Here is a 72089-nt window from a genome sequence, read left to right on the forward strand (position 1 = left end):
ATATAGTCTTCATGATCATGATCATACTTTTCAAAAGCTTTATGTGGCAGAACACAAGGAGAGGGTGTTGCTTCCTTTCTCTTTCGTGATTGAGGAAGAATACACTGTTATTGAAGATCAGTTTGCACAACCAGAAAGTTATGAGAATCATCAGGCTGATCATGTATTCTGGGATTCTATAGCTAGATACATGGAAGAGTTTTACTCTCTAGTGTTTCAGTTTTTCTATGAAGATCAGAGGCAATTCCAGTGGCAGTGGTCATCAGAATATCATAGTTGCTATGAACTCCGATGCAGTCCAAAAAATAAAATATCAGATAAAACAAATGATTGGCTACATTGGAAAATTCACATTGGTTAAGCTGAAAGAAGTTTGAAATTGATAGGGCAGGTAGGTAGGAAAATGCAAATAAGCTCAAGGTTGACTGAAAATTTTTCAGTAGATGTAGTTTTCTTTCTCCTACAGTGATCATCAAGCTTAAGCCTAAGGAGAAGGCCCAAGAAGCTTAAAGGGGGTGCTTGTCAAATAAATTTCTGTTTATCATAAAAGGATAAAGCACTTGACATGTGAGTTCTTAGTGTACTACAGGAGCACACTATCCCAAGTGGAGCCACTATTATCACTAAAAAGATTTCAAAGAAAAAGGGTAAGGTAAGGAAGAATTGGTCTTGGTCATTCTCATGCTCCTTTCATGCATAAGAAGCACTTGGAAAACTCAGGGTTAGCATACATCAGAGTTCTTTGAAGGCTCAAGCGAGGCAGTTCTCCATTTCAACAAGAGGAATGCAGTTTTGGAAGAGTTAAAAAAAAAGAAATTGAAGTTAGCAAATCTTGAAATTGCCAAACTAAGAAAAACCTCAAGGAAACTTGCAATCAAAGAAGCTCATTTCAATAAAATGGAGGCTTTGTGGTCAGTTTTCATTCTCAATACTTCACCTGCAATATAAGAAGCAAGATACATCATAAAGTTCAATGCAAAATTGAGAGCTAGGATAAAAATTATGAAGAGGCAAATCGAAGATCTGAAGATACAGCTAAATCAGCCTGAAGGCCATCCTCAACCAAGAAAAACTACATAACAAATAAGGCTTAATCCTAAATTTGATATAGACTACCTTTGAAGTTCTCCTTGATGAATGGTGTCAAGTTATTTAGTTTTGAACAGCCTCATGTCATATGGAACAGTCATTTCAAGGAAAAGAAAGCTCAATAAAGCTAAATTTTGGCATTAAACTGTGTTTTTGGAATTACACAACAGTTTTGTAGCGCGCTATGAAACTGTTGTAGGTGATGGCTAATATACAGTAGTTTTGTAGTGCGCTACGAAACTGTTGTGGCTGCATATTATGACTTTGTGGGCCAATATTGAGAAGAAAAAGGATATCTTTTTGAGGATGGGCAGCTGAAATGGATTACTTACAAGGTATAAACATCAAGCAAGGGAAAAACAAGGATAGGAAGGACATCCATGAACTCTAAACTCTATGTTATGAAAATGGTCATTATTTCATAGCTAGTATTGATTCATAATGCTCCGGGCACCATCAAAGAATTTTTGTCTTAGCACAAGTACTTGAGTAGAGTCTATGGTTTATTTAATGCATTTCATGTGATTAAAGGGACAACATGGTCAGCAAAAGGATTCGAAGATGAGCATAAGAATGAAACTCTAAAAAGGAGGAACTTTGTCTCCTTGTTTTTACTAGTCATCTTCTAGAAGATTTTCTGAGCAGTTGAAAACTCATCTCTGAAAATTGAAAGAGTTTTTCATTCCTAAGATACTAAAATACAAAAACCTCTTCCACTTTCTTCAAATCCATTATGATCTGGGAGAAATGAATGACCAAACTTGCGCTACAAAACTGTTGTATGTGCAGTTTTTCACAAGCATATTTCTCATGTTTTACACCTGTTTTTCAAAGACATATTCTGGGCAGTAGGAAAGGTATTTAAAAAACCCATGAGAGGTTTTTTTTCAGAACGGATTGGTCTACAAAAACCTCCTTCGTTTTTTCCAAATAAATTTCTTATGAGAAGATATGAGCTCTGTCCCAAAACTTATTTGTTTAGCCAGAACAGAGCAAAGAATAGTCTCCTAGTTTCTAGGAACAGTAAAAGGATGAGTCATAAAGGGCCAGCTAGAGGGTTATGAGCACCATAAAATTCAAATTCATGGAGTTATAGGTGTCAAAGAATGCTTTAAATTTTTAGATAAGGTTGTTGTAATCATAATAAGGAGTTACACTCCTAGTTGTATTAGGTCTCTAGGACTGCTAGTTAGCTGTCATTTGTATTAAATAGTTGGTTTTAAGTGTCAATAGGTGTCAATTTAGGAGGAATTCGAATTCCCCTCATGCTGGAGGAAGGAATCTACATGAACTCTATATATGGGAGAAGAACTAATGTATTAAGGGTTGGAATTTTTTTGTAAATAACTCCCATATTGTGCTTTTGTGTAAGACTATGTTTTAAGTAATACAGTATTTGGCTTTGCTTCTCAGGATTCAGAAGGAATTCAATGCTCAAAATGTCTTATGGTTATCCTCTTCTCATTACTTACAGTGGTATGAATGTATGATTACTTATAATTCATTAGTTATGCTCTAACTTCCTTCATACATTTGTAGGCTGTGTTTTCCTTTATGCTTCTGATGTACTCTCCATATGTTGAATTCTAGATGCCCTGACTTCCATGTAAAGCTAATATTATTGTCATACTGAAGCATTTCTTGACTCCATAAGCCCAATGGATGTTTACTGATCATGTTCAACCATTCATATTTCTTCACTTGTTTCATAGAGTTAGCCATCTAATCTTTATCAAAATATTTAACCTAGTGAGAGAGCCCTCTCAGGTTGAGGAGGCTAAGCCTCAGCCAAAAGTTGGTTTGAAAGAGTTACACAAGGTCTACCTGATCAACAGCCCATCAGGAACTGGGTTTTGTGATAACAAAAAGAAAAAGGGAAAAACAGAAAAGAGAGAGAAGAGGGAAAGAGGAACCATACCCAGAGGAAACATCTCTCACCTACCATTCCCTACCACCCTTCTCCACTAATTTCAACATCCCTTATGCTTCATTGTTTAGAAAAGGTATGAAACTTTAGGGGAGAGGCAGCTACAGGACATCCTGTAGGTATCATGTAGCAACCTATCCCACAAAGGAAACCACATAGAATGTAACCATCTTCAAAATTGGGACCACAATGATGAAGAAGCTCCTCCAGAGCTCAGTAGTAGAAAGAATATCACCAACAACAATATCTAGCACCTACATGTCAAAATGAACAAGCAACAAAAGAGGAAAATACACAGAAAATATGTAGAATGAAAAGCACAGCAAAAAGGCACCACTCTCTACCATGAATCATCAATGAAGCACCTTACCCACAGGTATGTTATCTTACTCATTCTCTCTTGCTAGTACGATATGATCAAAACTGTAGGATTATGTGAGAGTTGATTTTATAAGTAAAGGTGGCTAGCTAACTTGGCCACCTTTGGCCAGTCAATAAGAAGAAAAGAGTTAGACCACTCCACACGTGGCAAAATTCAAATCAAAAGGAAAAGGGAATAAAGCCAAAAATGGTTAAGATACGGAGGATAGGAGTGGGAGATAATTACGAGGTAAGGTGGAATGATGGACTGATAGTGGGACCAATGGCCTAAAAGGAGGTGCTCGTACCTATACATCCAACATACCACCCCACACGATAATCCATATATGGAAATAAAACATTGATTCCCATACAAAGAGAGCAAAAGCAACTTCAAGAATTCATCAAACGAAGAGGTTGCTCTCGGCCTTCTTGAAATAGCACCTACAGGATACAGTTAGCATCTACAATGCAGGAAACCTATAGGAAGCCTACAGGATACAGAGGAATCAGTCTACAGAGCTATCAGTGGACACTGAGGTAAAATCAAAGTTATCCTCAAAATAACATGGAAAACTGAGGTAGGATCCATACCTTCCATTTTTTCCATTTGAAAAGAAAGGAAATCCTCAATTTGGTTAATAATTTGTAGTGCATCTCAGGATAGAAGAATTGTATTGTGTAGTGCATCTCAGGATAGAAGAATTGTATTGTGTGTTAAAAAAAAAAAAAAAAAAACTTCCTCACCTACCAGAATTCTTCAACTATATCCACACAAGCCTCTACAATTACCAAGGAAAGATGACAGGAGGTTTCAACAAGAGAGAACCCACAAACACAGCAAGGATCCACCAGCATCCTCTTGTGGTGAAAATTTTCACAAGGCATCAATGGATGGGGTTCTTTGAGAGGATGAGAGGATATGATGATGATGTGGCCAGATAATTTTCCCTCTCACTCATACCCCTCACTAGGACCAATGCCACTATTGTGGTGAAGGGTTTATCAGTAGCAATTACCCCTGAGGTTATAAGCAGAATCATCACACTTCCCCTAGGGTTACCATGGAGAAAACAAGACAAGGGAAACACCACCCTTTCAAAGAAAAGTTTATTTTTGGAAGGAGAAGAACCAGTAGAGGACAAAAATGGGGTTAGAAGGGAGATCATTCCATACCCTTGGAATGACGTCAGTTACCACCTCATAAAATATATTTCATGTGAAGGGAGATATAGTGTAGTGTATGGATACCACTTCAGACTCTTCTAAGAACTGAGATTTGGAGAGAACACACCTCCTCATAACAGATCGAGTATATCCTACTTATTCTACAATCCCTTATAGACATGAGCACCAAAGTGCAGGAGGGAAAACATTAGCAGCTAACCCATCATGGGTTGACCAAACTCATACTTGAAAATGCTCTGCAAAACTTAATACTCCCTATTGCACGGAAAACATTTAAAAATATGTAGGCAGAAGGAGAAATTCAAGCTATTGAATATGACAGAAGACCTGCTGCTAGTGAGGGAGAAGAAGAAACAAAAGATAAAAAAAGAGAAGAAACAGACAATCATACTAAACAATAACCAGAGGAGCAAAATGAAGAAGAGACAAAGGAGGAAAATGAAGAAGAGAGAGAGGAGGAAAATGAAGAAAAGACAGAGGAGGAAACAAAAGAAGAAACAAATGAACATAGTGAAGAAATAGAGGAAGAAAAGAAGAGGAAGGAGGATACAAATAAGAGGATGAGAAAGAAAATGGAAAAGGAGAAATGGGACAGAAGGAAGAACAGAGGTCTACATCTCAAGACAAAGAGGAAGAAGCATCACTAAGGGTATCCCCAGAGCCTACAAAGAAAGAGGAAACAACTTCTCTTACTGCCCTAAGTACACTTGTCAAATCAAAGGGGAAGAGGCAAAGACAAACCCCACTATACTTCAGGACAAGAAAGAGCACTAGGATTAGACAAGGAAGACCTCAAACCCCCACAAAAACTCCAATTGTCATTGAGGATTCACCAAAGAAACAAGAGAAGGCAGCCCCTCTAAAGAAAAATGAAGGAGAAGGATCATCAAAACAAGCTTCTCCCAAGTCTCCAGTTACCTATGTTAGGAGGCCTGTCACAAGGTCAACCTCATCAAAGGGAAAAGGTCTCCTACAAGAGACACAGATAGACCTACAGGAAGCAGAGGCCATCCTATAGGAAACTCTGTCAAACCTACAAGAAACACAGAAAAGAGACCAGGAAGGTATCACTGAACAAGAAACAAAGGAATAAGACCAAGAACTGAGAGAACCTAGCCCACATCCAAACCTCAGCTCCTACTATAGTTTCATTGAAGTAGGTAGAGTGATGACACCGAAGTTTTCCATTCTGCTATTCTTTGAACTTGAAAAAGAGAGGGCAAGGACACACAGGTGGATGAAATTTTCCAAATCAAAAGGGGTGGAGGATGTAGGGCACACGGAGGAGAAATTGAAAGAGATGGGTAGAGAATTGAGCAACATAAAAGACATATACGTAATGAAGAAATTTTAGCTAGAGGCTGAGAACACATGGCTAAGGAAGCAGCTACAGGAAAGGGAAATTCAATTGGAAACTATGGTCAATTTTTCCATGGAGGCAATCCAGTGCAGGATGCTAGCAAAGTCTTATGCCTTGTACCTCTAGGAATAATGGCTACAATTCCAAATAAAGACCCTAGCACAAAGAGGAGCTATGCCCTTCCAAGACTATAAACAATTCATTGATCTCTATGTTCAATGCACCTTGGAAGATAGAGCAAAAATATCTGGGTTTTACCTACACAATTTTTCCTTGACATATTTAAATGTGTGGGAACCAAATCCCAAGCTAGGGGACTTGCAATTGATGGCCTTAACATCATGGATGAATCATGAGGAGGCAAGATCTACAGAGATGAAAAAGGTAATGGAAAAAGAAGAGACAGAACTCCTTATGATCAGAGCAGAGCAATCTAACCCAATGGTTGTCATCAACACCCACAACCTCATTGCAAATGATCCCAAGCTTGCACCAAGGTACCTTGTTGTACAAGAACATGTAATCACACACTTTGAAGACATGTTCAAATTGCTAGGAGATGACAACCATCAAGCTTGCCAAAGGAGATGGAACACCTTGTCTTACAACCTAAAAATCAGATAATATCATTCTCTTGACAGACTGGGAGAGGCACTAAAAATAGAACCCCCATGTACAAGCATGCACTACAAAGAATCAAAGTCAATTGGATTGGCTTGAGGCTCAGTCCACCATTTCTTTTGGGAATGTTGGAAGGAAGGAAAGAAGAAGAAGAAAGAAAGCAGTGGGAAGAGATAGAGAGGAAGGAAAGATTTTATTCACAGGAAGAGGAGACTACATCAGAAGTATGGGATGTTAGGGAAGCCACCAGAGCAATGAAGGGCATGGACATAGATTAAGTTGCTCAGAGGATGAGAAACAATTTCAATAGGGGGTGATGATGAGGCTCATCATTGGGTAAATATATGGACCTTAATACACCTCCAAGCTTACTAAAATCAACTCTTCTCATAATTCCTTACATGTTTTAATTATATTTTTCTTAATGAGATGAGTAAAAGTAAGATGTTATGTCTAGTGGTATAATGTGCATTGATTGTAAGTTTTTGGGGACAATTTATGGAAATTATGGATAATTAAGGTGTATCAAATAGAATGAGACAAGAAGGAGAGATTATAGGAGATGGATCTTCCTCATTAAATCCTCACTGATTCGAAGATCCCTCAATCAAATCACACCAGGTCAGATTTGCAGGCAGCCGAGCCAGTGATAGTTAAGAACTAGTTTATCTTGATATTGGGAGCCAAGACTCCCTAGATTTAAGGAAGTTGTTGCAACTTCAATTGTATAAATAAGGAGGCCTAGAGCCTCATTAGGATTTAGATTTTTTATGCAAGATAACTAAGCACTTTCGAGTTGAAGGATTGTGACAAAACATTGTTATGTATTTTTTGATATGATAATGAAAATGAACATTCCCTTGATCCAGCACTAAGTTGACTCAGAGGGCTGAATCTCTTGGGTTAGGGCCAAACCCTAGTAGCAGAGGTTCCTCTTACTATATTTGTATGCTTAGGTTACTTCATAGATTACTTGTTGAATTGATTTGGAATTGTTATATTGCAAGCATTGGTGAATTTGATTAGTTTGCTTCCATTTGTCCATAACTTTAACAATAGCTTTAGAGAGATAAAGAAATATCAAAAAGGCTGGAAATAGGTGGATATTGCCTCATTCCTCCCTTCAGGGACCATGGTTTAAGGAAAAACCCTCATTCAGCTCAAAAAAATAGAATTATGGTTTCTTATGAAACTTAGGGTTTTTTTGCTAATTAGGTCAGCATCTTTTAGTTTTCAAAGATAGGTTGCAGTTGTCATTTCTGATATTTGAAGCTTTGTATTAGATTTCATGGTGTTTTCAGAATAGGCTGCAAGCATTTCCATGCATGAACTAGGCGAATAAATGATGAACTTTTTTTTCCTATGTTGATGTAAACCTTTCTTGTTTTAACATGATTTATGCGTAAATGCCAACAATGATGTGTATATTGTAGGAGTTTCAATAGTGTAGGAAGACCTCATCTCAACAGCCTCATCCTAACCTTAGCCATCCATGATCACCAAAAGCCATTAAGTTCATAATCCAAGTTATCATTTCATAAGGATAACTTTCCATGCTTGTTGAGAAAACCATCATACAACTTTGGTTTGAGCTTTGAGGGAGTCCTAACCACTTCCTTGCCTTATTCCTTCCATCACTCACCTTCCTTAAGCCCCATACCACTATCGAAATCACTCCTTATGTTTTTGGCTTGTTCCTATAGGAAACAAGGGATCCTGTAGGTGAATTAGGACATCCTGTAGACATCCCGTAGGACGACTTGTAGTGGCTTGTTTCGAGCCCGATTTGTGAGAAATGCATCACGAAAGCTAGGAAAAGACCCTTCTTGCCTCCCAAGACAACTGACCCATCAGAACCATCTCTCTCCACACCTAACCCACCTTCCATATAATGAAGAAGGATTAGTATTCATGTTTTCACAAAAAAAAAACAAAACGAAAAAGGTTGTTATGCTTATTCATATGCACAACAGTTAAGTGTTTGATTAGGTTAGATTACATGCTTAGGTTAGTTAGGGCTTCACATGTGTTAGCTTAGAATTCTTATGAAGAAAGTTACCTTAACAAATAGCTAGAAGATTTGTGTGTTTTAAGCATCTATTTCAGTCTTTCTTTACTACAATAGGTAGCATTTCAATTCTCTCGATTAGGGTAAAATTCTCCTTTGTCGCTTGGTAATCAAACTTCTTCTAAATCAATAGAAGGCTCGTTTGACAAACCCTAGTTGTCTAGCATCCATCTTAGTAGTGACAAAAGAGTGGACCCATTGCATCTATTTGTGTATACAGCATTGTCACCTCCAAGTTTGTACGAACCCCAGGTTGATAAAGTAAAGTTGGTAGCCCCAGGAGTTGCATCATTCTTGCTGCAATATTGGTGCTCATCATGAACTATGGTTATGTTCTAATACAGGGTTAATGGATGCTTCAACATGTATATATGTATTTTAACATTGAAATGAACATAATGAAAAATCAATCTGGTAGTCTCGGTTTTGGGATCCAGGGAAAATCTTTGTGTATATCTATTTTATGTTTTATGCTCTCACCATTGTTTATTTTCTGTTTTTAGAATACTTATGAAGGTAATTTCTATATGGGGTTAAAACCTACATGCTTATGGTCATTGCATGCATGAGTGTCCTCTCTTTCCTTAGATGCATAGGTTATGGAAAAAATAAGAGACTTCTAAAAGGAGTAACTAGACACTTTCTACCTTAGGTCCACCTGCTTCACAAACAACTACGCTTCATAACCCATTCTCTAGCCAATGGTACATGGCCACTCATGATGACCAAACCAATACCCCCATTTTTTAGAAATTGTAACTAGGTTTGATCTTCATAATGACCTATTTAAAAACATGACATTATATACTTTGTATCAAGAAAGAAAAATAAAATAATAGCTATATATATATATATATTATGGGTTTCATGCTCAAAGCTAGGTTAAAAGCATGTTCTTCATGCTTCTAGGTCTTTCTAGAACAAAGGAAAATTCATATCATGTATTATAGTCCCATTTAGACTCATTGTAACAAAGAAAAATACTTATTTGAGTTAAGAAAAATCCATTTATTCCTCCAAGACCAAGTTGGCCTCAGTCAAGGAGAATTCAACCTAATGGAGGGAAATTAGACCACTACAGAAGGTTATAAATAGAAGTAGCTCAACTCATTTAGAAGACACATACAAGAAAAGTTCAATCTACAATAGCCAAGGAAGAGAAAGATTTGGAATGATGATGTAAGGAAGAGGAAATAACAGTCTATTGATATATCTTTCTTGTTGTCCACACATGTGAAGTTGCTAGGGTTTTCTTGTTTACTACAGTTGCAGGAGGCAGATATTGCAGGGTTAAAATTCTAGAGTGAATCTGCAATAGGTCGAGTTTTGGAATTTGTCTTAAAGAAGACCATGTTAGGGGATGACTTGACATATTCAATAAGAAGAAAAGCATTTTTCTAGGTTTTCCTATAACACCCTCCTCCCACATCTACCCAAGAAACTAACCAGTCAGGGTAAACATGCGGCGAGAGGCCACTATGATATGATTCAACCTCCTAAGTCACATTAAGGAAGTGGAACCAATAGAAACACACCATACATACATTAATCATTAGCTACAGGACCCTCAGGAACCAATCCAATACTTTAGAAAACTTTCCTTAGGGTCCTACTGAAATTTTGGAAAACTTAAGCCTTAGTTGCTCTCATGATATAGGCATGAGGGTGACCAGAAACCCAAAGTCGCTCTCACGGGTTTTCCTTCCAATGACTAGTGACCAAATCTGTCAGTGCTATGCCAGCGACTCCCAGATTTGAGCCACTTTTTCAGGCCCAAAGCCTAGGTCACTACCCAGAATTGAAAGATCTCTTCAAATCATTAAAATAACAGGGAAATGACAGCACTAAAGCAAATACTTGTTTAGGACCTTTACTAGACCCTTGCTAGCCATGATAGGAATTTCGTAAAACATATCATGAATATGTAATCTATAGTTGTAAATAACAATTTTGAGCATAGGGGTCTCATACTTAGATGAGAATCACTAAGGACTGTTGATGCCTCCACGCATCAAATGCCGTTCTATCCATTAGGTCATATATACAATTATCATTCAATTACAAGTAAAACCATGATGAGAGCACGCATGGTTGTTGTCATAAAACACATATATAACCAACATAATAGGGAAAAAAAATTCAATGAAATCACAACCATATACATAACATATAATCCATCATAACAATAATATAAATACCAAGAGAAATAAGCTTTCATTAATGATGAAAAATCCAAACTCGGGATGGGACTTTCACATTCCACCTCACTGTAGAATGGTTGAGCCAAATCTCTCTTCAAACATTCACCCCGTGCCATATTCCAAGCATGAATGTGGGATATCATAGAACACATCAATCAAAACTCATCAAGGGCTTCTAGAGGCCATCCACCTCAACCCATTAAACAATGATTCCACCTCATAGTCAGACATCACAAAAGCATCATCATATTGGTCTCCATCCAAGCCTTCTAGGGCTTCAAGAGAATTTGTCCAACCAAGGCTTCGAGGACTAGTAACTCAACCCATAGCTTATTCAGGGCTTCCATGGCATTTGTCCAACCAAGGCTTCTAGAACTAGTAACTCAACCCACCTAGGGCTTCCAAAGCGTTTGTCCAACCATGGGTTCCTGGACTAGTAACTCAACCCAAGCTATTACAATGCTTCCAAAGCGTTTTTCCAACTAGGGCTTCTAGGACTATTAACTCAACCGAAGCTAAGAAAACATGAGAACCAACCAAAAAAAGAAATGAAAAATAAACCCACAATCACTATGGCTATCTAGGAATTGTCAAGGCTAGGAAATCCACTATCAATCCTGGCTATCCTCCATGCCAATGACAAATCATAACCAAGAAACCCACATGCATATGCCATGCATGCCAAAAATAGTGAAGAAATCATACATGCAACTTGGTACCTACAAGAAAATATGATGTAGAATTTGATCCCCATGCCCTCTTACACTTTCCTACACTTCCTCTACTTTCTTGCTCCAAAAATCCAAGTATGCCACACCCACCAAGAGTGCTCCAAGAAAACTCTATGTCTCTAAGAGTATGAGAGAGAGAGAGAATAATGAGAGAGCTCCAAAACTGAACTAACAAAAGGTTGACAACTGATCCTCGGAAGCCTTTTTATGAATCAAGCCTCTATTTTCTTCATTTTCCTCCTCACATGCAACATATGACCTTTCACCTCCTTTTTCTCCCAATTTCCATTATTTTCATAAATAAATGTGCCAGAAATTCCATTTTGCCTTTCCAAAGCCCTAGCCATTGCATTTGCCAATTTTTTTAGTCATAAACAATCACAAGTGATCCCCATCACTAAGATTCTGCCCAACCTTCAGCTTGGAATAAATGTCCCATCATCCGTGGTTATTATTTTTCCTTTATTTACTTTTATTACATGGAATTTTCACCATGATTGTTACATAACCGTCCCCCTTGGGGGAACATCATCCTCGTTGTTCAACAACACCTATAACCACAAAAAATGTTGTAAGCAAAATATATATTTTTGATGGAGATTTATAACTTAGCTCGATGTAGTATTTACAATGATCACCCTGCTAAAAATAAAACCAACATAATAACATGAAATCATAACAACATACCGCATAGTGGAGCTTTATAACACAACTCGTGGCAACATTTACATCCATATACATATGTACATAAACCAACATCATCAAAACATATACCAAAACATATACCAAATCATATACCAAAACACTAAGCCAAAACTGCTTTTCCTCAACTGGCGAACAAGGAAAGATACATAGCCCACATCTAATCCACCATCTCCCATGTATATTCATCAGGCCCAAAGTTCTTTCACTACACCTTAACTGGATCGATTGCTTGGTTCCAGAGCATGAGCACATTTTTCTGCAATATACACTGAGGCTCTGATTAGAATTCTCCATTTGGTTCCACCTGCAATACAAACCAGTCAATCACATCATTAACATCCTTGACATACTTCTTAAGAAATGATACATGGAAAAATCATGGACTTTCATTGTCAAAGGCAGTTTAAGTTGATAGACTACTGGCCCAATCCTCTCAATGATACTGAAGGGTCCACAAATTTGTGGTGCCAACTTGGCACATGATACAATCTACAAGGAGCTATTCTTCGGCTTGATGCACAAGTACACCTTTTCCCCAACCTGGAACTCCTTGAACAACCCTTTCCTATATTCATAACTCTTTTCCCTATCTTGGCTACCTTTAGATTCTTCTTTATACTTGTGCATTTCCTATTCCATGTCTACCAACATGTCTGGTCCAATCAATACCCTGCTAATCAGATAACTCCAGCTAATGGGAGTGTTTCACCTCTGCTCATAGAATGTCTCAAAAGGACTCATCCTCAATGATTCCTAATAATTATTGTTGTATGCGAACTCAACCAGTGGAAGATACTCTTCCCACTTTCACTGCTAATGCATCACATACATCCTCAACATGTCCTCCAATATCCTATTGACCCTCTTTGTTTGTCAATCTGTGTGCAAATGATAAGATGTATTGAAGGAAAAATCAGTGCCCAAACCTGCAACAACTCCTTCCAAAGCTTAGAAGTGAACTTCACATCCCAATATGACACAATCTTCTTTGAGACACCATGCAATCTAACCACATCTCATATAAATACTTGTGCTACATCACTAGCTGAGAATGTAGACTTCACCAGAATGAAATGTGCAACCTTTTTCAACCTTTCCACAATAACCATAATGGAATCATCTTGTCTCACTGTATTCGGCAAACCTGTAATGAAATCCATGGAAATTACCTCCCATTTCCATTCTAGAATCATGATCGACTGTATTAGTCCACCTGGATGCTTACATTCTACTTTCATTAGCTGAAAATCAAAACATCAAGCAATGAACTCTACGACATCCTTCTTTAGATTCAACCAATAATAAAATCTCCCCATTATTGTTAGTGTCTTTTGATACCCTGGGTAACCCGAATACAGTTTTTTCATGAAACTCCCTCAAGATCACCTTCTTGAGCTCACTGTTATCTGGTACATATATCAAGTCTTGAAACTTGACCAACCCATCTGCTGTAAGACAATAATCCATACCCTGTGCACCTACACCTGTACCACTACCGGTGCCATCACATGTACCTGTACCATCACCTTTACCTAACCCTGTACCTGTGCTCTGCTATAACCTGTGAACAATATCCATATATCTGATATCCTGCTGACCTGCCTGCAAGATCCTCTCCTGTAAGTATGTCCCATAGGAGCTCATAGCTGCCAAGTGATTTACATTTATGCATCTACTGAGAGCATCTGCCACCCTGTTCTCTTTACCTTTGATATGCCTGATATCAAAATAAAATTCGTTGGTCGTGGCCAACCATCTAGCATGCCTGGCATTCAGATTCAGCTAGTCAAACAAATACCTCAACCCAATGTGATCACTCATAAGTACAAACCTCTTGCCAAGAAGATAGTGTCTCCACATATTCAATGCATGTATGATCGATGCCAGCTCAAGATCATGTATCAAGTAGTTCTTCTTGTGCTTGTTTAGTTTCCAAGACTCATAACATACCACTTGTCCATCCTGCATAAGGACTCCACGAATCCCTCTATTATAAGCATCTGTGCACACCACAAACTCTTTGTCTGGGTCTACAATCTGTAGCACTGGTGCATGTGTCAATATATGCTTAAGCTTCTCAAAACTGGCCTCACACTCTTCTATCCATTCAAACTTCTTACCTTTCCTCTGCAATGATGTGATAGGATAAGAAATCTGCGAGAAGTTCCTGATGAACCTCCTATAATAACCTGCCAAATCCATGAAATATCACACCTCATCCATGTTCTTAGGAGCTACCCACTCCATGATGGCCCTTACCTTCTCTGGATCTACTGTAATTCCCTCCTTAGAGACAACATTCCCCAAGTAATGTACCTTAGTCTAAAAGAAACTACACTTTTTGAGCTTAGCATACAACTGATCCACTCTCAACAACCTCAACATCACTGTTAAGTTCTCAACATGCTCTTCCTCTTTTTTAGAATATTCCAGTATACCATCAATCAAAAAAATAACAAAATTATCCAGATATAGATGCAACACACTATTCATCAAACACATAAATTTAACTGGAGGATTAGTTATGCCAAATGGAATTACAACAAACTCATAATGCCCATACTTGGTCCTGAATGCAGTCTTGTAAATGTCCTCCTCTTTTATGCATACCTGATGATATTTGGATCTCAGATCAATCTTCGAGAACACTATTTCTCCCTTCAATTGATCAAACAAGTCATCAATCCTTCGTAACAGATACCTATTCTTAATGCTCACTTTGTTCAACTGCCTTTAGTCAATGCATAATCTAAGATTACCATTTTTCTTCTTCACAAACAATATCGGTGTGCCCCATGGTGATACACTTGGCCTAATGCACCCCTTGTCCAACATTTCCTTCAATTGTAAATTTTACTCAATGAATTCATGTGTGCTCATCCTGTAAGGTGGTTTTGATGCTGGAGTTTCCCCTAGCACTAACTCAATAAAAAAGCCTACCTCCTTGTGAGGTGGAAACTCTGAAATGTCCTCAAGAAATACATCCTTGAGCTACTGTAAAATTGGGTATCTACTCAACACATCCATATCCTCAACTTACTTACCCTTATCACTAGAAATGTGCACTTCGAATAACTTACACCCTTTCTTGCAGCTACGCTTTGCTTGAATAGTTATCACTATTCTAATTGATGTAGCTTTTTTCTTACCCTATAAGACTCTTGGTTCTCCATTTTCATCAACACACTCAATAGATTTATCATAAAAATCTACCTTGGTTCTATGAAGATAAAACCAGTCCATGCCCAACAAAATATTGTATGAACCCAATGGTAATACATTAAAATGTATTGCAATAGGAATACCATTCAAATAAAATGCACAAGCTCTTACCCAATGATGAACTCATTTCTTTGTACCTGTAGCCAACTGCACTAAGCAAGACTCTACATGAAAATCCTTCCTCAAACCACACTTATCCACCGAGTCAGGACTAACATAGCTATAATTAGATCTAGGGTCAATCAAAATAGAAATAACTTGATCACAAAGCTTACCATCCATATCAATGACAAATTCCTGATTCTCTGCCTATTTGTTATCTAATGCAACATAGATATGTGGAATACTCTAACCAACATCCCCAATAGTCTGTGCCTCCTGTAAATGTTATATATGAGTTCTACCACCTTGATTCTGTAGATATCTCTTGTGCGATGATCTTTTCCACAATTCCAACATTCTACAGGATTCAACCCTATCTCCTTTTTCTGTTCTCCAGATTGGAATTCCTATCCCCTATATGATGCATTGAACCTCGTAGATAGTGCAATATTCTCTTTGTTACCTGAATCTTGTGGTCTTACCCACTTCTTGTTCCATTTCCCTTTGTTCCTGGCATTGCCTTTCCAAACTAGCTTTGTCTTAGACATGCACTTCAATTGTTCATAGCAATGCTTCATCTTATGGATGACCTCCTCCAATGATCTAGGTTCATCAAACTCAATCCTATCTTTGAATGCATCTGGTAATCCACTAGAGAATCTTTTAATCTTAGCCTTCTCCTCCTTGAGGTAAGGCACATACCTCAACAACTCTAAGAACCTTCTAGTGTATTCATCATCTATCGTGGATCCCATCTTTAGCTCAATGAATTCCTTTACTCTTTCATCAAATTATCTCTCTGATAGGGAATTCTTCTTGAATAGCCACTTGAATTCACTCCACATCAAATCTTCCTCATTTATACCTCTTACATTCTTCACGTATTCCCACCAAATGTTTGATTTTCCTTTGAGACTGAAAGTATCCTCTCTATCTTTCATGTTCTCTGAATAGTCATCCAAGCTAAAGAAATTATTTATGCCTAGTAACCATGCCTCTGCATCTTGTGATTTATTTACCTCTCCATCATAGTTAGGTGGCTTTTCTTTTCTAAACTCATATGGAAAATACCCCTTATTAGTCCTCCTCTAAGGATGATTCCGATGATGATCATAGTGTTTATCTGAATCCGAACTAGAATCATACCTATATATATCTCCTCTCCCATCCGAAGTGTCCAAAATTTTACCATATCTGATTGTGTCATCTCTATCTGATCTTTGACCACCATGCGATATACTACCATATGCCCCATTAGTCCTATCTTCCTACTCATGGCTAGTTTGAAGTGTACCTATCACTGCAAATATGACAAGCTCTAAAGTATGATTGGATTTAGCTCTACTAAATTTTCATGTGCCTGTATGATTATGTAATTATTTGCCTTACAACACCTTTTTTATTCCTTTAAGCTTCTCAGTCTAACTGCCAAATCAGAAGAGTTCCCAATGCCATACTACTTTTTGGATTCTCCCTATAGGGAGAGTCTTTGTAATCAGCCATCCTACTAGCCATTTGATATTTCTTCCTGCAAAGTGTATCATGTCTGCTAAACCAAATCAAAATAAACCAACATATCTTAGTATAGCTTGGGGAGGATACCTTGTTTGAAAGATCAAAAAATCAACGTGATACATGTATAACATAATCATGATAACATATAGAAACATAAGCATACGACCATGCAACTGTCATTCTAGCTAGGGTCCAGTCATCAATGCATGACCTCAACAACAACACACACCACGACCTCGTGCATGACAACCACCATCATTACGTCACTACACACTTGACCACATTCAACCATGAACATGCATAAGTGATGCATAACCATTCACACATATGCATAAACATGTATGATCAAGCATGGATGCACAATACTTGAAATCAAACCTGCAAGAATGATACATGCAATTGAGAATACAAGAATGTAACCAATCATGCAAGAATATAACCAAGCATACTACAAAGATACATGTAAGAGACATAAATCAACATGTAACCAGTCGTACACTCACGGCGATGCATTCCTCAATAAGACATCAAGTTTCACATGATGACATCACCTCAACCATGGACAAAATTATGCAAATGCAACAAGAACATGGAATGCAAGTGTGAGAGACACACATGCAATTGACATGCATCCATGACCAACACACAGCCCATCCAGTCCGAGCGGTGAACCATGCTCTGATACCACTCTGTAACATTGTCCTCCCACATCTACCCAAGAAACCAGCCAACTAGGCTAAACACGCAACGAGAGGCCACTATGATATGATTCAACCTCCTAATTTGTGTTAATGATGTGGAACCAAAGGAAACACACCATACATACATTAATCATTAGCTATAGGACCCTTATGAACCAATCCAATACTTTAGACAGCTTGCCTTGGGGTCCCACTGGACTTTTGGACAACTTAATCCTCATTCATTCTCATGTTATAGGCATGAGGGTGACTAGAAACCCAAATTCGATCTCACAGGCTTGCCTGCCAATGACCAAAGACCAAATCTGTCAATGTTATGGCAATGATTCTAGGATTTGAACCACTTTTTAAAGCCCAGAGTCCAGGTCACTGCCCAGGATTGAACCATCTCTCCAAATGGGTAAAATAACATGGAAATGATAGCACAAAAGAAAATACTTGTTCAAGACCTTGACTGGACCCCTACTAGCAATGGCATGCATTTCGTCACAAATATCGCGAATATTTGTAATCTATATGTGTAAATTACAGTTCTGAGCATAGGGGTCTCATACTTATCTGAGAATCTCTAAGAACCGTTGATGCCTCAACAAATGAACTCTGATTCCATCCATTAGGTCATAGATACATTGATCATTCAATTACAAGTAAAAACATGATGAGGGCCACACATGGATGCGGTCATAAAACACATACATAACCAATATAATAGGGATAACAATATCAATGAAATCACAACCATATACACCACATATAATCCATCATAATACTCATAGAAATACCAAAAGAAATAAAATTTCTTTAATGATGCAAAATCCAAACCTACGATGAGAATTCCACATTCCACTTGACTGTAGAATGGCTGAGCCAAATCTATCTTCAGCCATTCACCTCCGTTCCATATTCCAAGAATGAATGTGGGATCCCATAAAACAAATTAATCAAAACTCATCTAGGGTTTCTAGAGGCCATCCACCTCAACCCATCAAACAGTGATTCCACCTCACCATAAAACTATTACCAAATTGGTCTCCATCCAAGCCTTCAAGGGCTTCCAGAGTGTTTTGTCCAACCAAGGCTTCTAGGACTAGTAACTCAATCCAAAACTTATTCAGGGCTTCCAGAGTGTTTGTCTAACTAGGGCTTCCAAGACTAGTAACTCAACCCACCTAGGGCTTCCAAAGCATTCTTCCAACCATGGCTTCCATGACTAGTAACGCAACCCAAGCTGTTACAGGGCTTCCAAATCATTTGTCCAACCAGGGCTTCCAGGACTATTAACTCAACCCAAGCTAAGGAAACATGAGAATAAACCAAAACAAGCAATGAAAAATAAACCCACAATCGCCATGGATATATAGGAAATGGCATGGCTAGGCAATCCACTGTGAATCCTGACCATCCTCCTTGCCAATGATAGATCATAACCAAGAAACCCACATGCATATGCCATGCTTGCCAAAACTAGTGAAGAAATCATACATGCAACTCGGTACCTGCAAGAAAATCTAATGTAGCTTCTGATCCCGATGCCCTCTTGCGCTTTCCTACTCTTCCTCTTCATTCTTGCTCCAAAAATCCAAGTACGCCACACCCACAAAGAGTGCTCCAAGAAACTATAAGTCTCCTTTCACCTATGACCTTTCAACTCCTTTTTCTCTTAATTTCCATTATTTTCATAGATAAATGTGCCAAAAATGCCATTTTTCCTTTCCAAAGCCTTAACCATTTCCTTTTCCATTTTCCTTAGCCATAAACAATCACAAGCGATCCCCATCACTAGGATTTTTCCCAACATTCAGCTTGGAATAAGTGTCCCATCATCCGTGGTTACTATTTTTCCTTTATTTACTTTTATTACATGGAATTTTCACCAGGGCTATTACATTTCCCCTTGGAGGGGTTTTTCCCTAGCTTAGAGCCTATATCTTATGTACTTTTTATTGTTGTGATCTTCATTGTTTTGGTAATTTCTTGATGAACAAAGATCTAATAAAGTAATAAAAGACCAAAAAATATCACAAGTAATTATCAAGTAAAGGAAAATATCTATAATATCTAAGCTTCCTAATTTTCCAACATGGTATCAGAGCTAAGGTGCAAGAATAATAGTGAAGATCACATTCTAGTTGGCACTATGACAAGGGTCATGAAGAAGTGTTTCACGTTTCGTGGAAATGTCTCTACTTTCATCAAGGGTTGCATCCTAAATATGATCTCCAAGATAGCAAAATAAGTGATGGATGGAAGTTTATTCTTTGCTTTATTCAACACTTTCAAGGATGATAATGTATGGGTTATTAAAAATGGTGCTGCCAAACATATGCCATGAGAATGGATCCAACTCCAAACCTTGTCAAACGGATCCTCCTCTCAATCAAACATGGAGACAAGAAGAGCTATCTGATGAAAGGGAGTGGATCTACATAATTGGAGTTTGATTCTAGTGGAATCATTCACCTCAACAACATTCTATATGCTCCAGGTTTGAAGAAAAACTTACTTTCTATTTCTTGTTTAGAAGATAAGGGTGATAGAATTTCTTTTAATGATGGAATTTTTTTTGGTTTGGGGTAAGGGCTATAGTATTTATAATGTCTGGGTGATTGGGATTCATGAGGGGACATTATATAGACTATTTACACCTCTATCCCAAGCCCTATTTCACTTAGATGTGAACCCTTTCGAACTATGGCATAGAAGGTATTGACACCTTTATTATAATATTTTTCCATATCTAAATCAAATGGTCAATGGAATCCCAAAATTGAAGGAAGAACATGAAGGGACCTATAAGGGGTGTTATCTAGGAAGGAATGTAAAAACTCCATTTGTAAGAAGTGACACCAGATCTATGCAATTTTTATATATCATACACTCGAATGTATGTGGTCCTAGGGAAGTAAAATCTGTTGGAGGGAATCAATATTATGTGACCTTCATTGATGATTTCTCAAGGAAAACTTGGTTATACCTCCTCAACAAAAAATATGAGGTATTTGAGAAGTTTCAAGAATTGAAGAATGAAGTGGAGAATCTGACATAAAGAAAGATAAAGACTTTGAGGTCTGATAATGGTGCAGAATATACCTCCAAAGAAATGACAACTTTCTACAATGAAGAAGGGATATAGAAGGTGTTTATTGTTCCTTACAATCCCATGAAAAATGGTGTGGCTGAAAGAAATAATAGAACAATTGAAAAATGTGTCATAGTCATGCTTCATGATCAAGATCTCCCTAAATTTGTATGGGCATAAACATGTTTGACAGTTATTTACTTGCAGAGTCAAATTCCTCACAAGATTCTAAAAAACATGACCCTCAAAGAAGCATTTGAAGGAAATAATCCTATTGTGGATCATCTTCAAATATTTGGGTGTCCTATGTATATGCATATACCTAAGGACAAAAGGAAGAATTTGGATCCTACCAGTATGAAGGGCATATTTGTTGGGTATAGTGTTTCATTAGAAGCTTACAAAATCTATATTAAGGAAGATCACCAAATCAAAGTATGCAGGGATGCCATATTTGATGAAAGTATAGCTTACAATAAATCCAAGGATTTTCTAGTTGGATTTCATGAAGAAGAGATACCTATCTTTGAGGATATCTCAAGGGACAATGATGGTCAATATCCAACATCAATTCAAGAAGACGTTGAAGGTCCTAGTGAGCCTTTTCAGTAAGTAATTGTTCATGAAAATCAAAAGAGGCATGCTTGGTTGAGAAGTACTGTACAAGAGGTAGAAGGGTACACAACAAAGGGGACCTTTATGGAATGTAAAATACCAAAAAGGGATTCTGGGTATGCAACATATATGACGAATCTCATTGAATATAAACCTTCCTCCTATGAAGATGCAACTAAGAAGCAAGAGTGGAGGAATGAAATGCAGGAAGAATACCAATCAATTATGAAGAATGATGTTTGGGAAACCATTCCTAGGCCAAGTGACAAATAAATAATAACTTCAAAATGGATATATAAGATAAAGCACATTATAGATGGGAGCATTGATAAATATAAAGCAAGTTTTGTGGCAAGAAGCTTCTCACAGACACAAGCTATTGATTATGAAGAAACCGTTGCTCCTATTGTTGGAAATAATACTGAGAGGGGAGGTGAATCAGTATTATCAGATCAAGAATTTTTCTTTTTCATAATTAGATTTATATACGCTACTTCAGAGAGGGGAACTAGCGTGTACACACAACTGTCTTTAAGGAAACCAACGTTTATGTAGTAAACTTATGATTCATCATATGTTGATCTTTAATCAGTGCATCAGTACTTGATCAATCATTAAATAGTAACCATGTGCAGTATAAACATAGTAAACCATTACACATAAGCAACACACATGAACACCAAGGTTTAAGGTGGAAACCCGATGTGGGTGAAAACCACCTGTTGCTGTCGTCTCTATCTTCTTTTAATAATAAGAAAATTTGTTTACAATCTTGTACTGGTGCATACTCATACCAATACGCAGGCTTCTACCTGCAGAAGGTTACAACCTTCTCTCGTTCTCCAGCATCTACTGGAAGGGAGCTACAACCCCCTAGCTCTTAAACTAGCCATTATGTTTACTAGTACGTAGGTGCCAGCCTACAAAAGACTCCACTCTTCCACCAAGGACCACGTTTCATGAATTTTCAAACTATATGCTCCTGGTGCATATCAAGACATATGAAGACCTTGACTCATCAATAACCCATCAGAAATTTAGAAATGCAAACTTCATCAACCAACATGCAGTTAATCTGAAACAATCAGATCACTATCATCAGAACACTATGTTGAACATGGAAACCTGTATCAACATTCAGAACCAACTGAAACCTCAAAAATTCATGTTTCAGACTGTATACGCTACTTCAATTAATAAAACTTGCATGTGTAAGCTACGTCCTTCAGCCCAACCTGTGTATACCTCTAAAGATTTTGAATCCTAAAATCCCTAAATCAAAAACTGTACCAACCAGCAGTGTACTACACATCTATTGTCAACTTACAGAACTTTACACAGGCAGGCAACAGAAAACTCTTCTTCTCGCTTATACAATCAATCAAATATCAACCTCCTTATGCATTCAGATCTAAGAAGACTTCATTGACAGACAATAGTAAAATAGCAACAGCAATAAATCAGCAATACTGATAGATCAGTCATCTCTGAACATCAAGCCTTTCTTTTGTATACGGTACTTGAAAGAACAGAACCTTCATGTATACGCTCTTTTGCTGAGACAAACCTACGTATAGATCTACAAATATTGACTCAGAACTTTGCTGCAATTCTAGACTTCAGACAAACCCAAATCATCATAGATAACGAATAAAACAAATGCAAAACATCGGATCTAGCATCAACCAATATCAGGTCATTCAAGAATAAGCCATTTCAAGTCTTATGATCCTGATCCAATATTGAAATCAAGGTGCACATAAATATTTCAGATCTAGTCCCAAACATAACCCTGCAACATAAAATATATCTCACGTAGAAGTATTCCTTAGAATCTTATTCACTTGCACATCTGGCCTTATGATCCTCTCTTCTTTATATATTTTTTGGCCTTTCTCAATACCATGGACCGAATCCACTTAGGACCAATACCTTGGATCAAATACCACAGACCGAATACCTCGGACTAAATACCTAGGGTCAATATCATGGTCCAGATATACCTTGGACCAAGTACCTTGGACCAAAACCATGGTTTTCAACATGTACACACTTTTCCTTTTGTGGGAGTGCGTGTGTACATTCTATGCTATTTCTGTTCTGAGTACCTATGTGTATACACTGCTTGGACTAAGTGAACCTATGTTTATCTCTTAAACTACTCTTACATCATCTTCTTCCTTCAAGTTCTTTATTCTGATAAATAGACCTTAGTTCCATCTTCTTGATCCTCTGTACCACTTCCCTATTGCCTCTGAATATTCCTGTTAGCCTCTTATCAAAATTGAGTTGACCTGTAGAGTTTCCATCAAGGACAATACTTGTATCATAATGCCAACAATCTCCCCCTTTGGACTTGATGGAAACCATGATGGTGTTGAATATTGCAAGCTATAAAGATTGTTAGAGATACCATACAACACCAAAATACCAAAATACTCTCCCGCTTTGGCATCAAGGGCAAAGGGCGGATCACTCTACTCTCCTCCTTTGCATGATGTTATCCATACTCCCCCTGAGTACATGCCGAGTTTGCAAAGAGATGATTCAATATAATAACATGACACTATAACTCAACAAAGTGAGTATGACCTCCCTATGACCATGAACTCATACATACATCAATCACCTAACCAAGTGGGGATACACCATATTTGACTCATCTTCCCAACCAAGTGGGGATATACCAAAGTTTATACATGACAGAAATACAACAATTATTACATCATCCATCCCAAGGATATTGGGGAAATAAATTACATCATATGACCAATTGAACTCATTGAAATATAGACCATGACAGAATAAGGTATATCACACTAATGACTGATGCAACTAAGAAATATCTGAGTTCAACAACCATAATTCCAACAATGTGGAATGTGAGCGCTCCCCCTGAACTTGTGCTACCACTTATTTTTTTGTTAGAAAAACATATGCGCACTTTCAGCCAAGGCAACCCGCGTGTACCCCGTGCATATACTTCATGAAACCAGCGTGTAGTAAACTTCCTCTGAAAAATTGGATTTAACAACAGGATGATGCAGCAACAACTCCCAAATTTTGTCTGAGATATTCAAATGTTTCTTTGGGCAGTGGTTTAGCGAATATATCAACAACCTATTCTTTGGAGGGGACATACTCCAATTTGACCTTTTGTTCAAGCACTTGTTCCCGTAGAAAATGGTACTTGATGGGTATGTGCTTGATCTTGGAGTGCATGACTGGATTCTTTGAAATATTGATGGCACTTGTATCATCACATAGAATGGAGATGGGTGGAGTACATGTGATCTGAATGTCTTGCAAAGTTTGCATCATCCAAAGTAGTTGTGTGCAGAAAGATGCAGAAGCCACATATTCTGCTTTAGTTGTAGATAAATCAATTGAACTTTGTTTCTTGTTGAACCAAGACACTAAACTGGAACCCATATAGAATGCACCACCACTAGTGCTTTTTCTATCATCAACACTTCCTGCCCAATCTGCATCTGTATATGCATGAAGAGTAAGATTTGCATCTCTAGGATACCATAGTCCAAAGTCCTGAGTTCCTTGAAGATATTTGAAAATTATTTTGACTGCCTAAAGGTGTGATTCCTTTGGATTTGCTTGGAATCTTCCAACTATTCCTACTGCATGCATGATGTTAGGTTGGGTACCTATTAGATAAAGCAGACTGCCAATCATGGATCTGTAAGTTGGTTGATGTACTGCTATTGATTCATCATTTGAGCTGAGACTGCATCCTGTTATCATTGGAGTACATACAGATTTAGAATCTTCTGTTGAAAAGTGTGCAACAAGAAATGCTAAATTTAGGAAGTGCTAAAAATAGAACTGCTAAAAATGGCACTTCTAAAAATAGAAATTTGGCCAATGGGAATTTTGGCCACCTTGGGTGAGAGGTGAAACTGCTAAAAATAACATCTTCTAAAAATAGCATTTCTGGGTCCCTTCCTATTTATAGCAATCCTTGGTCAATCTATAGGAAGTAAATTCGAATTTGGTCTTACCAGCAGTTTGGAATATTAATTAATTAATTCTCCATGAGTTAATTAGTTAAGGAAAATCAAACTTTAAGTCTTTGTGAGAACATGCAATTATTTCTCCACTAATTGGGGAATGTGTCCTTGATTTACTCCACTGATTGAGGAATTAAGGATGAGTTCTATATTGAGAGGATTGGTTGACTTAGTTTAACTTAGTCAAGTCCAGTTAGATTAATTTAACAAGTTGTTAAATTAATGAGATATAGTTTGTTGATGCTTGCATGCATGTGACAACTATTATTTTCAAATAACTGTGTATTCGCTCATGGATAACTGTTGCATGTCAGTTCTGTTAGTTGAGATTAGATGTGGGACAGTGTACTATCAGATGCTTGACTATTTCTAGTAAGTAGTTCTTGTATGATTGAGGAATTAGTGTCCTCAAAGATTGCGTAGTTGGACCATAGGTTGACTTGGTATGTTTGGAATTAATTGCATATGCTTTTGCTATTATGTCCTAAGCAAATTGCGTAAGGAAATAGGGATTGGACCATAGGTAAAGCCTTTATATACAGGGCTTGGTTGGTTCAAGAGATATATCTCCATATCTTCATAGTTCATTGAGAACTGAATAGCTTGAGAGCTAATTCTTTTTGTATTGTGAAGAGGATTTCCACTTGATTGATAATACATGGTTGGGGTTTTATGTTGGTGCTTTCCCCTGGATATATCTTGTGTTATGTGTGATTATTTCTCTTGATTAGTTATGCATGTTTCTACTTGATGTTGCTCATGAATTCAATTATGCTTCCGCTTAATGTTGTAGAAGTAGAATAAGTATTATGCTTTAGGACATTGCATATATCGGTTTGTTCTACAGGTGAAATTTCTACATGGTATCGAAGTACAAGTGATCAAGGAAGAACAATATACAAGAATAGGAGATTTCAAAGTTTTGAGTTTTGGGCCGAGAGTTTGCAGAGAAGATCTGAAAATTTCTGTACAAAATTTTCAGAAATAAATAGTAGATTTGGTTTCCTTGTGGAAAAATACCCAAAAAAAAAAAAAAAATTGGCTGAATCGGAGTTCGGATGAGGGAGATATCGCTGATTTAAAATCAGCTCCTTTCTAGAAAATTTCATGACAGTGGAAAAGTGGAAATATATTGGTGTGCTAGCCAAGAACTTGTATGCACTTGAGGTACAAGATGCATTCAAAGCCTTGAGGAGTATGTCAAAGGTTAGATGCTTGGAGGTTGAGAGGGAGAGTAAATTACCTCTCAACATGCAGAGCTAGAAGAAGTCTCAGACAATTGTGGAGGAGCTACGATTGGTGCAACAGCTTCAGGAGGTTGTGGAGCAGCCACAACAGGGGAAGCTAAGTGGAGATCGAGTAGGGACATCTACTCATGTAGAGATCTCCAGTAGGGGGAAACTTCAAGCAAGGTGGGCAGAGGGATCACATGCAGCCATACCTCCAAGTAGGAGGTGGGGTGATATAGAGTGATCATCCAAGGAGGAGGGGCAGGATCCTTGAGGTACCGAACCTCTTGGATGAGACCTTGCTACGGGAGCCCCAATGTGGAGTAGCAGGAACTAACTGATTGGGTAGAGAAGAATGCGGATGGAGCAGCAGAGAGAGCTACAGTGCAGGGAATCCTAGGATAGCGCAGAGCATGCAGGCTGCAGCAATGCGAGAGGCACAAGTGTGTTGCACAATGCATGGTAGCACAGAGAAGGGTGAAATGGTGCGAGATGCATGGAGATGTTGCAGTAGTACAGAGGTCAGAGAGGGAGCACTTGTCAGCAGTAGGTAGAGCTTCAACATCAGAGTATATTTCTAGCCCAACAGAGAGGTGAGTTGGGAGTTTTTTGTTTCGAGTGTTGCTGGAGCAACCGCACTTGGTAGATGTGTTGCATGCAGAACATTCTAGAGTTACAAGATTGGGTTCGAGAGGAAGCCTTTCTTGTTGAGAGGGAGTGTTGAAAAGTGTGCAACAAGAAATGCTAAATATAGGAAGTGCTAAAAATAGAACTGCTAAAAATATCACTTCTAAAATTAGCAGTTCAGCCAATGAGTAGTTTGGCCAATGAGAATTTTGGCCACCTTGGGTGAGAGGTGAAACTGCTAAAAATAACATCTTCTAAAAATAGCATTTTTGGGTCCCTTCCTATTTATAGCAATCCCTGGTCTATCTATAGGAAGTAAATTCGAATTTGGTCTTACCAACAGTTTGGAATATTAATTAATTAATTCTCCATGAGTTAATTAGTTAAGGAAAGGCAAACTTGAAGTCTTTGTGAGAACATGCAATTATTTCTCCACTAATTGGGGAATGTGTCCTTGATTTACTCCACTGATTGAGGAATTAAGGATGAGTTCTATATTAAGAGGATCAGTTGACTTAGTTTAACTTAGTCAAGTCTAGTTAGATTAATTTAACAAGTTGTTAAATTAATGAGATATAGTTTGTTGATGCTTGCATGCATGTGACAACTATTATTTTCAGATAATTGTGTATTCACTCATGGATAATTGTTGCATGTCAGTTTTGTCAGAGACCCAGTTGAGATCAGATGTGGGATAGTGTACTATCAGATGCTTGACTATTTCTAGTAAGTAGTTTTTGCATGATTGAGGAACTAGTGTCCTCAAAGATTACGTAGTTGGACCATAGGTTGACTTGGTATGTTTGGAATTAATTGCATATGCTTTTTCTATTATTTCCTATGCAAAATGCGTAAGGAAATAGGGATTGGACCATAGGTAAAGCCTTTATATACAGGGCTTGGTTGGTTCATGAGACATATCTCCATATCTTCATAGTTCATTGAGAACTGAATAGCTTGAGAGCTACTTCTTTTTGTATTGTGAAGAGGATTTCCACTTGATTGATAATACATGGTTGGGGTTTTATGTTGGTGTTTTCCCCTGGATATATCTTGTGTTATGTGTGATTATTTCTCTTGATCAGTTATGCATGTTTCTACTTGATGTTGCTCATGAATTCGATTATGCTTCCGCTTAATTTTTTGTAGAAGTAGAACAAGTTTTATGCTTTAGGACATTGCATATATCGGTTTGTTCAACAGGTGAAATTTATACATCTTCCATTCCATAGTTTTTCAAGATCTGGTTGAGATATTTGGTTTGCGAAAGAAAAATACCATCTTTAGTTTGTTGAACTTGTAGACCAAGAAAATAGGTAAGTTCACCAAGCAAGGACATTTCAAATTCTTGCTGCATTACTGAAGCAAAATTCTGACTCATGGATTCTTCATTGCTACCAAAAATGATATCATCAACATAAACAATAATAATTAGCAATTTATCATTTTCAATATTTGTATATAAATTGCTATCTGCAGAACCTTTTGTAAAACCTTGTTGGTGTAGATATTTGTCAAGGCGGTAATACCAAGCCCTTGGAGCCTGTTTCAAACCATAGAGAGCCTTTTTGAGTCTGCATACAAGTTTTGCATCATTTCCAAGAATGAATCCTTCTGGCTATTCAATATAAACTTCTTCTTCTAAATCTCCATTAAGGAAGGCTAATTTTACATCCATTTGGTATACTTTGAATTTCCGAAAACTAGAAAGAGCAAGAAACATTCTTATGGCTTCAAGTCTGGCAATAGGTGCAAAAGTTTCTTCAAAATATATACCTTTGTTGAGCATACCCTTTACAAAAAAGTCTAGCCTTGTTTCTGATGACTTCTCCATTTTCATTCAGCTTGTTCTTGAATATCCATTTAGTTCCTATAATATTTTTATCATGAGGTCTAGGAACTAATTCCCAAGTGTCATTCTTTTCAATTTTCTCAAGTTCTTCATCCATGGCCTTGACCCAACATTCATCTTTGCATGCTTCATTTACATTTTGAGGTTCATTGGAGGATAGTAATGCTAGATAGCTTGAGGTCCCTATAATAGTTCTTCTTTTCTGTACACCAACCTCCCTTTCTCCTAAAATTTGAGTTTAAGGATGATTTTTCTGAACATACCTGGACGAATTATTTTCTTATACCATTATATCTTCTTCTGGTGCTTCATTGGTTTCTTATTCAATATAATTTTGATTTGATGTGGGAAAGTAATCCCCATCTTCCTCAATGTCATAATCTTCTGTTGATTTTATCTGTTTTGGATTTCTGCATGCTTCATCAACTACAGCATCAATGCTTTCAACAATTTTACCAAGCATTTTATTATAATATTTATATCCTTTACTTTTCGAAGAATAACCAAGAAGAATCCCTTCATCTACTCTGGGTTCAAAGTTACCAAGTTTTTCAGCAGTCCTTTTGATAAAACATTTTCTTCCAAAAACTTTAAAGTATTTTACATTAGGAGTCTTACCATACCAAATTTCGTGTGGAGTTTGAGTGTTATTTACTCGAAAATTTGCTTTGTTGAGAATAGTCACGGCAGCGAATGCAGCTTCACCCCAGAAGGTTGCAGGAGTTCCAAATTCATCTAGCATGGCTCAAGCCATTTGTTGAACTGTTCTGTTCATCCTTTCTACTACACCATTTTGTTGAGGTGTTCTTGTAGTGGAGAATTCCCTTTTTATTCCATGTTGTTCACAAAAGTCAAAGAATTCATCCGATATAAATTCCCCTCCTCGATTAGATGTGAGGCATTTGATTTTTCGATTTGATTCATTTTAAACCAAAGCTTTGAAGGCTTGGAACTTTTCAAATGCTTCATCTTTATGCTTTAGAAGACGTATCTAGCACATTCTGGAAAAATCATCAATGAACAAAATAAAGTGTTCTTCTCCATGAGGTGACTTTTTCCTTGTTGGTCCACATAAATCAATATGGATAAGTTCAAGAGGCTTACTAGCTGACCCTTCTTTTTGCATGAAGTGAACTCTAGTTTGCTTATCAATTTGAGATGATTTGATAATTGTATTTTCTGGGATTCTGATATCTGGAAGATCACGAACAACCTTGAGTCTGCATGTTTTTCTTATTTGAGAAAAGCTTAGATGTCCCAATCTTCTATGCCACAACCAGTTTTCATCATTTTTGCTTAGATAACACTGTTTTTGTCCTCCTTTGAGTATGTATAAGTTGTTTGGAGTTCTTGTACCTTTGATCATGGTCTCTCCTGTATCAAGCTCACGAACAACACATCTGTTTGATCGAAACACCACTTCATTTCCTTGATCACACATTTGACTAACACTCAACAGGTTATGCTTTAAACCATCTACATACATAACATTTCCAGCTTTAACCTTTTCTTTCAAGAAAACAAAACCATTACCTTTTATGACAACTGGAATTTTATTTCCAAACGAGACATTCTTTTCCTTTTCTAAGGCATTATATGAGTGAAGTTTCTCTTTGTCACCTGTCATATGTTTGGAGCATCCACTATCGATGTACCACTGATTTTCTTGTCCTTCTACATACAAGGCTATACCACATCTTTATGTTTGAGATTCTTTCCTTCTCCATATCTTGGGATTTAATGGCATTTTCTCCTTTTGAGGTGTTTGTTGAAATTTTCTCCTGCATTCAGATTCTTCATGACCAAAGTTGTTACAAATTGAGCATTCTATTTCATTTTCAAGAGGAGAAAAGTTATTATAGGAACTTCTCTTGATCCCTGTTACATTCCTTTGATTTTGTGCTTCTCTAGTCATGATGGTTTTGTAAGCAACACATTGAGAAGCTTTGTGCCCAAAATTATGACATGAAAAACATTGCCCCTTAAATAAGTTTCTGCCACTATCGAATCTATTTACCTGTTGATTGTAGTTTCTATTGATATTCATCTTTGGAGCAAATTGAGTATGATTTCCTGAGGTTGGTTGTGGCTTCTATTGATATTCATCCTTGGAGAAAATTGAGTATGATTTATGTGGTGATCATCTTTATGCCTTTGCTGACGATTGTCATACTGTTCACTGGTCTTTGCTACATCAAGATAGCTTTTGGTGGACGTTGACAGCTTCTGTGATTGAGATGCTTCTTCAGTATATCCATGACCTATATTTATTAGAGGAGAATGCTAAACTTTGATAATTTCATATAAAGTTTTTGATCCTTCAGAAAAACTAAGATTGAAAGATTTTGTTTTCTCAAGATCTTTTCTTAGACCCACAATTTCAGATTCTAGTTTTTCATTGTGTTTTTCTTTTTCAGCAAGTTGGTATGTCTAGGTATCTATGATCATATTCTTTTCTTATAAACAGATTTTGAGTTTAGAGATTTCTTCATGAAAGTTTTCCTCTTCTAAATCATCCCAAAATTCATCATTTTCATAAGACATGCGAAGTTTATAATCATCACTATTAGATAAATCATCACTATCCTCTTCTAAACTATCCCAAAAATCATCGCTATTATAAGCCATGAGAAGTCTGTAATCTTGACGAGTTTCATCTTCATCACTATTAGATAAACCATCGCTATCTTCATGAGTATAGTAACTCCTTCTATTCATAACTTGTTTCTTATTCCCTTTTGCATATTCCTTTCCTTTTTCATGTTTATCTTTATGAGGACATCTGGCAGCATAATGACTGACTCTACGACAAGAAAAGCATTTGAAAGGTAGCTTACCTCTGAACCTTCCAGAACCCTATTGAAGCTTCTTGACAAAACTTACCTCATCTTCTTCTTCTGAAATGTGTCCTGATTCACTGTGTTCTTCCTTTTCTTTTCCTTTTGATGAAGCTTTAAATGTGGCTTCTCTCATATCTAATGGACCTCCTTTTCTCGTCTCAAAAGTAGTTAGGATTCTGTGAAGTTGTGTCATAGTGATATTTTACATATCCTGTTTTTCTTCTATGGCAAACACTTTTGATTCAAATGTAGCAGACAAGGATCTCAAAATTTTCTCAACTAAGGTAACTTCCTTTATTTCTTCACCTAGATTCTGCATACAATTAACAACCTCATCTATATGTAAGAAGTAACTAGCTATACTCTCATCACTATGAATCTTAAGAGTTTCATATTGAATTCTGAGAGTTTGAAGCTTAGCACGTTTTACCTAAGAGTCTCCTTCGTAGCTCTGAATGATTTTGTCCCATATCTCTTTGGCTTATTTGAGCTGCATGACTTTGACAAACTCTGATTGTGACAAACTTCCCAATAAAGTATTGACAGCTTTGGCATTGGTTTCATATTGCTTTTTACCTGCCGTTTCTGTAGGAATTGCTGTTGGAAATTTATATCCTCCTTCCACAATTTCCCAGACATCTGTTCCAAGAGATTGTAGATAGGTTGTGGTTCTTATTTTCCAATAAACAAAGTTTCTCCCATTTTACATTGGCGGTCTGATGGATCCCATGCTTTCGTGATTATTCAGCTTGATGGATCTTACTTCAAGCGATCAATCTTCTTTTGAAGGACCTGCTCTGATTCCAACTGTTGGAAATAATACTGAGAGGGGGGTGAATCAGTATTATTCGATCAAGAATTTTTCTTTTTCATAATCATATTTATATACGCTACTTCAGAGAGGGGAACTAGTGTGTACACGCAACTGTCTTTAAGGCAACTAGCGTTTATGCAGTAAACTTATGATTCATCATATGTTGATCTTTAATCGGTGCATCAGTACTTCATCAATCATTAAACAATAGCCATGTGTAGTATAAACATAATAAACCATTACACATAAGAAACACACATGAACACCAAGATTTAAGGTGGAAACCCAATGTGGGTGAAAACCACCTGTTGCTGTCATCTCTGTCTTCTTTTAATAATAAGAAATTTGCTTACAATCTTGTACTAGTGCAGACTCATACCAGTACGCAGGCTTCTACCTGCAGAAGGTTACGACCTTCTCTCATTCTCCAACTTCTACTAGAAGGGAGCTACAACCCCCTAGCTCTTGTACTAGCCAATATGTTTACTAGTACGTAGGTTCCAGCCTACAGAAAACTCCACTCTTCCACCAGGGACCATGTTTCATGAATTTTCAGACTGGATGCTCCTGGCACATATCAAGACATATGAAGACCTTGACTCATCAATAACCCATCAAAAATTTAGAAACTCAAACTTCATCAACCAACATGCAGTTAATCTGAAACAATCAGATCACTGTCATCAGAACACTATGTTGAACCCAGAAACCTGTATCAACATTCAGAACCAACTGAAACCTCAAAAATTCATGTGTCAGACTATATACGCTACTTCAATGAAGAAAACCTGCGTGTATACGCTACTTCCTTCAACCCAACCTGCGTATACCTCTAAAGATTCTGAATCATAAAATCTCTGAATCACAAACTGTACCAACCAACAATGTACTGAACATCTACTGTCAACTTACATAACTTTACATAGGCAAGCAACAGAAAACACTTATTCTCACTTATACAATCAATCAAATATCAACCTCCTTATGCATTCAGATTTACATTCAGATCTAAGAAGACTTTATTGACAGACAATAGTAAGATAGCAGAAGCAATAAATCAGCAATATTGATCTGATAGATCAGTCATCTATAAACATCAAGCCTTGATTTTGTATACGCTACTTGAAATAACAGAACCTGTGTGTATACGCTCTTTTGTTGAGACGAACCTGCGTACAAATCTATAAATATTGACTCAAAACTTTGCTGCAATTCCAGACTTCAGACAAACCCAGATCATGATAGATAATGAATAAAACAGACACAAAACATCATATCTAGCCTCAACCAATATCATATCATTCAAGAGTAAGTCATTTTAGGTTTGATGATCCTAATCCAATATTGAACTCAAGGTGCACATAAATATTTCATATCTAGTCCCAAACATAACCCTGCAACATAAGATATATTTAAGATAGAAGTATTCTTTAGAATCTTATTCACTTGCACATCTGGCCTTATGATCCTCCCTTCTTTATATAGTTTTTGGCCTTTCTCAATACCATGGACTGAATCCACTTAGGACAAATACCTTGGATCAAATACAACGGACCGAATACCTCGGACTAAATACCTAGGGTCAATAACATGGTCCAAAGATACCTTGGACCAAAACCATGGTTTTCAACATGTACATGCTTTGCCTTCTATGGGAGTGCATGTGTACGTTATACACTATTTCTTTTCTGAGTACCTGCATGTATACGCTGCTTGGACTAAGTGAACTTGCGTGTATCTCTTAAACTGTTCTTACATCATCTTCTTCCTTCAACTTCTTTATTCTGGTAAATAGACCTTAGTTCCATCTTCCTAATCCTCTGTACCACTTCCTTATTGCCTCTAAATATTCCTGTTAGCCTCTTATCAAAACTTAGTTAACCTGTAGGGTTGCCATCAAGGACAATACTTGTATCATAATGCCAACACCTATAACTAGATATACAACAATAATTTCACTTGTTCCTTTAGATGATACTATGGGATGGAACATCGATCAAATGTATGTCATGAAAACTTTTCTAAATGGGACTATTTATGAAGAGGTTTACATTGAGAAATCTCGAGGATTCAAAATAAATCAGAGGGAGACTCATGTCTACAGACTGAAGAAAGCTCTATATGGCTTAAGGTGAGAACCTAGAGCTTGGTATGCAAGAATGGATGCATACCTATTGGTACTTGGTTTTACCAAGAGTTTTGTGTATACTAACGTATACATCAGGGTGTTCTAGGGTGAACCAATCATCATACTCTTATATGTGGATGATCTACTTGTCACAAGGCGGAGCATTGAATTCAGAAATGCAAGAAGTAGTTAGTGTTGAAGAATCTAGGGCACGAGGTTAATGATATTCTTCTTTACATGATAACTATTAATTCTTAGCTTGTTAACATTAGTGTGTCCTCTTTTATTCATTAAATAGCTACCATAACAAAGAGATAAGAACACAATAAGTTGGCATTCTGCTAGGGCCAAAACCTCTCCCTCTTAGAGAGGACAACCCACATAAAATTCTTCTTATAGAGATTCCAATTGACGAACGCTAAGACCATGTCCCTTGACTAACTGAGCCACTCCAAGACCAAGCCACCAATCCTCTTCTTCATACTTTTGATATCATCATCGTCACTGCACCACTAAGACATCCATTACTACTACAACATCGCTGAGATATTCATGAGAGCAAGATTTTTTCACCATATCTCTATCTTTACTTATTTCTTTACTGCTTACCGAGATCATCATTATGTAGATGAGGTTTCTATGATGAGACATGCACATAGATATATACATGTGATTGTTGCATCGAAGTCCTCATGTTAAGCCTTCACGCCTATGATGACACCTTGATGTACATTGAGATCCTTCATTTATGTTGAGATTGTGATCATTATTGTCACCATGACTATGAAAACATAGAAAACTTCACCGAGTATGTGACTATGTTCAAAGATTATCCTCATCTTTATCATGTTGTGCATACACTATTGTGATATTTATGTCGCGAGTGTGTACTCTTATAATCTGCATCCAAGAACCATAGACACTTTCCTCAACTGAGATTCTATAATAACTTCTTCCTCTGAGATTCTTGTAACCTTTAAATCGTTCGATATTTATGGAGGAATGTGATGGTATTCATTGTGGTTATCATCGAGAATTCCTTCTCCGAAGTCATAGAGTAATGCGAGATTCTTTAGACTGTGATTACTCACTATAATCATCACTGAAAACTTCAGAGACATCCGAGTTTTGTCTTCTTGTAATGCAAATACTTTCCATGCCTATATATACTAGTTAGTCTCCATAAATAAGCCGACATGACCACTGAACCAATGTGTCACCTTTTATGAGCCAACTTAACAGTTATATGACTATTTCTTCATCATTTTTTGGTAGTCTTCTTCTTTGGAGGATGGTGATTTTCTTGGAGGGCTACTTGACACTAGGTTGACACATATTCATGCTCAAGAAGAGCTCTTTAAAATGAACTTGATTCTTTGAATTTTCTAGACCTATGGAATGAGAACGAAACTCATTCGAATAATTTACAAAAATAATATTTCTTTTAAGGAATTTAGACTTCTGTGATCCATAACATTGTTTAGATAATCTTCGGCAAAATCACATAATCAGTCTTTTGTCGATGCGTTTCGAACCAACCAGTGTGGTTCATCGTCAGGACAAGTTGAAGGACCAATCTGGCTAAGCTTGCTTAAATAGAGTGTGCAGAGATTCCAACGGCTATAATGCCAACGGCTAATTTTGACCAAAGGTCTTAGTCAAACCACTAACTAAATTATTAAAATCTTAGAAACCGCTAAAACATATAATATATTATTATTATTAGCTTATATACTAAGAGAGTTCCTATGTTAATTTTGAGTATGAATTATATAATATTTATAAAATCCATTCTTAAATATAATGGTATGTATAATCGTTCATATTCAATTAAATAATATCATTCTAATGTTATTTAGTATTAAATTATTATTACATTAAGAAATTTTGTTACATTTGGTAAGTTGAGTATTGATTTAATAAAAAGTTAAACTTCAATATATTATTTTAATAAAAGTAATAATTAAATCATCTATATAATTTATAATTCTAATATCATTAATTTAATATTCTTATTAAATCTTTATTATTTAGTTACATTAGGTAAATACATAATTAAAGTATATGTTTATTAATAATAGAATATAGGTAAATAGTGTATTAAATTAATATTAATTGTTTAAAGCTAAGGTCCAAAGGTAAACCCTAAAATATATTATTTTAATTAATTATATCAAAATGGCCCATTCGAAAATAAAATAGTAATTTATGTTTATTAAATAATCTATATAATTTATAATTCCAATATTTTTAAATTCGCATTCTTGTTAAATCTTTATTATTTAGTTACATTAGGTAAATACCATAATAGAATATCCAAAAAATATAACTAACTCAAACTCACTCACTATTATAGGTATATCATATAATTATATCAAATTATTATTTCTTATTTATTATTTGACATACAGGTCATTTTTCAAAAACTATATCATTTCTTATAATTTATATTAATAATCTATATTCATTAAATAAGTAATATTAATTCACTAAAAAGATATTAAGAATAACTATGACATTAGGTAAATAGATTATTACTAATAAGGTTTAAAAAAGGGTTTAATAGTCAAATAAATAAGAAATTAGATAAAGGGAAATTCTAAAGGAATGGAAGAAATAAATAAAATTGCATAAAAATGGAGAAAAAATCTAATCTAAAGGAAATATACCCCTTAGAATCATAAACGGGATAAGGATAATACTTAGCCCGAAATTGCTAAATAACTAATTAATAACCCATACACTCCATAATAATAGGATTAATCCGCCAAAAACACACCTTAAGGAGAGGGAAGACAGAGACCCTAAAACCTAACAAAAGGGGAATGAGGAGGCTAGGAAGACAAGGCTGGGACCCAGCAACTGCTAATCTTCCAGCCATCATCCCTATTAAGATTGTTCGGCCTTTTCTCAATCTCCAGGGCCTCTCTAAATTTGCGATGGTGAAACTGCGCTACTCTGGCAATGACTTGAGCCTCTTCTATACATACATGATGCATCGTCTTCCCCGCATGCTCAGCCAGGGCTGAGGACTTGGTCCTACCATGCCTTAAGTCTGCCGAATGCTCACTAATCCGCTGATTGATAGAGAGACCAGTCTTATATTGGCGAGACTGGTCGCTCTATCAATCAGCGGATTAGTGAGCATTCGGCAGACTTAAGGCATGGTAGGACCAAGTCCTCAGCCCTGGCTGAGCATGCGGGGAAGACGATGCATCATGTATGTATAGAAGAGGCTCAAGTCATTGCCAGAGTAGCGCAGTTTCACCATCGCAAATTTAGAGAGGCTCTGGAGATTGAGAAAAGGCCGAACAATCTTAATAGGGATGATGGCTGGAAGATTAGCAGTTGTTGGGTCCCAGCCTTGTCTTCCTAGCCTCCTCATTCCCCTTTTGTTAGGTTTTAGGGTCTCTGTCTTCCCTCTCCTTAAGGTGTGTTTTTGGCGGATTAATCCTATTATTATGGAGTGTATGGGTTATTAATTAGTTATTTAGCATTTTCGGGCTAAGTATTTTCCTTATCCCGTTTATGATTCTAAGGGGTTTATTTCCTTTAGATTAGATTTTTTCTCCTTTTTTATGCAATTTTATTTATTTCTTCCATTCCTTTAAAATTTCCCTTTATCTAATTTCTTATTTATTTGACTTTTAAACCCTTTTTAAACCTTATTAGTAATAATCTATTTACCTAATGTCATAGTTATTCTTAATATCTTTTTAGTGAATTAATATTACTTATTTAATGAATATAGATTATTAATATAAATTATAAGAAATGATATAGTTTTTGAAAAATGACCTGTATGTCAAATAATAAATAAGAAATAATAATTTGATATAATTATATGATATCCTATAATAGTGAGTGAGTTTGAGTGAGTTATATTTTTTGGATAATCTATTATGGTATTTACCTATCGTAACTAAATAATAAAGATTTAACAAGAATGCGAATTTAAAAATATTGGAATTATAAAGATTATTTAATAAACATAAATTACTATTTTATTTTCGAATGGGCCATTTTGATATAATTAATTAAAATAATATATTTTAGGGTTTACCTTTGGACCTTAGCTTTAAACAATTAATATTAATTTAATACACTATTCACCTATATTCTATTATTAATAAACATATACTTTAATTATGTATTTACCTAATGTAACTGAATAATAAAGATTTAATAAGAATATTAAATTAATGATATTAGAATTATAAATTATATAGATGATTTAATTATTACTTTTATTAAAATAATATATTGAAGTTTAACTTTTTATTATTAAATCAATACACAACTTACCGAATGTAACAAAATTTCTTAATGTAATAATAATTTAATACTAAATAACATTAGAATGATATTATTTAATTAAATATGAACGATTATACATACCATTATATTTAAGAATGGATTATATAAATATTATATTATTCATACTCAAAATTAACATAGGAACTCTCTTAGTATATAAGCTAATAATAATAATATATTATATGTTTTAGCGGTTTCTAAGATTATTAATAATATAGTTAGTGGTTTGACTAAGACCTTTGGTCAAAATTAGCCGTTGGCATTATAGCCGTTGGAATCTCTGCACACTCTATTTAAGCAAGCTTAGCCAGATTGGTCCTTCAACTTGTCCTGACGATGAACCACACTGGTTGGTTCGAAACGCGTCGACAAAAGACTGATTATGTGATTTTGCCGAAGATTATCTAAACAATATTTCTTTTTCTGGACAAGTATAAAGATTAAATTTACAATTCCAAACACCGAACCTAGTTACACTTTTCTTCAACACTCCCTCTTAACTAGGGTGGTATTTACAATGGTACTTGGTCATTCTCAATATGAAGAATTTAACATAAGAAGAATCAGATTGGTAACCCATCTGTATAGCATCATAGTAACCAACATTGTTTATAGCAAGGCCTTGACTAAAAAATTTATCTCTCATAAGATCAGAGCACAATGTTGGCAATACCAATGATTTATAGATACCTTTATAATTGTATCTCAAGGTACATACCCACCAGGGTGTTCATTGAGTATGACCTTCTAGGACTATTCTTATCTTGGGTTCCCATCCCTCAAATAATATCGGTCCTCTTGCCTACTCTTGTCTTGGATGCCCTACACATCCTCAAAGAGCATCAGATGCCAGATGATTACCCAAACCTCCATTCTTTATTCCTAGGTGAAGACAAGAATGTTGTGTCTATCATGTGTCTTCATTTCCATTCATGGCCTTCACCTAGACTTATGACTACTAGTCTTGGTCTAGTGCATGACACATGAAATAGAAAAACACAACTGTCACTCCTTTGTAATCACGAGTGATCTAATTCAAGCTCCCTCTTGATCAGGGACCTTTCATAGCTCCCTCTTAGCTAGTGGCTCTTCTATACATCAACAAATTCTTCTTCGTGGGTCCTTCAGTTGCTTAATCAACTTGTCTCCTTGATGTCATGAAAGGTAGTTGAGATTCTTTCTCGTAGGGAAATAGTCATCGGTCACTTTCCTCCTTAGTTCATCATGTCATTCCTTTCTTCATGAAAAGTGGCTTTATTCATATCTAGAACCTTCATCATATGACTACTTCTTTCTCATCATTCTTCTTCCATTCATCACATGATTGCTAGTTGTACTTGTAAGTAGCCCCGCATGAACTTATCCAGATATCATTCAAGAAATCAAATATATAATTAAATCAAATCGTACCTTACTAGGTGGCTCTTCATCATTACATATTTATGTACGTATCAACATTGCGCATTCATGTTGACACATCTCCCAAAGATATCCATAGTCAAGGGTCTACATATTTTCTATCAGAGTCTTCATATCTTTCCGAGATATTTTCTAGTCATGTCTTCTTGATCTTTATGGATGTTGATTGCCTTCATCAGGGTTGCATATCTCATGATTTCTTCCTTCCTTACATATTCCCAAGTGTCTTTTAGAGTTTTCTAATCAGATTTATGTAATTATAGTCAACCACTTCATATTTCATATGAGGACATATTATGTTGATTTCATCTGGTGTGACTTATGTCTTTCTGCATCCTTTAAGAGGAGGAGATCCTTTTCCTTTGATCGTGCTTTTCATGATATAAGTATTGATATGAAACCATGCAACATGAATTTATAAAATTTATATACAAGTATACATACCTCATCTTTACCTTTAGGTTGTCCATTATTCTTTCAACAAATTCCTTGATTGAAAGATATTCAACCCCTTGAACTTCTCTTACGTCATCACATCATTATTCACGACCTCCATAGGTTGGAGTTTCTATTGAAACACTTGCTTCATCCCTGGATCAGTGAATCTTCTAGTGAATATTCCATTAGAGAATCTTGAGGATCTTAGAGATCCCTATTCAGCAAATGTTTCCCTTCTGTTGCATGATGAGCATTCTTCAAATGTTTGAGTTCTACAAAGTTGTTGCCTACAACTTGCCTTCTTTCATAAAAACCCTAATTTGTTGATATAGATATTTTACTTATCTTCATGATCATATTCACCCTTGTGATGATGTCATGAGATCTTGTTTCTAATACTTCCATAATTTTACACCACATCCTATAATATATTGTAGTCACATTATATGTAGGATCTAGGAGCCCAAAAAGAGACTTCTAAAGAGTCTAATTCAATGAATTCTACTCCCTCTTACCATGGGCTTTCATCATATATGGTGACATGAATTTTCACATAATGTTGATAGTTTCTCTACCAACTTTCCTTTGCTTGAGCTACTAATCATGAACCATATCCTTTTACCAAAAATTCTTTGGATACCTTCTAGCATCATGACATTTGTGATCTTTTCATCATCGAAATTGATTTGTGATCTTGAGATCATCTTGACTTCTAATTCATCTTCAAGGTGTTTTTGACTCCTATATTTGACATGCTAGTGATACTGCCATCCCACAAGTGGACCTTATTATACTCAACATCATAAAATTCATGCTTTGATCCGAGAATCATGCTATTGAGATCATGTTTATAGACCAGATTTGAAACTGTGATAAGTATATTGATACTGTACCAAGCTAGTGATGTCCATGAGTGTTGTTCATTTGAATTGTGCACTATGTTGTGAGCTCGAACTTGTCACCGAATTCATCACTGTGTTTTTATTGAGATATTTATTGGAGATATGCCTTTTGATCTATCGAGATCATGAATGTCTCTTCATAGCTTTTACTGAGATCATAACTTATGCACCTTAACCGAGAATATAAGTTGCGTTTATCATGATTGCACACAAATCTTTACCGAGGATGTGACTATGATAACCAAACTTGTCTTCTTTTCCTGAGTTTATGAGCACCAACAATACTTTGTTTTCCTGAGATTATAATTTATGCCTACTCAAGCAATTGAATTTTACCTGAGATCCTTAATAACTAAGCATCATAAGTATAATTGGGATCACCATGATTATTTCAATTGAAACTGAGTGGTTCTATAGGATGTTTGAGACCATCATTCTTTTGTCAAGAGATTACCGAGACAAAGATGTGTCAAGATTTGTTAGTGTATCTTTCCATCATGATCATGTAGTGACAACATTTCATATGTTGAGGATTGCGATCATGAGATAGTGATTGTATTGATTCCAAGATTGTACATAAATCATAAGAGTGTCGTGACAGGGTATTCTCCTCTTTTACTGAAACAGAGTATCCACTGAGTTCATATACTGAGGTATTATACTTTGATGTGCTCATCAAGATTGATGAGTAGTTTGAACATGTCACTACTCTATGGCACCGAGAGCTTGTACCATCCAATTAGAGCGATCCAAAGTTTTGTTTGTAGATTTCTTGTTGTAGACTTGTTCTTTCAATGTCTCTTTTCTGCCCTTCCTTAGGCTATAACTGTAGCTCTGATACCATGTTGAAGAATCTCGGGCACAAGATTAATGAGATTCTTCTTTACATTATAAATATTAATTCTTAGCTTGTTAACATTAGTGTTTCTTCTTTTATTCATTAAATAGCTACAATAACATAGAGACAAGAACACAATAAGTTGGCATTATTCCATGGCCAAAACCTCTCCCTCTTGGATAGGAAAACCCACATAAAATTCTTCTTATAGAAATTCTAATTGATGAAAACCAAGACAATGTCCCTTGACTAAATGAGCCACTCCAAGACCAAGCCACCAAACCTCTTATTCATACTGTTGAGATCATCGTCGTCATTACACCATTGAGACATCCATTATTGTTGCATCATCACTAAGATATTCATGAGAGAAACACCGTTGCACCATATCTCTATCTATACTTAGTTCTTTACTGCTTACCGAGGTCACCATTATGTAGATGAGGTTTTTATGATGAGACATCTATATAGATATATACATGTGACTGTTGTATCAAATTCCTCATGTTAATTATTCATGCCTATGACACCTTGATGTACATTGAGATCCTTCCTTTATGTTGAGACTGTGATCATTCTTGTTACCATGACTATGACAATAGAAATAAATCCACCGAGTATATGTCTGTGTTCAGAGATTATCCTCGTCTTTGTCATGTTGTGCATACACTACTATGATATTTATGTCGAGAGTGTGTACTCTTATAATCTACATCCGATAACCATAGACCATTTCCTCAATCGAGATTCTATAATAAAATCTTCCTCCTAGATTCTTGTAACCTTTAACATGATCAAGATTTTCTAAGAGGAATGCGAGAGTATTCACTGTGGTTATCATTGAGACTGCATTCTTCAAAGTCACAGAGTAATGTGAGATTCTTTAGACTGTGATTAATCATTGTAATCATCATCAAAAACTTTATATACATCCAAGTTTTGTCTGCCTATAATGCAGATATGTTTCACGCCTATATATAGTAGTTAGTCTCCATAAATAAGCCAACATGATGACTGAACCATTGTGTCAGCTTTTATGAGTCAGCTTGACAGTTATATGACTATTTCTTCATCGTTTATTCGCATTCAACTTCTTTGCAGGATGGTTCTTTTCTTGGAGGGCTACTTGACACTAGGTTGACCCATATTCATGCTCAAGAAGAGCACTTTAACATGACTTTGATTCTTTGAATTTTCTAGACCTATGGAATGAGAAAGAAACTCATTCGAATAATTTACAAAAATAATCTTTCTTTTTCTTGACAAGTACAAATATTAAAGATACATTTACAAATACCAAACCTAATCACACTTTTATTCAATAGTTAGCATCCAGGTTTGATAGGAAGGATCTTGAGATTATGCATTACAACTTGGGACTATAAGTTTGGCAGAAGCCAAGTGAAATATATCTTGGTTAAGGTAAATACGTGATCAAAATTCTACATAAATTTGGTATAATGGACAACAAGCCTATGATGACTCCTATGGTTACCAATGTACAGAATTTGAGGAGTTGAAATTATAGTTTTATGGATCCTACTTTCTATAAAGAGTTGATTGGGTCCTCAGTCAGTTAAACACAAGACCAAACATTTATTTTATAGTGAATTTCCTCGGTTAGTTTTATATGGATCCAAAGCACGATCATTGGATAAAAAAGAAGAATATCCTAAGATATTTGCATGGAACCATTCATCACTGCCTTCATTAAAATGGTAATGAGATCAAACTCATGGGATATACAGATTCTAATTGGGGTCGCAGTGAGACAAATGGAAGAAGAAAAACTAGTGGATGCTTCAACTTAGGATCTTCCATTCTCTCATGGATGAGCACATTACAGGATACAATTGCTTTGAGTAGTGCTAAAGTTGAGTATGGTGCTGCAATTGAAGTCTATCAAGAAGTTGTTTAGCTTAGGATGTTATTATCAGATTTGTTTGAAAGACATCTTAGCCCTACACATATACATTGTGCCAATGCGAGTTGTATAAGATTAATAGAAGACCTAATGTTTCATGTTATGACAAAGAATATAAATAATAAGTACCACTACATCAGAATATTGGTACGAGACGGGGTCATGAAGATGCATTATACACCTACAGATGAACAGGTAGCAGAGATTCTGATTAAGGCATTACCAAACAAGAAACTTGAGTACTTGAGAGACAAGATTGGTTTGGTAGATATCTCTTCCCTAATTGAAGGAGTGATATTGGATAGTTTTTTTTTTTTATTTATGGGTCATGCACTAGAACAGGACTAACAACTGTAAGTCTTAGTGAAGGGCATACGGAAAGAATGGAGTTTGGAGGATTGGACAAGAATTTGAGATTGGGACTTCTTATGGATTAAAGAATCTATTAAAGAAGTTATAGACCGATACTTTTTGAGGATGAGGTAGGGCATCCATGATAAGAGTAGTCGAAGGGGACCAATATTCTTTAAGGATTCAAGATTGGAAATCTAAGATAAGAATAGTCCTAAAAGGACATACCTGATGAACATACAGGGGGTATGTGCCTTAGAGGTAGTGTGGAAGCTCACACAAAGCCTCCTAGCATAACACTCTCGAATAAGGATGATATTGTATGGTTAAGGCCTTCAATGATAGTGTTGGTTAATATGAAATATTCTTAACAAAGATGGCTTATCAATCAGACTCTTCTTATGAGAATGCTTCAAGATTGAGATTCCTCGTACCATGTGATAGGATTATGATTAACTCCCTAGTTAAGAGGGAGTGTTGGATATTGTAACTAGATTCGATATTCATAATGACCTATTTTGAAACATTACACTACATACTTTGTATAAATAAAGAAAAATAAAGAAAATAAAATGTTATTTTATATAGAAAGTGTGGGTTGCATGCTCAAGTCTAGGTCAAAATCATGTTCTTCGTGCTTCTAGGTATTTCTAGGACAAATAAGAACTCATGCCATGTATTATAGTCCCATTTGGACTCATTGTAACAAAGAAAAATATTTATTTGTCAAGAAAAATCAATTTATTCCTCCAAGGCCAAGTCGGCTCCAGTCAAGGAGAAGTCATCCTAAAGAAGGGAAATTCAACGCCTCAAGAAGGCTATAAATAGAAGGATCTTGAATCATTTGGAAGAAACATCCAAGACAAGTTAAATTTGAAATTACAAAGGAAGATAAAGAGCTATAAGGACGAAGGAAGGAAGAAGGAATCAAAGTCTCTTGATCTATCTTTTTTTTGTCCACATGTGTGAAGCTACTCGGGTTTTTCTTGTTGTTTCTAGTTATCGAAGGCTAAAATTACCTTGAAGAAGACCTTGTTGGGGGGACAACTTGGTGCTTGGGAGGGTTTTTGGCTTTGGTCTTTGGTTCTTGGAAGTCTCTTTCTGAATAGATTCTATAAGAGGATAAGCATTTTTCTGGGTTTTCCCCTTGGAGGGGTTCTTCCCTGGCTTGGAGCCTATATCTTGTATACTTTATGTTGTTGTGATGTTCATTATTCTGGTAATTTATTGATGACAAAAGATCTAATAAATAAATAAAAGGCCAACACATATCACAAGTAATTATCAAGTAAGGGGAAATCTCTATAATCTCTAAGTCTCCTGATTTTACAACATTATTCCCCCTCCCAATCAACCTAAGAATGTAACCTATAAAATCCTAATAATGGATTTTGGGGATGTCAACCTCTCCAAGCAGTCTTGTCAATACAATGATACTTTAAATGAGACACAAAAAACACCTATAATAGAGCCTATATTGTCAACAAACAACATCTTACAGATCCATCGACCAACATTTGAGGTACTAGCTAGGATCACCAAGGGACAATTATGTCAAAATGCTACCAATGCCATTACATGGTCACCCATAACTATAGCATAGTAGATGAATTTGTGTAGTCATCTACCACCATGCCAGTGTTGGAAGTCCTCTACACATCCCCTTCACAACATGACCTGATTAAGAGTATTAGATTGTTGTGCTAAGATCCTCCTCAGATTAGAAACAACATGCTTTTCATGTGCTTAAGGATTCATGCGTTTTGCAAGTGTAAGATGAGTTTTTATGTTAATTTTATGAGAAATTTTAACATAAATAAGAGACTGAAAAACAACATACAAATGTACAGAACATCACCAAAAACACATCAGAACAAGAACATGATGAAGGATTTCACCCCTCTTAGGCTACATCTCCTTGGTCCAGCTTCTAATGGCTTGAGCCTCTCTATTATGATCAAATGTGTAAAAATATGTGTTTATAATGCTCAAATGCTTATGACACCTACTCCAATGAGTCCAAAATGTCCAAAAATGGCTACCTAGCCTCTTTCTGCATCCAATTTGGTTGAAAATTGAAGAACTTATGACCTCTCCTAGTTTTCCCACTATTCACTCTACATTTCCCCAACATCTGTCATCATCCTACAATTTCTCTGGCCAAGTGCTCTAACGGAGTGAAATTTTCGCTGAAAATTAGGCGAAATTGCCAGATTATTAAAAATCCCTCTAACGTTTAACTTCTGAAAATTCCAGCCACGTGTCTAGGGGCTAAGGCCAACAGCCAACCCCCGTCGGTCGAGCCCCCCTCTTCACTTCTGTCATACTTGTTCACATGGGCCGGTCACAGTTTTAGTTAACGATGACAATTTTTCTGGGGTTGTGGTTAGCCCCTAACCATGGTCCATAGACCGGGGTTAGGGGTTAACCACGGTCCCCATCCCCCAAACGTATACCATATGAACTTTAAATACATGTGCCTCCCACTATGGTTAAGAACCAACAGGTAGGAGGTGTCGTAAGGCTCTGTGCTGTGTGTTGGGTGGTGCTAGTTTTGAATCCTGTGGCCTTTATCTAGATTGTTGAACCAACTTTTAGTGGCTTCTCGGGCTACTACGTGGTGGCCTCTGGCTGGGTCACGTATCAACCCGTGGTTGGCCATTGTTCCAACCAATAAAAACACACCATTTCTAACCAATAAATAGGTGCCACTTGACACAATTTGATTCGTTGAGAGAACATTGACCAGTCAACTGCCACATAACCTACCCAGTCAATGCCATGTCAGCAATATAGACTACTAACTAGGCTTTCCATTTTTTAGAAAATTCACCTGTTTGAAAAAGTGAAAATAACACATTTATGGGAGCATACGGTGTCTGTTTCATGCAAAATGAGCTGCCCTGGATTTAGGATGACAAGAACTAAACAACCATTCAGGTTCCACACCATTATAATGATTTTTAATTTTTAGCATAATTTTGAGTAACTGATTACAACATAAGGTTCTGTTATCTCCTAGAGAAACCCTTGGCTACGGGAAAAAATATAAGATAACCTCGAACCTCTTTGAGGTTGAAATATGGCCCTTCAACCTCGAGAGGGATCTCTTCCTAAACTCAACTACTCAAGGCCACTGTAGTAGAAGGTTTGCAATTGAGTCCTATGGCCAAATTTATCAAAGAATGATTGAGTTTGGTTGGGCTATGTGAAAGTTTCACCATTGGGCATCAAGTCTAACCCAATTAGGTTTTATACAAACACAATTTTGATGATAAAAACACAAAAGCATGGTAGCAGTAATTCCTTTGACACTTAAGACATTCAGAGGAAGATGAAGGAAATTAGTGTAAGGGTTAAGTGAACAACAATTATTAATTCTTGAGAAATAAAGAAACAAGAGCATAAAATATGAATCCCAATATCATACACTTAGTTTTTCAAACATAAGGACATACAAAAAAATCAAAAGATAGATAGGGAATTAGAGCACACGAATTTTTGTAAATGCTCATGAAGACTATCTTCATTAAGATCTCCTAAAAAATACACAAGGATGTTGTATCTAAAAGAAACGCCAACCCTTTTTCCTTCTACATTTATTTCTTATATAAGCATTACAATAACTGAAATAGGTTTGTAGCTCAAATTAATTACAATAATAAAAAAATAGTAGTATAAATCTCTTAGGTACATGAATTTAAAAATATCTTTTAAACATATCAAAAATAACTTGTTGAAAATTATGTTGGAAATGAGGTTGAGAAAATGTATCATGGTTGTGCTTCCCTCGATGTAGATCAGCCCTTTCATCCTCAAAAAATGGGCTTCTATTCTTCTCTTGTCTTTTTGGTCATCCCTGCTGCAATACGTTGATATTTCCGTTGTTAGTCCTTTAGCCGCCTGAACTGATAGTTTTGCTGACATGCTAATTGTCAACACTTTTCTCAAACTATTTCTTTTAGAATGCGCCGACAATGGAAATGTCAGTGCTTCTTTGAAAAATTCATTGACAATGGGAATGCCATCTCTCCTATGTGCTATTTTGTACCTAAATGCTGAAAGTGCATATCAGTGATAGATAAAAAAAAAAGCGCTTTAACAATGAAAAAAAAAAACCCAAAAATGGTTACCAACTTCCTAGATGAGGGTACTGGCTGCCTCTAAAAGAAATTCCACCTTATCCATCCTCTGCCTCTTGCTCTGTCTAGTTTCCATAGGGATTTTATTTTTATTTTCCTTAGCCTTTGACTTTTTAGAACCTGCAATTTTCCATTTGTTTATTATTAAGTCCTCTAATGGTACATTTCCCACATCTATTACTTCCTTAGCGAGGTTAGGTTAGTGAGGTCAGGATTTTGTTTCAACTTTATCTTCAGCCTCAATTTGTTTAAGGGCCTGGTGTGAGGTCTTTTACCCCCTTTGAACATTTCAAATAGGGAGGGTTCTTCTTCATCATGGGGTTCAGTTTCAACTTTATTTCCTTTGGTCTGCTTTGGTAGATGAGTTTCTGCAGGGGAACTCTCAGTGGGTGGCTTCTCAACATGAGGGGAATTCACAGTAGGAGGCATATTTTCAGTGGGAAGGTTTTCAGCAGACTGTATTTTCCTAAGTTTTTCACTTCTTCTAGCATAAACCTTAGGAATTGTAGGAACAAAATATGAGGGAATGTATTTCTGCTTTTGGCTTTGGGTTTTCTCAGTGGAGGCGCCTTGAGAGGATCTTCTTGCCTGATTTTAATGGCCCTTCTTTGTACCCTTATTTCTCCCTCGTTTAGCCTTAGGGGGCTAGGGTTGAAACCCTCCCCAAAACAAGAAATGGCTTCACATTCTTTGAACTTTTCCCAATTGATTTTAAATTAAAAAAATAATTAAGTCATTGTGATAAAACAAATGAGGGGATGGGTCTCCCCTGGCCCGAAAATGAGCAACCATGTGCTTTATAATTTTCAATAAATAAAACCAGATATTCATTCTTACTTGTCCTACTAGATGAGATAAGAAATGGAAATGGTATAAGTTTACCCGGTTAAAAAATGCTTCACATGTAAAATATCGTTGGGTAATGCATAGAATCCCATGTCATTTTTCTTCCAGCCATGATCATTGCATCTTTGCCTTCCATTTTTTGTCTTTGAACTCGGATTTTAAGAAAAATGGGACATCAATCCCAACTAGAACATGACTTCTGAAAACTTTTTCCCCATCCGTAGGCAGAGTTGTAACCTCTGCAATTAGTTCCTCTATGGCTAGGAATGAAATATCTCTTACCTCCACACACCAATCATCAAAACCCTATGAAAATTCTCGAGCCACATCATCATGGTAATCGATGCATCATTGGAAAATTTCCTGCCACCCAACCCACTGGAATTGCTGCTAAATATCTGGGTAAATCTCTAGGAGCTCAAGACATTTCAATTAATTTCTATTAATATTCCTGCTTTTCCCCATTATCTTCACAATATGACGATTAAGTAGATGAGAGACTGGGATTTGATGTTGTATCTCCATGGAGTAGTTTGAACTGAACAGCTTTCCAATGATAAAGATAATAAAAATTACGAACGAAATGGTGAAAATTCTATACGGGAAAAAACAATGAGGTTTTCATGCAGAATATATATTGACAGGTGAAATAATATTTTAACCTTCGATAAATACAAAATCACATCATACCTCTTTGGTAGCGGAAAACCTTTTTTTCAACACATACCCTTCATCTTTAGATTTACCGTGGCATGAATGCTGTTACCGGGAATAGTGTCTATACAGAGCTGCTAATCCCAGTAAGGCTGGTAGCTACCTTAGAAACAAACAAACTAAAACCACTTTCGTTTTCATTTATGAGAAATAGATGAGAGAAGTATAAAGGACACCAACCTCTGTCTTGCGTGTTAGGATATTCCGACACATAGGAAATAGTTAAGTTCAACTTGGTCTAGTATAGAGTTAGGTATAGAGTTAGGTAAAGTGTGTTTCTTTACCGTTGTACATTTTGTAACTTACAATCCGACGGTCACGATATGTAGTGATCCGACGGTTCACTCTCTCCTCGGTATTACTGACACTTGATCCGTGGCTTGACACCCGATTGGTCCATGAGTTCTATTTAAAGCGCATGGAGGGTCATTGTTTGAGTAATCCATCTATGAGAGAAAGCTTATGTAAATTTTCATTCTTTGATTAATAAATTGCCTGAAGTGGCCACGTTGGCTCAGGCCGTGGACTGTTTCCCTCTTTGAGGGTTTTAACCACGTCAAAAATATTGGTGTATTGATTTGAGATCTGGTTGTGAGCGGTGTCCTTTTGGTGTTCTTTCTAAGGAACTTACCCTATAAATTCCTACATGGTATCGGAGCTATTTGAGGGCCGCGTCCGTTGGTGATCCAAATCTGAAGCCGGTAGAACTGCATCCGACTGTCGTTTCCTAGATCTGTTGTTTCTGACTGCTTTTGGGCTGAGAGGACTGCTCTGTTGTGTTCGGAGCATCTGTTCCAGTGAGGAACCCCTTTCGTTTCATGCGAAAAGGTTTCCAGTAGCCCTAGCTGCGTCATTTTTAAGATCTGGAGGTATACAGTCTTTATTTGCAGTTTACTGTTATTTTCTCTCTGCTTATTTCGGTTTCGATTTATTTACCTTTTTTTAACCGGATCTATACCTTTCATTTCTGCGTATGCTCTTTGCCCTGCGACTCTGTGCGATCTGGGCAAATCAGAAATAGAAAGGAAGGATTTTTCTCATGCGTATGCTCTTTTCCCTGCACCTTAGTGTGATCTCGGAAAATCAGAAACATTGAGAAAAATATTTAGTTTTTCAGCTAAAGCTAACTTTGAGCCGCAAGGTTCAACTTTTGAAAATATTTAGTTTTTTGGGTAAAGCTAACTTCGAGCCGTAAGGTTCGTTTTTTCTTTGCATATTCGTGTTGGGTTTTGTGTTTTTGTTTTGTAGGAAAAAAGAGCTTTCTCAAGGCAAGCACGCAACCCAAGGCCCCCCCCCCCCCCCCCCCCCCCCCTCTCTCTCTCTCTCTCAAATTTTTTGTATAGCTCAATTGGTTCAAAGCTATTTTAAGAGAGTAGAGGTCTTGGGTTCAAATCTCCATTTTGTGGGGGCGTTTTTTTTTCATTCGCGCACTTTGCCGGCAACTTCAACAAATTTTTTTCAAAAAGCCATAACTTCTTCATCCGGAAGCCTTTTTCAGAGCCGTTTTTTTTAAAACAGCCTAATTTTTCGAGATCTATCCATTGGAACACTTACTTTCAGCATCTTTAGCTTCAGTTTTTTTTTTAAATGGAAAGTCCATGCCAAGTCATTCTTGACAGCACTAACTACTTCCAATGGATATCCTACATGGAAGATTTACTTAGAAGTAAAGGTCTCTACAGAATAGCCACAGGCCAAGAGAAGAAACCAAAAGATGAAGACAAGGCTGCAAAATGGGAAAATAGACAAGATCAAGCACGTGGTTTGATAGGGATGTCTATTTCTCCTGATCTTAGATTCCATATTGCAGAACTTGATACTCCTCATGAAGCATTGGAACAAATCACTAAAGTTTTTGGGATTAAAAATGAAATTAGAGCCCATCAACTTGAAAATGAGTTGCTTACATTGGATCCTAATATTTTTCTTGCATTGAAGATTTCTTGTCCAAATTCAAGACCTTAGATATCTCTTGGAAGTTGTTAAGGTTAAGAAAGAAGATAGTAACCTTATTTATTCCATCCTTACTAAGTTGGGACCAGCCTACTCTGTATTTGTTTCCACTTCCATTCTACAAGGGAAGCTTTCATTTGTCAAGGAAAAGACTACAAGGCCCCTTCCTTTGACTCTTTTTGTGATTCTTTAATAAGAGAACAAGAAAAACTCTTACACCTTGGTCTTCTTAATCTTGGAAACTCTTCCAAGAAAGCGTTAGCCGCCCAGCAGCAACCAAATTCAAAGAATCCTAAGAAGTCATATCCTAAAAAGAATGGTCCTAAACCAAACAAGGGTCCTAAGCAAACTCAGCCTCCAAATGAAAGATCATTTCAACAAAATGATAGGACCAATAAAAACAAATGGAAGAAGACTGATAGACATTGTAACTTTTGTAATCGAGATGGCCACTTAGAATCTAAATGCTTTAAGAAGATGGAAGCCTTGGAAGCCGCAATGAAGAAACATAACATCCATGTGGAGCATTCTTCAACTTCAACTTCAACTTCATCTTCAGGAATGGCACTTTCTGCATGTCGTTGTCAATCATCTCAGTCTGGTTATGCATTAAATGTATCTTCTTCTTCTCATTCTCATGAGTGGCTCATTGATTCTGGAGCCTCTTATCACATGGCCAAAAACAAAGCCATGTTTTCTTCTTTAAATGATTGTAACACCAAAAATATATATGTTGGTGATGATAGATCTCTTAATGTTGTAGGGACTGGAACTGTTCATCTAGACAATGGTCAGTTTAATGATGTATTATGTGTTCCAACCTTATCCTGCAACCTTCTATCTGTATATCAGATAACTCATTCAGGTGAAGGTAAAATTGTTGAATTTTCACCTCATGATGTTGTAATCAAGGATCTAAGAGATCCTAAACAGATTCTAGCTACTGGTATTGCTGATGATTCCACAAGGTTGTATAAGTTTCACAACTTTGGGTCATCAAATCTTCCCTCAGTATTTGTTGCTCATAATGATGAAGTGAGCAAACTTTGGCATGAGCGATTTGGTCACTTAAACTATCGCTCCCTTCAGCATCTATGTAAAGAAAATATGGTGACAGGTCTTCCTATGGTATCTTGCAGAGATGGTGTTTGTTCCGGATGTGTACTCGGAAAACATCATCGGGACAGTTTTGAAAAACGTGCCTCTTGGCACGCCTCAGCCCCTTTACAGCTTGTGCATAGTGATTTATGTGGTCCACTTCCTGTTGCTTCATTCTCTGGCTGCAAGTATTTCTTAACTTTCATTGATGATTTCTCCAGACGCACTTGGGTATACTTCTTAAAACTCAAGAGCGAAGTATTTAACACATTTTTGGCCTTCAAAGCCTTTGTTGAAAAACAATCTGGACATCAAATTCTTAAGCTAAGAACTGATAATGGTGGAGAATATGTTAAAAACACATTCATCAACTTTTGCACCGAAAATGGAATTCAAATGCAACATACTGTTCCATACACTCCACAACAAAATGGTGTAGCTGAAAGGAAAAATCGCACCTTAAAGGAAATGGCTAATTGTATGCTGCAATCTAAAGGACTCAGTCTTAGTTTTTGGGCCGAAGCAATTAATTGTGCAAATTATATAATAAATCGCACTCCTACTAAGGTTCTAAAGAATATCACTCCAGAAGAAGCTTGGAGTTCCATTAAACCAGATGTAAGTCACTTTCGTGTTTTTGGAAGTGAAGCATGGGCCCATATTCCAGATGAAAAGCATAAAGCTTTAGAACCTAAGAGTGAGAAATGTACTTTTGTTGGATATTCTGAAGATGTAAAAGGTTATAGACTTATTCCATTTAAGTCCAAAAATGTTATCATTAGAAGAGATGTAAAATTTGATGAAAATAAATCGGCCTGCGAGCCTAGTCCGGCGGATGTGCCACCTCTTCCTATCTCTTCTACCTTTGAAAACATTTCTTCTTCAGATGATGAAAGTGAGGATGAAAATCCTCCCCCACCTTCTCAGGATCCTCAACTTCCAAGATGGGTTCGTGCTACTCGGGATGCAGCAGGTGATCTTGCCGGTGATCCTACAGATCAGCGACGTACACGTTCTCAGTTTGAAAGAGCCTCTTCTTTACTGGCTCAAGCTCCAGTAAATCATGATCCTGACACTTTTGCAGAAGCTTCAGGCCATCCACATTGGGAAGCAGCTATGAATGAAGAATATCATTCATTGTTGGCAAATGATACATGGGATCTTGTTCCTCTACCAAAGGGACGCAAACTTGTTAGATGTAAATGGGTTTACAGAACCAAGTATGGACCAGATGGGAAAGTTGATAAACATAAAGCTCGTCTTGTTGCTAAGGGCTTTTCACAGGTTGAAGGCATTGACTACACTGAAACCTTCTCCCCTGTTGCCAAAATGAACTCTATCCGCCTTGTTCTTTCCCTTGCTGCCTCTTTAAAATGGGAAGTCCATCAGATGGATGTTAAATCTGCCTTCTTGCATGGGGACTTGCATGAAGAAATCTATATGGAACAACCCATTGGCTTCATCCAAACAGACTCCAGCCTTGTATGTCGACTTAAGAAATCTCTTTATGGTCTCAAGCAAGCTCCTCGGGCTTGGTATGCCAAAATGGATAGCTTTCTTTTAGAATCTGGCTTTTCTAGTTGTTATTCTAACAATACTGTCTACAACAAGAAAGTGGGCAACTCTCTTATCATCCTTGTTCTTTATGTTGATGATCTTATTCTTACTGGTAGTGATCCCAACCTTATAAACCATGTGAAGTCCAGCCTTAAAAAGAAATTTGAAATGACAGACTTAGGACACTTACACTATTTTCTCGGTCTTCAAGTCTTGCAATCCAAGGAGGGTATTTCCCTTTCCCAGTCCAAGTATGCTTGTGATATTCTTCGTCATTTTCACATGGAAGACTGTAAGCCAGCCCCTTCTCCCTTTCAGTCTGGAGTCAAACTTTCAGTCTCTTGTACTTCTCCTGAAGTTGATGCTACCTTATATCGTCAACTTGTAGGAAAACTCTTGTATTTAACCCATACTTGTCTCGACCTTTCCTTTGCTGTTGGCCTTGTTTCTCGTTTTATGCAAAACCCCCGTGAAAGTCATTGGAAAGCAGCTAAAAGAATACTTCGTTATGTTCGAGGTACAGTACAGTTTGGGATTCATTACAGTGCCAAAGCAGCTCCTCTATTAGTTGGTTTCACTGATTCTGATTGGGCTGGTGACCCTGATGATCGGAAGTCTACTGTCGGTTATGTCTTCACTCTTGGTTCAGGACCTATTACATGGGCTTGTAAGAAACAGGCTGCCATTTCTCTTTCGTCAGCAGAAGCAGAGTATCGTGGTGCCGTGGAAGCTAGTAAGGAAGCCTTGTGGCTTCGTCAGATCCTATCAGAGTTTGGCTTTGAGCAGCAGCATCCAACCACACTTTGGTGTGATAATCAAAGTGCCATTCAGCTATGCAAAGATCCAGTCCAGCATCAGCGCAGCAAACACATTGAACTACACATGCACTTCATCAGAAAGCTCATTCATGACCATGTTCTTGAAGTGCAATATTGTTCAACAGATGATCAGGTTGCAGACATCTTCACAAAGGCTCTCACAGAGGCGAAGTTCACTAAACTTCGATATATGCTTGGAGTTCAGGAAGTTGTCACTAAGGGGGGATATGCTCTAGTGCCTCCTTCTGTCTCCTATTGTGTCATATTTGTAAATCCTTCAATCCTATCCCAAGTTTTTCTTAAGGGGGGATGTTAGGATATTCCGACACATAGGAAATAGTTAAGTTCAACTTGGTCTAGTATAGAGTTAGGTATAGAGTTAGGTAAAGTGTGTTTCTTTACCGTTGTACATTTTGTAACTTACAATCCGACGGTCACGATATGTAGTGATCCGACGGTTCACTCTCTCCTCGGTATTACCGACACTTGATCCGTGGCTTGACACCTGATTGGTCCATGAGTTCTATTTAAAGCGCATGGAGGGTCATTGTTCGGGTAATCCGTCTATGAGAGAAAGCTTATGTAAATTTTCATTCTTTGATTAATAAATTGCCTGAAGTGGCCACGTTGGCTCAGGCCGTGGACTGGTTCCCTCTTTGAGGGTTTTAACCACGTCAAAAATACTAGTGTATTGATTTGAAATCTGGTTTTGAGCGGTGTCCTTTTGGTGTTCTTTCTGAGGAACTTACCTTGTAAATTCCTACATTGCGCTTGGTTCCTTGCTTGATTCCTCTCCCTTCTGATAGATCTTTGCTACTCGCTTCCTTGTCTACCCAGCTTCACAGGGCACCTGTAGAATCAAAGCAACATAATATTATCCAAGAACATAGATCTATTATCATAAACAATATAGGACCAGATGTATATTGACCACACAAGTGCATAAAACATCAATCATACAAGAATGTGGAGGGAAACTTCAATAGCTTTATTGATAATCAAGAAAGAGCAAAGAGGATTAAAACCAATTGTTCTGACCCAGCATCATCCTCTCAGCAAGAAGCCCTTCTTCACCTCATGAAAATCTTAGATCACCCAACACTATGATATTGCACCAAGAAACCAGCAGCACTTCCTTACAAGATACAAAATTCCAGCCTCTGGATCTCTGGGATGAGGGATCCATATATAGATGTTTGCAAGGGGAGTGAGTCGGATTTTGAGATTTGATTAGTGTCCTCCCTCTTGTAGTTCTTGATTCCACTTGGAGATTGATGATCTCTTACTCATCCCTTGGCGAATGCAGAGAGGCAAGTGTCACAGGAGAAGTTTCTGGAAGATTCCATGATTCTCCACCTTGCAGACTGACCTTGCCATTTGTCCACTTTCCCCCATCGCACCCCATAGAAGGGCTTTTCAACATGCATCGCACCTACTATGTGTCGGTAGGTGGGATGCAACGCACTTTGACCATGGAGCAGGTGAAATGGTCCAGTTTTGACCAGTTCTTAGTAGTTTTTCATGGAGAACTTCTGGGAGATGCTGTAATCAGTTGACCTTGTTCTTTTAGGGGTCGGAACAACACCTTTAGGGACTTAGGAGCCCTTGGTTTATGGACATTTATGATTGGGGTTGCAGTGCCCAAAAATGTCTATAACAGTTGCCCCCTAAAGCATGAGGTCATTAATTTTTTATGTCGGGTGAAATGCTTTATCATGAGGATCCGAAGTTTTTCAAGCTGGAAGGCGACCTGTAATAAGATACAATACAATACATTATCTTCATAATATTTTCATGATCTAGCTGAGGCAGGAATTTCCCATGCTCAGCTTTATAAATTCATTTTCATGTACATAGGACAGACAATCGTCTGAGTGTAGACTGATGATTCCGGTAGAGACATCATCCTTTAGATTGGATGATTATCTGTGCAGCAATGATGTACATTTGATGTCTTTATTTCCTGAATATATATCGCAGCCCGGATGGATGAAACTAGATCCGGGGTCTTCAATCTCGTTCGATATTCACTCAAAGTACAAGTCGATCCATGTGAGAGATGTTCTGGAGTCGAACATGGAAATACATTGCCTGATTACCAACCAATGATGTAAGTTGTTAACAGGCGCGAGAGGAATCACCGATAATGATGATGACCCTCAAGGTACTACAGTACAATTCACGTGGTTTGAATAAGGGACTTGGCGTCGAACACCACGCAAAATCTTTCAGTCGAAGGCCATTGATGTAAACCTGTCGCCGGAAGTGAGAAACTTGCCATTGAGGCATGCAAGCTTCAAAGTACTGAAAGGGTTGTTCCTAGATCAACTTCTTGGATAATGAGCTGATGTCGACAAGAAGCGATCCGTCATAGGAGGGCCTTAGTGAATCCCACATCAATGACATGGAACGGAGAAAATGATTTTAATGGAGGTGAAAACAATTTGATGATATAAGGTTCAGGGTGGCGGTCATGAAAGAATGGAGTGTGAATGTATTGCAGTGGGTGAGACACTAGTGAATTCTCTGTGCGACTTCTCTTGAACATACCAGCGACACTAACATGATGGATTGGTAGCATTAACCCCAAATATGGATGGTGTGACGAAACCATGGTGATGTGACCAGTGAATGGAACAACCCAACCAGACTCGGACGCGGAGTGAAAGTTTCATGTTCAAGAGCGACTTGCTACCAAAAAAGTTTCTTCAAGTTTTCTTCCCAATTTTTCCCCAGTCATTGCTGACCAGTACCTCTTTATTTTTGTCAAGCTTGAGGAGGATAACATATGCGTGTTCTATAATTTTCCCTTCGGGCAAACCCATCGATATGTTTTAACGAGCCTAGCGATAGTGAAACTCGTTCTTGTCTGTTATGGACAAGTTTCTCGATATTCAGTTTTAACGAGTTTAACAACAGAGATAACTCGATCCTTTTCAATTTTAGAGAGTCTGAAAAGGGACGTAAAGAAGACTCCAACAAACCTTTTTCGTCATATAATCCCTTGAGTCCAAAAAAGTATAAAATGATACAAAAGGGATGAATTTTCGGTAATTGTAACGAGCCGAACAAAGCAAGTGCTCGATCTTTTTGTGTAATGATCCCCTAGGTCCAAAAAGATTAAAATCTAAAGGAGGGATAGCACTTCCAGTCACTTTAACGAGCTACAAAGGCCAATCGCTCGGCAATATTTTCATATTTTACGAGTCAGTTGAAAAGAGCTTAAAGGAGACTCATCTTTTGAGGAACGAGTGATAAATTTGGGTAGCAGCTAATTCCAGGTGAGGTTTGGAATTTTCCAGTCACGGCAGTGTCACAAGGATGGCTAACAGGATCACTCTTCGCAGCTGTTCCTCAAAAAGGGTAAACAATCAAGTGTAGGTGAATGATCGGCCAATACAGAGTGGAGGTGATGATGAGAACACGACCAAGGCTTCAAAGGCTGAAGTAATACATTCACGATGGTTATTTACCGGAAATTGGTTCATTTTTTATTTTAAAATGAGCTTAAACTCTGGAGGAACATTTTCTCATTGCTTATGTTTATTTTTTAACGAGCTTGAAGTCCGCGTTAAAACTGCTCGATCCAATCATATAATAAGGATGTCTCATCTAAAAATGGCATTTTTTCAAAGCTTTGCCCCACATCCTTTCTTTATGCAAGTTAGGAAACGACCAATCCTACGAGTTTAGAGGGTTAGAGGACCTACAAATTTAAAAAATAAATGGTCGGTCTTCGCTTGCACGCCAAAAGGTTTGCATACCCCCAGGAATAGTGAAATAGAGTTTCGAGGTTACCTCTCAATTTCCAGACAAAACATTTGTTTTATCGGGAAAGGCCTACCTTTTCAGGTTACCAAAGATTGTTTTATCTGTACCACAAACAAAACACTTCTTCAGTGATGTCTACCGAAATAGACAAAGGTGAGTGGCGCAGACGCCTCCACTCACATAACTTTGATGAGGGAATCTTATTCTAGCCCAATCCCATTTTCCTAAACGGATGGGTGTGTCAAACTAGTCATATATCCTTCGCGAAAACCTACCCTATACCTGAAGTTTTCTTGCCGAAGCAGACCAGGGTGCATGCCCCCTAGGTTTCAGTCATGTCCCTCGAATCACTCGTGCTCATCAGGTGGACGGACTGGGGATTGATGAGACATTCCTTGCGTGAAAAGACCATTCAGGGATGGTATATGAATATTTGCTATGCGTGAACCCGGGAATGAAAGCTGGTCTACGAGCTTGACCACTCTTCCTTCATGCGGAAAACACATTACTCTAAAGAGTGAGGAGGCAATGGCTCCCATGCAATAAATATAGTCTCGTCCAAGGAGTATATTATAATCCAGGGGTCCTTGGACTACCATTACATTCATGTGAATGGTTTTCCCTCTCAATGTTATCGGCACATTGGGAAGGATCCCTAATGGTCGACTGGTTCCTTTGTCAAAGCCTGTTAGATTTCTCATTTCAGGCAAAAGCGATGGCGAACCAAGCGCTTTCCAAGCAGTTGAGGAAAGGATACTCACAGAAGCCCCTTCATCTATGATGGTACCGGCCATGACCATTCTATATATTTGAGTAATGATTCGAAATGGTACACTAGCCGGTAAACGGGGTCTGCCTAGTAGATTCCAGTCGAAGGAAACAACTAGGTTGCTTGGAGGTGGGACCGAATAGACGGCCGGATATGACTCTGAAGAACTTCCTTCCTGCGGTAAAGGAACGGGTAGACTGCCCCCATGTTCGTCGGAGTCTGTGCTTACGAAGAGAATTTGAACAGTGTCATTCTTGTTCTCTTCGGTGATTGTATCATCTGAAGACAGACTCTTTGAAGGCAAGACCGGGTCAACTGCCGCCTCGACCTTTTGACTTTCTTCTGGTATGGATTCAGATGGTTTTTCTTCAATGATAGATGCTTCGGTCGACCACAAGGGCGTGTCAGCCGGATTTTCAACTAATGACGAACTCGGCAAGAGTTTCTTATATCCAGGAGGAAGTTGTAACGGTGAAACCGGACGGTCATCCAAAACTCTTTTAGCTTCATCTAAGAAGGGACAACAGTGGACGGCATGATCGCCTTCACACAATTTACAAGGAAACTTATATTTTCCTTTTTTTCCAAGGGCTTCACTTTCACTAGTTGACTGTGTACTTTCAACATGATCATCAGAGGTTGACGACACCGGATTGTGCAAACGAGGAGACCAGTCCCTTAAGATCTGAGGGATGCAAGGACAATCTCGATGAAAGTGGTCTCCTTTGCAAATGACACATGGCGATTTAGGCCTGGATGGTGCAGTGTGTGGATTTTCGCTAGACGATGCCTGGTCGCCCCTTTTCGCCTTTGGCTCCTTCTTCTTCTCTTTCTTCTTCTTCTCCTTCTTCTTCTCAGTTACTTGATTTTTGGCTTTACCAGCTTCATCAAGCGAAGAGGAAGGAGGAGAGGAAGAGTTGGACGAAGTAGAGGGTTGGGGGGTAACTTTGGTATCGTCTAGTTGCTGACTCGATTGTTCAGGAATCATGGGGTTCTGAACGACAGAAGTTGAGAAGAGCCATACGGGCAAGCCGATTGTCAATCCTGGAAGCAACAATGTGGCCATATGGGGTGCACCAACATCTCCCCAAGAGGAGAAGGGACTAGGATTTCCTCCAAGGGGAATTCCTTGGTTGGTGGACTCCATTCTTCTCAACCTAAGACCAACGTAGGAAAGGTGATATTTATTCCGATTAAAATAAATTTTATACGCTTTGACACAACTTGTTTTTTCAATTTTTAAGAGTCGAGAAAAAACAAAAGATGACTCTAGTCGCCTTCGATTTTTAATGAGCTTGAAGTGACAAGTGCTCAGATGGACCTTTTCCTTTAAGGAGTCTAAAAAGGAACGAAAGAGACTACTCTAGGAATCTATACAAAGGGATTACCATTCCAATCACAAAACTGCAGAATACTTTTTACGGTACGGCAGTCAATCTTCCCGAATGTTGTGTTCAGTGCATTGCGATCGATAGGGCAGCAGACACGGCTTCCTATGGATAAAGGATAAAGCCTATTGTGGTCTCCCAAAATATACTCGACGGTACATGGGAGCACAAGTCCGTACTGGCACTTGTCATCTCAAAGTGGAGGAATCACCCAACCAACAATAAAAACAACAGTTACCAGGTTTTACGACACCGGAATACGTCTCTAGCCTAGACTTCTAGATGTTTTGCGTTAGGTTCCAAAGCGTTTTTAGATTCATTAAATTTATTTTATAGTTGATCTTGCTTAAGAAATTTTCCTTTTAGGTTCACCGCGTGATGTATATGTACAATTCCTAAAATGCAATCTAAGATGACAAACAATCGTTTTATCTTCTTTGTGCAATGAAAATCCTAGCTACTAAGGAAAGAGAGATGATCATTCTTTCAACATAGAGCAGAGAGCACACACTATATGCACTGTCCTAAATCAAACCAACAAACAGTCTAAATGCAAATGCACATGCATTTATTTGTTTTCAGCCTTCTTAATGTGTGAGTGATAAAAAGAAAGCTAATGAGCAAATCTGAATTATTTTTCAAAGTGACAATTACTAACAAGCTTCTTTTCAAAACAAAATGAAGACAATGACGACACTTTGCTATTTGGAATTGAAAACTTGCTTTCGACACTAGAAAAACTACTAATTCAGATCAAATACAAGAATAACTGTGTAATCGACTATCAAGAACAATCAAATTCTCTTCTATGACCGAAAACGACACTTGCGACACTTTCAAATGCTACTTCTTTACAAAAGAGAACTGATAATGACTCAAAAATACATAAAAACATTTACAGTTCTTTGCACAATGGAGGCGGAATAATGGCAAGGAAGGGGGTTTCAACAGAGGTGTACTGGCTACTAACAGCAAAAATCCTGAATAGAACTGAAAGGATCAAACACAGAAGTCAAAATCTAAGAGCAGAAGAGTTCTGATCAGAACACCTGCAGCACTCGGAAAATGAAATGCAACGCACTTATCACACTCGGGAAGTGCGATGCATTCAGGATCCAAAGAAGAGACAGTGCGATGGACCAGGGACGAGACTTTGACTGGGTTCTGGGTCACAGTTTGCAGTTCAGTTCAGGGATTTAGGCCGAGCAAGTGGTAATTAGTAAATCAATCACAGGGGTAGATCCAAAGAGGTTACTAGAGCCACCACAAGGGCAATTAGAGAGCTTGTAAATCAATTGTTCAATTCATAAACAAAACTCGGAGATAGACTAAAGCAGCGTTGATCTACTTTGCACTTGCATGGCAAATGCAGTTCGAAGGCTAGCTGGCTTAACTTCAGGCTCCATCTGTAAGTTTATAAAATAAACAAATGTAGATAAACAAACAATCTATTCGCTCCCCAGCAGAGTCGCCATTTTGTTACCAGGAATAGTGTCTATACAGAGCTGCTAATCCCACTAAGGCTAGTAGCTACCTTAGAAACAAACAAACAAAAACCACTTTCATTTTCATTTATGAGAAATAGATGGGAGAAGAATAAAGGAGACCAACCTCTGTCTTGCGCTTGGTTCCTTGCTCGATTCCTCTCCCTTCTGATAGATCTTTGCTACGCGCTTCCTTGTCTACCCAACTTCACAGGGCACCTATAGAATCAAAGCAGCATAATACTATCCAAGAACATAGATCTATTATCATAAACAATATAGGACCAGATGTATATTGACCACACAAGTGCATAAAACATCAATCATACAAGAATGTGGAGGAAAACTTGAATAGCTTTATTGATAATCAAGAAAGAGCAAAGAGGATTACAACCAATTGTTCTGACCCAGCATCATCCTCTCAGCAATAAGCCCTTCTTCACCTCATGAAAAGCTTAGATCACCCAACACTAAGATATTGCACCAAGAAACCAGCAGCACTTCCTTACAAGATACAAAATTCCAGCCTCTGGATCTCTAGGATGAGGGATCCATATATAGATGTTTGCAAGGGGAGTGAGTCAGCTTTTGAGATTTGATTAGTTTCCTCCCTCTGGTATTTCTTGATTCCACTTGGAGATTGATGATCTCTTACTCATCCCTGAGCGAATGCAGAGAGGCAAGTGTCACAGGAGAAGTTTCTGGAAGATTCCATGATTCTCCACCTTGCAGACTGACCCTGCCATTTGTCCATTCTCGCCCATCGCACCCCATAGAAGGGGCTTTCAACATGCATCGCACCTACTTTGTGTCGATAGGTGGGATGCAACGCACTTTGACCATGGAGCAGGTGAAATGGTCCAGTTTTAACCAGTTCTGAGTAGGTTTTCATGGAGAACTTCTGGGAGATGCTGTAATCAGTTGACCTTGTTCTTTTAGGGGTTGGAACAACACCTTTAGGGACTTAGGAGCCCTTGGTTTATGGACATTTATGATTGGGGTTGCAGTGCCAAAAAATGTCTATAACAAATGCACAATGATTATTTTGTTGCTGACGTGGAATGTATCAACATGTACCAAAAATTGAAATTGAAATTTTAATTTTGGTGTTGATATTCCCGTTATTAGCCAATACCCGATAACGCTAACACTCCCTCTATTAACATATTCTGTTAATAACTTTATGAACTCAAAATGTGTTGATAGTCCCATTATCAACATTTTTCCTATCTATTACCAATAATTTTGCTGACACTAAAATTGTTAGTGTTTCTTAAAAAAATCAAACTCAAAATAAAATGTGATAACATCTGGCTCCATGGGGATGTTGTCAATCGTTGATGGTAACAAGAACCCCACATACTAGAGGCCTATTTATTACAAAAATAATTTCTTGAAGCAATACTTCAACTGACTCTAAATAAAGAAAAACCATATTTCTAAAACATATTCTTTTTACAAACTCTGTTGGCATTTTTTTGAAAAAACGTAACTGTCGTGAAATTTTTTATTACTTGATAAACATGATCAGAAACTTAGGGCCTTCTCCTTAGGTTTCACGATATTCAGAATGCTCAACCACCCCTGCAGGGACTTTAAATATATGGATATTTACAATGAACTTTGAAACATTTTTTGTTTCAGGAAATGTAATGTTTCAGGAAACATCCATTGATTGGACCTCCTAGAAGCAACACTCCTTCCAGATATTCTAAAATGAAACTGTTATTACCACAAGAAGCTATGATTTTTTATGGATCTTTCCAGATGTTGTCAAATTTCCCATGCTTACCTTTATCCTCAATATGAGCATCCCACTTCAAAACTAGGTCTAGGCACTTAAAATCATCTTCTTTTATCTTTTTATTGAAAACTTGATTGATTTGATTATGAAATTATTGAGACTTTTCATACACCTTCTCTATGTCTTATTGTACCTCTATTAATTGATTTATCCTCATTTACATATGATTAAGTTATTATCCTAATTCCTGTAAATATCTCATAACAAGCATTCCAATTGAAACTATGAATGTTGCATCAACACCATATACTAACTGAAAAGGGGTAGTACCTATTGAACTTTTAGTACTGATCTTGTCTGCCCACAAAACAAACTTAAGTTTTGTATGTCAATCCTTCTTGTTGTCTTCTAACAACTTTTTGATAATTATGATAAGACTTTTATTTGAGGACTCAGCCAATCCATTACCTTGAGGGTAATAGGTTGTGGAATGACTAAGTTTAATATGGTACTCATCATAGAATTTTATTAGTCTTTTGGATTTGAAACATTGTGAATTATTAGTAATAATTCTTTTTGGACTACCAAACCTGGAAAGAATGTTTTCTAAAAAATGAATAACAACGAGATCAATAACTTTCCTACTTGGAAGTGCCTCAATCCATTTGGTAAAGTAATATGTCCCTATTAAGATCCATCTGTGTTGTGCTGAGGATGTTGAATGAATTTCACCTATGAATTCAAGGCCCCATTGTTGAAATGGTTCTTCCACAGAAATGGGTTTCAAAGGTAGAGACCTTAATTTGGCTTTGCCCTCAAACAACTGACATTTATGGCAGGATGCGACTTCATCTCAGACATTAGAAAAATAGTAGGCTAGTAGAATCGTGCTCTCAAAATATTATCAACAATAGCCTTCCAATAATGATGTCCTTCATAGGCTCCTTCATGAAATTATTTGATCATTTCTTTGGCTTCATCTTCTAATAGGAAGTTAAATAAGATGCCTTGCAGGTATTTCCAAAATAAATAACCATCTAGAAAACAATATTTAATAAATTTGAGCCTTAAAAATCAGGCATGAGCTGTATTTGTCCTCAGTGGCACTTGTAGATTTTGTAATATGTAAATGGAATCGATATACTATGATTTTATCTAAACTATCATCCACTTTAACCATTGACTCATCTTGTCGAAAATATGATAATTCCATAATTGAATTCACATCAAAAGTATCAATATTTGTTTCAGTCATCAGCCTAGCTAAAACCTTTCCTTTAATTAATTTGGTAGGCTTGATTTCCAAATCAAATTCTAACGTCTTAGCAATCCAGTTCCACTTCCTGTCGTCACAATCAGGCTAGATCATAATGCTTTTTATTGTAGCGCCTGGTACACAGGTAATCATGTGAGAATGTAGTATAAAGACCCTGAAATATTTTTGTGATTTAATTAACGTATATGCCTATTTTTCCATTATTTTTAATTTCAATTTAGCATCTTTCAATGCCCTACTAAAAAATGAAATGGGTTGTTCCTGACCTTCCCCATTCGTCTGAAGTAAAACACCAATGATGGTGTGCTCAGAAGAAAATGAAAAAATTACAAAATCTTTAGAGAAATATGGACTAATGAGTAAAGGAGCTTGACCTAAATCCTTTTTGATATCACTAAAGGATTCCTTAGCTTGTTCAGTCCATTTAATCTCATTTCCTTTCTTAAGCATGTTTGACATCACCTTCAAAATCTTTGCAAAATTTGGGATAAATCTTCCCAGAAAATTTACCTTACCTAGAAATGACTACACTTCTTTCTTGTTTATTGGTTGTTCAATCTTTTGTATTGTTGTCACTCAGTTGGGATCTATTTGAATGCCCTCCTTTGATACTATGTGACCCAACAACTTCCCCTCCTTCATAGTGAAATGAGATTTTTTTGGATTTAAAGAAACCCCAAACTTCGTGTACTTGGTGAAGACCATCCTTAAATGTTTTAAATGAGCATTTTCAGATTTTGAAAAGACAGTAATATCTTATACATAAATTAAAAATAAACTTATGGAAGGTAGCTTCGACATTCATGAGTCGGAATGGCATTTTTGAATACATAAATGTGCCCCATGACGTGGTGAAAGACGTCTGGTATTGATCTTTTGGATTAACTAGGATCTGATTATATCCAAAAAGCCAGTCTAGCATGGAAATCTTTTCTGAGCCAACTACATTTATAGAATGTGATCCATATTTGGTAAAGTATAATTATCCTTCGATGAGACTTTCTTTAAATTTCTGAGATCCACACACAGGCAAGTTTCCCCGCTCTTTTTCCTGATTGGTACCAAGTTTTCTATCCAATTTGAAAATCTCATTAAGTTGATGATTTTTTCAGCCAACAATCTCTTCACCTCTTTTCTGATCAATGACAATAGCTTTGGATTGATCCTTCTTAACTTCTGTTTAAAGGGCTTCTCATTTTCCTTGAGTGGTATAATATGCTGGATGACAATTTTGTCATAGACTTTTAAGTCTTCATATCTCCAAGAAAATACATCTGCAAACTCCTTTAAAAAAAATTCATACTTCAATTTTTATTTTGTTTTCAAAGTGTTAGAAGCTTTGACCATTTTTGGATTATTTTCAGTTCCAAAATTGTACTCTTCCATCTCCCCATCACTTTGTAGGATTCTAGGCTTAACTTCCACATCATTTGAATCAAATAATCTTTCTAAAGGAACTAAACCTCTAGGGATTATATTATTACTTAACTGAATTATATCCTGTCCAGCAATAGTATTCAAGAAGATTGTTGTTTCAATATCTTTCTTTGTAGTCTCATCTTCATCTTTGTCAATTGGAGTGCTAAGAAATTCATCAGTTCTTTCAAGAAATCTTTTAATTTTCTAATTGTCTTCAAACGCAGGTCAATGCCTAGTATTATCTAGGATAGAAGGCCTATGTCTCACATTGATCTCATATTCTTCATTAGGATGAATAGGAATTCTAAATGCACTAGAATTTTTTGCTAAAGAGTCTACAATCCCATTTTCTTCTGTAAGGACATGAGAGATTTCATGCTCAAAGAAAATTTTTGAAAACAAATACCATACCTCATTCTAGTAGGCTCTCATCCTTGGGTGTTTGGTTTTATAAGTACCTTTAACTTGATTCACAATTAGCTCTGAATCTCCAAAAGTATGAATTTTCTTTGCTTTTTATTATCTTAACATGTTCAGCTCGATAATTATAGCTTCATATTCTGCCATGTTATTTGTATAGTCAAAATACAATTTGTATGAGTGCAACTGACTAGTACAATCTAGTGGAATAATCCAAATTCCTGCCCCAAAACTCTTCTCACAAGTGGAGCCGTCAAAATACAAATTCCAGACTTCATTTCAAAATGTTTGAATCTTTTTTTTTAAATTGACCTCGGCATGTTCTGATACTTCTCCATTACTACAAAAATCATTAAATAAAATTTGTGATCCTACCTTTGTATCTACTGCATAAATGGGATGATTTTCTGACTAAGTTTCATTGCCTACCATATAGGCTATTTGGACTTCCCTATATAATCTTTTCAACTCACCAAACAATGGGATTCGTGCGTAAGACATTTCCATCTACAATGTTCCTTCTAATATTGTTTCCCAAGACCGAGACATTATCATGCCGAATCTAGCAAGAGTATCTGCTACCACTATGTCCATCATTACACTCTTGGTAGGTGTCTATGTCAAAGTTACAACTAGATCTTTTATCAGCCCTAAAAATTTTATTTTTCTGGAATCAAATGAGAACAGGTCCTTGTAAGGTTTGGTAATATGAAGTCATAGATGGTCCATGATTGATTTAGGCATCAAGTTATGTGAAGCTTCATATTCTAACATAGTATTAGGAAGAATCATATCACGTATGTTCAAACTTACATAGAATGAGGGAACATCATCATTTACACTAGTGACATGTGGACCAAAATCAAATGCAGGAGCATCATCATCTAAATTTAGGGAATCCTATGAGTTTGTATTAACCTAATCACTCTCTAAACTCTTAACCATTGTAAAGATTCTTTTTTTGTATTGTTCTTTCTTAAAATTTCAGCAAAAGGAATGGATACTTTCAACTTACTGATTTCACTTTCCAGATTGAAAGCTTACTGTTTTTTTCCAATTCTTTAATCTCCTTCCTAGCTTCTTCCACTTTTCTCGAATTGTATTTCTTAGGCTCCTCTGGTCTCTTCAATATTTCCTTCCTTAAATCAGCTTGTCGCTCAACTATTGTCTTGTGTGGTAGAGTCTTAATAGGATTAGTCGAACCCCTAAGATTGTACCGCTTTTGAAAATTTGCTACTACATTGTTATAGCGTTGTTGATAAGCTACTGAATCAAAAATGTGAATGCTGTCCCTTTTCCTTGAGAACCCAATAGAAATGTCATGCTCCTCCTTGGTAGCAAACACTTGTGTTTATTTATCATCAAAACATCCAATTTGATGATATTCTTCCTCTGTGACCTCCTCATCAACAAACCCCTCTGGAAAAGGAGGTTGAACAACAACTTGTTGATCTTTAGCACCCTTCTGCTCTCTTGGACGATTCTGAGCACCTTGAGGTCTCCTAAAGTTCATATTTCTCACCTAAGGTTGATTTTCAGCCCTAGAAGGAGTTAGCTTATCAACCAAATTTTCCATCGTCTTCAACATCACATCAAATTTCATATTGGGAGAAAGAATATGATTCTTCTTTGAACACCACTCTCTTCTCAATTTTCATTTTTTCCTTCTTGGCCAATAGATTGGCTTCTACTCCAATTGCATTACTTTGAATTACTTCTAAAGTGACAGGATTTCTCTCTCAGAGTTGATAATTCATGTAGACATCAAAAATGCCAGGATTTTATCTCAGTTGGAATTGAATTATAGACTCTGTTAAATTTGGTTGTGAATTCTTGAACTGACTTCCTTGGATTCCTTTTAAAACCTTCATATTCAACTAAAATATGTGGGATTTTTCTTTACCTCCCACTTTGTGAGAAATATCTATTCAATTTGCTGGAAAGTATTGATACTTGTTTCAGGCAAGGATCTAAATCATCTCTTTACATATCTTGATATACTTTGTGCAAAAAGTATCAATTTGACGTCCTCATGGTCAAACTCCTCTAAATCAATAAAGTCATTAAGCTTGTCTACATGTTGCTCAGTTGTGTAAAGTCTAGTGCCATAAAACTAGATCAAGCATTGTCCATTATTGAGGGGAGGTCAGGTATCATACCTTGAAGTTTTAAAGGTGTATATCTAGCAGCCATAGGGTTGGGAGATGAAATTACACTGACAATAGGAGTTTCGACAAAAGAAGATAGAGGCACTGAGAATGTTGTGGTATTAGTTGATAAAATGGGATTATGGACACCCACATAAGACAAAGGAGTGGTTGAAGAAAATAAATATGGGATGAAATAAGGAAAGATTAAAGACTTAGTCGCAACTACCTCGAGTTCCTGGACTTTCTATTCTAATTTTTGAAAATGAGACCAAATCTCCAAATATTGTGGTAATAAATCTAATTATGGGATAGAAGAACTAGGGGTAAAGGTATTTAGATTTTTTGGATCAAGGTTAGTGTCCGAAAGATTACTTTCTGACTTAGATTTGAGTAAATTACTTCCAAATTTAATATCTAACAACAAATCCTCAAGAGCTTCAACCTTTGTAGGTAGAGAATAAAACCTTTCTAAGTAAATCGTACCTGATTCCTTTGGAGTTTTCTTCCTAAACAATGTTTCTGGGCTTGACAAAATATGGGGTGGATTCAGATTAGGGTTCCTTTGAGTATGGATGCCTCTGTGAGCTAGAAATTCATCAATAAGAGCACTTCATATTATATTGTGGAGTTGCCAGATAAAACACCTTGCGGCCAAACTGATATACAAATCTTTGTTTGCCGTCAAATATCAGATTTTAAATAATAAAATCGTTTGGGTAAAATTTTCCTTTTTATCCCCACCAATGACGCCAAAATGTTATCTCTTAGAGAATCTTGTGGTTGTGGGAAAAACTCTAAGGTAACCTCGAACCTCTTTGGGGTTGAAAGCTGGCCCTTCAACCTGGAGAGGGATCTCTCAAACTCAACTACTCATGGTCAATGTAGTAGAAGGTTTGAAATTGAGTCCCATGGCCATATTTATTGAAGAATGATTGATTTTGGTTGGGCCATGTCAAAGTTCGACCATTGGACATGGAGTCTAACCCAATCAGGTTTTATACAAATAACATTTTGATGTGTAAAACACAAATGCACGGTAGCAGTAATTCATTTGACACTTAAGTGATTTAGAGGAAGATGAAGGAAATTAGTGTAACGGTTAAGTGAACAACAATTATTAATGCCTAAGAAATAAAGAAATAAGAGCATAAAATATGAATCCCAATCTCATACACTGAGTTTTCCAGACATGAGGAAATATAAAACAATGAAAAAGATAGTCACGGAATTACAACACAATAATTTATGTAAAAAACAAAAAATAGCTTTCTGAAAATTATGATGAAAGTGAGGTTAATAAAATGTATCATGGTTGTGCTTCCCTCGATGTAGATCAGCCTTGTCATCCTTCA

Source organism: Pinus tabuliformis, chromosome 5_2 (assembly GCF_031772625.1).
Source record: "Pinus tabuliformis cultivar Carrire ecotype Pingquan chromosome 5_2, CPIR1, whole genome shotgun sequence".
NCBI lineage: Eukaryota > Viridiplantae > Streptophyta > Pinopsida > Pinales > Pinaceae > Pinus > Pinus tabuliformis.